Source organism: Sinocyclocheilus grahami, unplaced genomic scaffold (genome assembly GCF_001515645.1).
Source record: "Sinocyclocheilus grahami isolate Dianchi unplaced genomic scaffold, SAMN03320097.WGS_v1.1 scaffold21.1, whole genome shotgun sequence".
Lineage (NCBI taxonomy): Eukaryota > Metazoa > Chordata > Actinopteri > Cypriniformes > Cyprinidae > Sinocyclocheilus > Sinocyclocheilus grahami.
The window spans coordinates 4216723-4283380 of NW_015505200.1; the positions used below are offsets into that span (position 1 = coordinate 4216723).

The 66658-nt window shown below is 35.5% G+C and overlaps 3 protein-coding genes, 2 pseudogenes and 10 gene segments (V, D, J or C); all 15 read right to left on the bottom strand.

The window, feature by feature from the left end:
- Window positions 1–7047: 7047 nt before the first annotated feature.
- On the bottom strand, window positions 7048–7532 carry LOC107558407 (Ig kappa chain V-VI region NQ2-6.1-like). The segment is given in 2 exon segments: window positions 7048–7379; window positions 7493–7532. Coding segments are annotated over 2 exon segments (372 nt in total).
- Window positions 7533–9682: 2150 nt separating this feature from the next.
- On the bottom strand, window positions 9683–10265 carry LOC107558417 (T-cell receptor alpha chain V region HPB-MLT-like). The segment is given in 2 exon segments: window positions 9683–10113; window positions 10226–10265. Coding segments are annotated over 2 exon segments (471 nt in total).
- Window positions 10266–12715: 2450 nt separating this feature from the next.
- On the bottom strand, window positions 12716–14248 carry LOC107558427 (T-cell receptor alpha chain V region RL-5-like). The segment is given in 2 exon segments: window positions 12716–13140; window positions 14206–14248. Coding segments are annotated over 2 exon segments (468 nt in total).
- A 5531-nt stretch (window positions 14249–19779) lies between these two features.
- LOC107558437 (Ig kappa chain V-VI region NQ2-6.1-like) lies at window positions 19780–20288 on the bottom strand. The segment is given in 2 exon segments: window positions 19780–20123; window positions 20249–20288. Coding segments are annotated over 2 exon segments (384 nt in total).
- Window positions 20289–21062: 774 nt separating this feature from the next.
- On the bottom strand, window positions 21063–21868 carry LOC107558445 (Ig lambda chain V-VI region NIG-48-like). The segment is given in 3 exon segments: window positions 21063–21106; window positions 21276–21710; window positions 21826–21868. Coding segments are annotated over 3 exon segments (522 nt in total).
- Window positions 21869–22192: 324 nt separating this feature from the next.
- Window positions 22193–22730, bottom strand: LOC107558455 (Ig kappa chain V-VI region NQ2-6.1-like; annotated as a pseudogene).
- A 974-nt stretch (window positions 22731–23704) lies between these two features.
- LOC107558467 (uncharacterized) lies at window positions 23705–25335 on the bottom strand. Its single transcript, XM_016242133.1, has 3 exons — window positions 25296–25335; window positions 24893–25220; window positions 23705–23981 (listed from the first exon to the last, which is right to left on the bottom strand). Exons 1-3 carry the CDS (start codon window positions 25333–25335, stop codon window positions 23705–23707), a joined length of 645 nt encoding a protein of 214 aa, XP_016097619.1.
- Window positions 25336–26736: 1401 nt separating this feature from the next.
- Window positions 26737–27247, bottom strand: LOC107558477 (Ig heavy chain V-II region NEWM-like). The segment is given in 2 exon segments: window positions 26737–27089; window positions 27205–27247. Coding segments are annotated over 2 exon segments (396 nt in total).
- A 1056-nt stretch (window positions 27248–28303) lies between these two features.
- On the bottom strand, window positions 28304–28850 carry LOC107558488 (T-cell receptor alpha chain V region RL-5-like). The segment is given in 3 exon segments: window positions 28304–28313; window positions 28408–28735; window positions 28811–28850. Coding segments are annotated over 3 exon segments (378 nt in total).
- Window positions 28851–30251: 1401 nt separating this feature from the next.
- On the bottom strand, window positions 30252–30762 carry LOC107558500 (Ig heavy chain V-II region NEWM-like). The segment is given in 2 exon segments: window positions 30252–30604; window positions 30720–30762. Coding segments are annotated over 2 exon segments (396 nt in total).
- Window positions 30763–31086: 324 nt separating this feature from the next.
- Window positions 31087–31624, bottom strand: LOC107558511 (Ig kappa chain V-VI region NQ2-6.1-like; annotated as a pseudogene).
- A 753-nt stretch (window positions 31625–32377) lies between these two features.
- Window positions 32378–34008, bottom strand: LOC107558522 (uncharacterized). The gene is made up of 3 exons (XM_016242179.1): window positions 33969–34008; window positions 33566–33893; window positions 32378–32654 (listed from the first exon to the last, which is right to left on the bottom strand). Exons 1-3 carry the CDS (start codon window positions 34006–34008, stop codon window positions 32378–32380), a joined length of 645 nt encoding a protein of 214 aa, XP_016097665.1.
- Window positions 34009–37090: 3082 nt separating this feature from the next.
- On the bottom strand, window positions 37091–39122 carry LOC107558532 (uncharacterized). The gene is made up of 4 exons (XM_016242186.1): window positions 39060–39122; window positions 38592–38910; window positions 37802–38032; window positions 37091–37109 (listed from the first exon to the last, which is right to left on the bottom strand). The coding sequence occupies exons 1-4, from the start codon at window positions 39097–39099 to the stop codon at window positions 37091–37093; spliced, it is 609 nt and encodes a 202-aa protein (XP_016097672.1). The 5' UTR covers window positions 39100–39122.
- A 7854-nt stretch (window positions 39123–46976) lies between these two features.
- Window positions 46977–47510, bottom strand: LOC107558541 (T-cell receptor alpha chain V region CTL-F3-like). The segment is given in 2 exon segments: window positions 46977–47350; window positions 47471–47510. Coding segments are annotated over 2 exon segments (414 nt in total).
- Window positions 47511–48831: 1321 nt separating this feature from the next.
- LOC107558546 (T-cell receptor alpha chain V region CTL-L17-like) lies at window positions 48832–49355 on the bottom strand. The segment is given in 2 exon segments: window positions 48832–49169; window positions 49316–49355. Coding segments are annotated over 2 exon segments (378 nt in total).
- Between the last annotated feature and the right edge of the window lie 17303 nt (window positions 49356–66658).

Below are 66658 nucleotides of genomic sequence, written 5' to 3' on the forward strand. Positions count from 1 at the left end.
GCCAAGCATCCAGCCATCTTACCAAAAGATCACAGAATATCAAAGTTGATTCTGCAAGATATCCACAAAGAAACCGGTCATAGTGGACGCAACCATATTCTTTCTAGATTGCGCCAAAGGTACTGGATCCCCAATGCCAATTCCTTGATAAGAAGAATCCTGTCTAGGTGTACAAATTGCCGTAGGCAACATGGTGCTACCAGTCAACAAATGATGGCAGACTTAACCAGAAATAGAATTCTTCCTGATGAACCATCATTCACCCAATGTGGAGTCGACTGTTTTGGTCCATTTGAAGTTACGCGTGGAAGGACTACAGTTAAAACGCTACGGTATCATCTTTACTTGCCTAGCTTGCAGAGCTGTTCACATAGAGGTCGCAACATCCTTAGATACAAACTCATTTATCAATGCACTTCGACGCTTTATAGCAAGGAGGGGTCAAGTCATGGAAATGCGCTCTGACAATGGAACTAATTTTACAGGAGCTGATCGTGAACTCAGAAGGACAATTCAAGAATGGAACAATTCCAAAATCGAAAACACCTTAATATCACAACACACCTTACTTCAACGTGGCATCATATGGATGTTCAATCCTCCAGCTGGATCGCACCATGGAGGTGTATGGGAGCATATAATCCGTTCTGTTAAGAAGATTCTTAATGCCACTTTGAGAGTTCAGAACCTGGATGAAGAGGGTCTTCAGACATTTCTCTGCGAAGTGGAAGCCATCTTAAATAGCAGACCAATAACTACCCCCTCCAATGACCCGAATGATTTAGAAGCCCTCAAAACCTGCTTTGCACCCTGGACTCTTCCAAAAGGAAGACCTCTATGCACGAAAACGTTGGAAACAGGTGCAATACATGCATGGCTGGCCTCTTTTGGAAGCAATGGATAAGAGAATATTTACCAGAGCTTCAAAGGCGTCAAAAATGGATGAAAGTATCCCGAAATTATAAGCCTGGAGATATTGTCTTAATTGTAGATGAATCAGCACCCAGAAATTGTGATCAGCTGTGGAAGCACATGGTTTTTCTACCGTGTCTTTTGTTTTGTGCTTGTTGGATGTTTGGAAACCTGAATAAATCAATTTGGATCAAGAAACAAGAAGATGCGTGTAGATACTTTACTTACACAGATTTTCACCAAATTATGGAACTTATAATACAAATACAATGTACACACATGAACTCATTTACATTTATTAATTTATCAGATTATTATTATTTTTTTTAATAAGTTTTTAATTCGTGAGTAAAATAAAGTCCGTAGTTAACATCATAAAAGTGACTTTCACATTTTGTTCTACAACATAAATTACACATAATTATATCTCAAACATTTTAAAAAATGAAGTTAAAAAAAATTAGTTGCTAAAAAAATTAAGCAGCTAAGTTAATAAAAAAAGCACTTCATATATCACAAGAATATGAGTTTGTATGCTTGATGAATCAGACTGTCTTGCTAGCAAATTCATATAAAACCAAAATCACAGCAGCACTACGAGAGACTTGCAGACTTGCAGGAGGTTTAGTTAGTAAGTTCAAATGTGTCACGGTGCGTGCGGGGAGATGAAGCGAGGACTCAATCGCTGGAGAAATGGTATTTTATTTTAGTAAAAAAATGAAACAAAAACAAACTCAAACCACCCCGAGGGGGAAAAACAGACAGGCAGGCCTAAAGCTGCACACATGCAGACACGAAACACACACAATGAGAAATGACGGATCAGCACAGGACGGCAGACACAAGGAGAATAAATAGGAACCAAACGAGGAGGCTAACGAGGGAGACACAGGTGGAGCAACTAAAACAATAACGAGGTAACAAGATGGGAGGGGCCAGACGATAGACAGGAGAGAGCACATGGCAACAGACAAACACAACACAAGCCATGTGCTCCCAGAACACAGTCATCTGGTGGCCCTCCTGGGCACACCGACTGAAGACTGTGACAAAATGCAGTGATAGATCTATATGTGAGGCTTACATACTGTATAGATTGATAAGTGTGAGGAAAGTTGATGCAGGCAGGCTGAAAGCCAGAGGAAGACAGATAATAATAATTTGATAATTAAGCTAATTATTGTTGAAAGTCTAGACAGAAAGATCTGGTCATTTGCTGTGCCGAAGGCAGCAGACAGATTTAGTAGATTGAGAACTGAGGATCTGCATGATCCTGAATGTACAAGTTTATCTCACGAGCAGAACATCTACAGTAGAAAGAAAGAAAGATAGATAAATAGATAGATAGATAGATAGATAGATAGATAGATAGATAGATAGATAGATAGATAGATAGATAGATAGATAGATAGATAGATAGATAGATTTAACTGAACCAGAGCTCCTTCACTTTGCTTTAACAAATTCAGAGAAACACACTGGTCTTTTGTCAGATCACCTTTTTGTGCACCTAATTAGGAAAACTGAAAGGATCATCAGCCAACATGGCATTGTACATGGTGTGATATTATCAAAATGCATGGTATTTTGCAATGTAATATTAAGTTACAAGTTATATTGTTTGTTCTTTTGTTGTGGCCAGGTGAAGTAACCAGAACATTATTTTATTCTTATCTTAGAAAATCAATTTAATTTACATTGACAAAATATTATTATTTTATGTACAAATAACAATGTTATTTATTATTACATTATTATTAGTACACTATTATTGTGCTGATTGCAATGCAGCCCACGTTTCTGTTAAAAGAACAGAATATAAAATGTGTTTATTGACAATTTGAGAAATAACCTAAGCGTTCTGAACGCAAGGTGGTGCTGTAAGACTAGATATTCAGCTTCAACAGTCAGGTTAGCCCGGTTGCAGAGATGTGGAGATATGAGTTCGGTGTCATCTCAAGGTCTTGGTTTCTGTCATGTCTTCCACCGGAGCAGTCGGCGCCTGGGTGATGCTAAACGCTCTCCACAGCTGTAGGTTAATTTCTTAAGTGCGTGTAATCACGTGAACTTAAATTCAATTAGTTGTTTCAGTAAAATAAATTATCTTGCCATCTTTACTCCACAAGTGTTCACTGAGTTAAACACAATACAAAATGTCCCTTTATGCTCACCATAGTTGATATGAGCAACGAGGGGGCAAGAACAATATGGACAAGGTTTTTTTTTCACAGTCTATATTCTTTTTATATTTCATGGAAGTTTATAGAAGACTGGATAACTGGAAATGGGCCAGAGGTGTTTGGGCTTACCTGTATACCAACTGAAGAAGTTAACGGCGTTTAGCCTGGACAGCACATGAATGGAAGCCCTCATGGAAAAGGTAAGTGTAGGCTGACTAGATTTCTGAAATGTAAACTGTGGACATTTCCTAGTTCAGTGGACAAAATGTCATTGAAATCTCACTTGCTGTTATCTATTTATCAAATATTGTAGGTTATTTATTATCAATATTATTATTGTGGATGCTGCAGCAAAAATAACAAAACAGCATTATATTATCACAAAATTATGATTTTACAAAAACACATTACAAAAATAAAACAAAGTAGATATAAATAAAACTATATTTAACAAATATTTCTAACTAAAGGCACAATATGTAATTTTCACTGCTAGAGGGTGCGTATTCAAAATAAACAGAGGCAAAGGCGTAGTTTGATGATGTGGAATCATGGGAGTTGTCATCTTCATCCACACAGCCGATGCAATCCGACGGGACTCGGACAGAAATCATGTTCATGGATGAGCTAATGTTTTATTAACGTAGTAGAATGAAGCAGGGTGAGGCTGAAAGCCGTGGAAGCGAAACGAGGCCGCTGAACGAGCGCGACACACGGCTCGAAAGCAGCGGAGCTTTTATTATGCCACAGTCGACCACTTCCGCTCCTTCCGGTCATGCGTATGTGGAGAAAAAAAAGCAGTGCTGTTTTATCATAGTAGATACATTTGAAAGTTATGTTATTATGCCACTCTGTGCGGTCGTCGCCGGTCTAATAAAACGCACAACATATTAAAGCGTCTTTGGTGTTTCCGTATTTTCTACAAAACAAAACCGGAAATCGAGGGGTTATGACGTCATTGGCAGGCGACACAATGACACTATGGACACAGTCCGTGTCACTAGTTAAAATTGCTTATTTCTCTGGATTTAAACATTCTTCGAAACATTTGGGATAATGTAAGTACACAAGTCAGCAAAATATATAACACTGTTCTAGTGGTTTTTGGATATTTTAATTAAAAAATATTACACATTGTGCCTTTAAATGTTGTAATTTTCACAAACTGTGAACGTGCTGTGTACACTGTACAGTTCTCATGTTTTTTTTTCAAATGTTATTTTGTTTGTGCTTTAGAAAATCTTTACTATCTTGAATTTAGGCTTATTGTTTTTGCATTTTAGGCTCACTTTGAGCACAAATTATTATATGCTTTCTTCAAGTGTAACTGTTGAAAGTGTAATTGTTTAGTTAATTTTTTTATTTATATTTTCTTAAAGGGGTCATATGATGCTTTTTTTAAAGATCATTATTTGGTGTATTTGGTGTAACAGAATATGTTGACATGCTTTAATGTTCAAAAAACACATTATTTTTCAAATACTGTACATTATTGTAGGTCCTCTATGCCCCGCTTCTCTCAAACGCTTCGTTTTCTACAAAGTCCCTACTTCCGACAAGCACAGTCTGCTCTGATTGGCCAGCTGACCCAGTGCATTGTGATTGGCCGAACACCGCAAGCACTCGGAAATGTAATGCCCCTTACCATAATCGCAGCTTCAGCTTTCAAAGTAAATGTAAAGACAGAGACCAAAAGGGGAACAGACTTGTGACAGACACAGTGATGAAGCTGGTATGTGTTTGTGATGTGACCCCCTCTCTCTCTCTCTCTCTCTCTCTCTCTCTCTCGCTCGCTCGCGCGCACATACACACATGATGCACAAAGCTCTGCATTTGAACAGTCAATAGCAAATACTTAAACTAACAACAAAACAGTAGCTGATTCAGAAGCGCCAGATTGTCATAGCAAAGTCACCCACGTGGTATTATGTGTGTTTGGGAATTAACATTCGGGAACGTTTAAAACTGTATACAAAATCCTGCAGCCTGTTCAGGTCCTTTTATATAGTGCATACAAACAGTATTACTTTAATTTATGTGACTACCTTGAAACCGATAATGGTGTCTCTTTTGTTAATTGGTTGTAATAGTGTTTTGCTCTCATTCAGGTTAAATTCTTCATGGCTAAAGTAGCAGTGTGCGATCAAGTAGTCCATATAGTTTTCTGCCTTCTCCATTAGTGACGATATTTGCTACATGATTGCCCTGCTAACCAGCGGCCTATCTTAGTCAAGTTTTTGCACTGTTTGTGCAGTGTTTTGAACATGCTGTAAAATGGGGACATTTCCAGGGACAGGACACCAGAAACTGGGATTGTCCCCAAAAACTTAAATGTTTGGTCACCCTATGTTAGTAAGCCCATCAGCCAGAGGATGCTCATCCTGTGGTCTGTGTGGGTTCTGTATAGTGCTAAATGCATACTTTGTGGTTAGTAAAAACCTCAGGGTTCTTTTCGGAAAGACTAGGGTTGTAAGCTTGGTGTAATAATAATCCCCCTTCCCCCATGTGGTTCTAAATCTCTTGCCAAAATGGTGGACACTTTGGTGCACTCGTTGCAGCTGCTGCCACATATAGGCTACTGCTTACAGGACTTTCCAGGATGTGAATATTTGAAGATGTGGGGATTGAGATTGAGGTTGTGTTGTTGGTTTTATTCATCCATGAAATGTGTCTTCCATGCTGAAGAGCCCCTCTGGACACCAAAGTAGTGCATCTTGGAAATCGCACACTTACAGACACTGAAAAGACTAAAGACAGCATCACAAAATAAATTGAGCACTTCACATTTCACACTGAAATGTTTACATTTCAAATGCACAGTCACTTTGAATTGCTACATACAGTAAGGGTTTTTGTACAGTGTACGTGTGTTTCCTGTTACTGTGGGCCTCAAAGCACAGTAATACATAGCGGAATCCATAACTGCTGCAGAGGAGATTTCCAGATGAACACGTTTCTGTATTTTATCAAGTTTGGTTGACAGACGTGGGAAAGGTGGATTGGCTTTTGTCACATATTTAGAAGCTTCATCAATCATTATTAGAAACTCTGGTCTTGATCCAGGTTTTTGTTTGTACCAGTGCAAACTGTCTATTGAGCCTTCATATATGCATGACAGTGTAATGTTTGTATCCTCCATTAACTCTGTGGTGTTTTTGTCTGGTTTGATTGAATACCCAGTAGTTTCACCTGTAAAGACATATATATATTTAGCACATAATATTTGGTATTAGAAGAAAAAAGCAGAAAGTAGTGTGTCTTTTTACCCCAAAACAAGAACCAATTAAAGCTAATTTCTTACCAAAGTAATTGAAAAGTATGAACAGACAGAGCAACAACATCGTTTTTGTGAAGATTTCTCAAGATCATTGAAAGTCCTCTTCTGTCTTCAGAGGCATTGTGCCGTTCTTTTGTTTTGCAGTGACTTTCTCCTCAGCTAGCTCCACCCCCCACTCATATATTACTTTCACAGCTTCACACATACTTCAGAAGTTCTCCATGTTCTTTCTTCATGCAGAGTTTGGTACAAAGTTTTACCATTTAATAGTCTGCAAACTGTGTATCAGGTCTGTCATTGGGTATGCTGAGAATCGTCCTTGGAATACAGCATAGTCACTTCTTGGTGAAGATTACATTTGCTGAGTATACCGAATTTTCTATACCTAGAAGAAACATGATGTCTCTTGTATTTAAACAGGGATTGGAACACACTGAATCTGTGCAATCTTTCTGTTCTATGTTTATAACTATGTACAACACCTTCAGAGCTGGTAACTTGCTTTTATTATAGGAAAGAATTTTCATAGAAAAATGTTAAGTACTTTTGCTGCGTATGTACTACATACTTGCTGAGTATGTTTTATTACTGTATATTGTTTATTGACCCTATCTAGTGGTTATATATAAAGTTTTTTAACTGAGCATCATGATCGTCATCTTGAATGTCATTTCACATTCAGTTTTTGCACAGTGAAGTTGTGTTTCCTGTCACTGTGGGCACCAGGGCACAGTAGTACATGGCAGAGTCTTTCCCTTCTGTAGAAAAGATGGTCAAATTCATGCTTTTGGCTGCTTTATCAGCCGCAGCGGTGAGACGGAGAGCGGGCTCTGGTTTAGGGCTGGTTTCAAAGAACATAATAAGGTGTTCAGGTTTGGATCCAGGATACTGACGGTACCACTGTAAACTCTGAATATTTCCAGTGTAGTTACAGATCAATGTAACATCTTTTCCTGCCAAAACCTGCTTCTCTGTGAAGACTGGTTTTATGACATCAGCAGCAGCATTCTCTGTTAAAAACAAACAACTTTAAATTAATAATTTCTAGTGGACTAATTCAGATTATCAACAGTATAAAAATCAGGGGAAAAAAGCATTTCCACAGTAATTATGAATCACTCACCTTTTAGGAGAGAAAATATCATGAATACCAGGAGCAACATTTACACTAATGAGAGACTAACAGTTCTCTTCTAGAGTATGACTGGCTCTATGTATGTCTGCTCGGTTTTTAAACAACTGAACTGAGACTGAACTAGGATGGTTCCTGAGCTCCTCCTTCTGGTAGCAGAATGCATATGAGATGACTTTTGCTACAATATCTCATTGTTTTTTTTTTATGGGATGTATCAACAAGAACAAATAAGAGCTTACTGAAAGCCTTTGGCCTAGTAAATTTTACAGTAAGAAGAATGACATTATTAATAGAGCAAATATTTTAAATATTTGAATGGAACTTTTTTTTAAGTTATGAGAACTGTCACTGTCTAGAGAGATCCAATTGATTGTAAAATGTATGTTTACTGTGCAAATAAATCAAGTGGCAAAATTATGACAGTTAGTCAAGCAAAGTCTCATCTGCAGGAATTTGTCCTGTCTATAGACCTATAAGGAACTTTTGCTTATTTGTTTTGTTTTATTAATTTTTGTATAAGTAATACTAAGTAAGGTTCATGCTTACAACTTTTTTTTAACAAACTGATGTCAGGGACCACCTGATTTTGCTGAATTTTACATATACGTTATAGTATATAGGTTCATACTATGTGGTTGACTTATGGTATTGCAAATTATAGTGTGTTTGTCTTGTAATTATGGCATTAAATGAGCAGCAATTAACAAGTAAATGGTATTCTAACATTTAGGGGTGGGCTATATGACCAAAATCTTGCACGATATAAGTAATTTTATTTCACAGTAACATCACAGTGTAGTTGTTTTTGCTTTAAAGGGGTCATATGATGCTTTTTTAAAGATCATTATTTGGTGTAACAGAATATGTTGACATGCTTTAATGTTCAAAAAACACATTATTTTTCAAATACTGTACATCAATCTCTCTCAAACGCTTAGTTTTCTACAAAGTCCCTCCTTCCGACAAGTGCAGTCTGCTCTGATTGGCCAGCTGACCCAGTGCATTGTGATTGGCCGAACACCGCAAGCACTCGTCGGAAATGTAACGCCCCTTACCGTAATCGCAAGCTTCATCTTTCAAAATAAATGTAAAGACAGAGCCTGAAAGGGGAACAGAGTCTCGTGACAGACACAGTGATGAATGTGTTTGCAGTACACAAGCCACGGTTAAGACAGCTGACTCCACTGTGATGTGACCCTGTCTCTCTCTCTCTCTCGCGCTCTCTCTCTCGCTCTCTCTCTCGCGCTCTCTCTCGCTCTCTCTCTCGCTCGCACACACACACACACACACACACAATGCTCAAAACTCTGCATTTGAACAGTGAATAGCAAATACTTTCTTTATAATATAAAAATTTTGATACTAAAGAAATTTCATAATTCTGGTCACCAGTGTCAATATCACAAAAAAACTAATACTTCCTGAAGACAAGTAAACAGACAGCGTTTAAATAAGAATAAAATACTAATTACAAGCAATAGGGGGAAAAAAACTACAGCAGAACAAATAAATAAGCAATGCTACATTATAAAGTAATCAAATGTATAAAAACACTGCATATACTTCACTGTGAAAATTAAATATATATTTATTCTTATTAAAGTTACAAAAGTGATTTAGTCGAGCGTTATTTTCTCAAGAGGGAGATATTTTCTCTCTTTTGTTGTTTGATTAACATGAATGACAGACAGCAGGAATATTAGACTGCTGTAAGAGCTGCCCGGATCCAATATATTACACACATTTTCTTTCTCAGCTGTTTGCTTTCACTTAAGACCTAAAGTACTGTGTTTACAAGGATACTTGCAAAGATGGGCATTTTGACACATACAAGTGTGTGTATAAAGCAGCAAAAATAGCTCAGTGTAATTCTCCCGCGCTCTATGAACACCATCTTCACGTGCGCGCGCATATAGCGAAAGGAGTTCTCTTTTGCTGCTTATTGGGTTTCAATGGCTTAAAATCTATTGTTTTTTAAATGCAATGCTTAAAACATGTGTAAACAAGTTTTCGTCACCATGTAGCACAGCAACGTCACGTGAGTGTGTAACCGTGATAGAGACCATAGTCTAAAATCTCTACCAGTTGATAAATTTCTACCAGTTAATCGTGTCTACCGGTATATAGCCCACCCCTACGAACATTTGCTAAAATGGTAAAGTACTCAGAAAGACAACATTATGGCCCGACAGCAAATGTAAGGAAAGTGAGAAAAGAGACTCTGCATGTGAAGAAGCTCCTCCCTGCTACAAACATGATGGTACAATATACAAGAAACAAGTTTTTGTACAGTGTATTTGTGTTTCCTGTCACTGTGGGCTCCAGGGCACAGTAGTACATGGCAGAGTCTTTCACTTCTGTAGAAAAGATGGTCAAATTCATACTTTTGGCTGCTTTATCAGCCGCAGCGGTGAGACGGAGAGCGGGCTCTGATTTAGGGCTGGTTTCAAAGAACATAATGAGGTGCTCAGGTTTGGATCCAGGATACTGACGGTACCACTGTAAACTCTGAACATTTCCAGTGTAGTTACAGATCAGTGTAACATCTTTTCCTGCCAAAACCTGCTTCTCTGTGAAGACTGGTTTTATGACATCAGCAGCAGCATTCTCTGTTTAAAATAAATTTTTAATTAATAATTTCTAGCGGACTAAGTCAGATTTTTAACAGTATAAAAAGGAGGAAAAAAACAATTTCCACAGTAATTGTTATGAATCACTCACCTTTTAGGAGAGAAAATATCATGAATACCAGGAGCAACATTTACACTAATGAGAGACTAACAGTTCTCTTCTAGAGTATGACTGGATCTATGTATGTCTGCTCTGTTTTTAAACAACTGAACTGAGACTGAACTAGGATGGTTCCTGAGCACCACCTTCTGGCAGCAGAATGCATATGAGATGACAATATCTCATGTAGAATATGGTCATGCAGTATATGTGCTTTGTAAGTACTAATAAACAGCCAGTATGCTAGTAATATGCATGCTATTAAGCAACTAGTTAATAGTGAGAATTGGTCCCTAAACTAAAGCGTTAATTAACTTTTATTTGTTTTGTTTTATTAATTTTTGTATAATTAATACTAATTTAGTTTCATGCTTGCATGCAGTTTTTTTTTCTTCCAAATTTTGCATAATGTTAGCATGTGGGTTCATACTATGGTGTACTGGTTAACTTGGTGTATTGTAAATTATAGTATGTTTTGTCTTGTAATAGTGGCTTTAAATGACCAATAAATAAGTAAATGGTGCATAACATTTGCTAAAATGGTACAGTAATTCTCAGAGAAAACCATCTTATAAGGAACGGAAAGTTCTTTTGTCTTATAAGAGACACTGCATGAGGGCAGGCTTAGATATATGCAGGGACGTGCACAGACATTTTGAGGGGCAGGGGCTCAAGTGGAAAAAAGGGCACTTCTCATATTTTCTATTTTCTATTCTATTTTTTTCTAAACAAAACGTTAAATATATTAGGGGTGTGCGATATTGACAAAAATATATCTCAATATTTTCTGGGATTTTATCGATAACAATAATTAGATGATATTTTGCTTAGTGTGTTATAGTGCTGGTATCTTAAGGTCTACTGTGGACAGCTGACTCCAAAAAGTTTTTTATATTCTGCATATTCTGTGTGGTGGTCAGTTCACAGTGATAGAAATTAATATTTTCCAATAAGTTTAAATGTTTTTTTTTACCTTTTAATGGGCATTTTTACCTTTTTTTTAAGCCATTTTTTTCTAAAAGTGTGCATCATCTTTTCAGTCAAATTCTTTTTGAAACGCGTCGATTTTTACAAAGCTCATCGGTCTGAAAAAGCGAGGTGTGCTCTGATTGGCCAGCTATCCAGTGCGTTGTGATTGGCCGAATACCTCAAGCGTGTGACGGAAATGTTACACCCCTCACCATATTGTGATGCTGTGTCCGGCCAGCGCGACGAGACAAAAACATTAAAACCCATTACAAACGAGGCATTTGTTGCATCCAGTGGGGACATAATTACTGATTATAATGACTTATACTGTCTTTTTACGCGTTGCATTGCATCGTGCCACGTAAACATAAAACCCTGTCTGCATTTGTGATTAGAGAAATGCCAAACAACAAGTGCTACTCTACTGCCTAAAACTCGCGTTTGAATCATCAGTGGCAAATGATAAAAGAAAACGTACTTACGTGAGTCAGAACTGCCGGCATTTTAGTCTAACGTTACTCTCCCAGGATCAGTAAACAGTCCTCCATAAAATGTGCCGGCGATCCACAGCACTAAGTTGATGTATTCCCTCAGCGACCAGCACAGATTAGCTCTATGCATGACGAAGCGGATATCGTCCTCTTTTGGAAGACCAAACAAAGTAGTTTCGCTTTCACAGTGAAACACACAGCGTCTGCAGGACATGGCGGCAGCAGCAACAATATTACAGCGAGAATAAAAGTTACACCTTCTTTCTTTGCGTGAACATTTGGGCGGCGTTATGCAAATCTTCCCACATAGTGAGGTGGATATGTGGGGGCGTGTTCGAGCGAGCCGTTTTAGGGGGGTGTGGCTGACTCTTAACTTTTATAAAGAATATCTCTTTGGATTTGAGACTTTAGTCTTTGCAAATTTACAGATCTTCTTTATGCACCAAGAGCTTGTAACACTCCAAAGAGAAAGGAAAAAATTAAATCGCATCATATGACCCCTTTAAGTGAATTATATGGTAATAATCAGCAATATGCTTTTACACAAATAACTTTTATTTTTGAATGTTTCATGTGTTGACACAAATGACTTATTAGAATTTTTCACTGATACAACATTGCGCTGAGTTGTTAGAAAAGAAATGCGTAGAGACGTTATTGCTTGATGACGTCAGAAACTGATAAATCGGCTTTTTGAACTGGTTCAATGAGCCGATCTGTCCAAAAAGAACTGGTTTGCGGAAATGAGTCAGACTTTGCATCACTATTCTGCGGCTCTGTCTGTCTGTTTGTCTGTGATGTGCCTATCAATGTGCGCTACACTGCTGTGCTGCAGAGACGCGGAGAAAGGCATCGGAACTCGACAGAGTTAATAAACCCGACCTGATATTTAGATTTATTTTTTTTGACAGGGAAAGCTATGCGCAAACAGCAACACACACACACACACATATATAGCCTACATATATTCATTTATTTACATAAAAAAACTACCCAAGTAAAAAGGGCCATTTCTCTTGACTTAGAAAAAGGGTAGGTGCTCAAGCCCCCTTTGATGTCTATGTGTGCACGTGCCTGGATATATGACTATACAATATGCAAGAAACAAGTTTTTGTACAGTGTAGTTGGTTTTTCTGTCACTGTGGGCTGCAGAGCACAGTAATACACAGCAGAGTCTGATACAGCAGCAGAGGAGATCTCCAGATCCACACGTTTATCATCATGGAGTCTGATGGACATATGTGGATAAGGTTGGTCAGCTCTTGTGACATACTTAGAAGACTCATCAATCAGCAGCAGAAACTCTGGTTTTGATCCAGGCTTCTGCCGATATGAGTGGAGACTGTAAGCTGATCCATCATATGTACAGGACAGAGTGGTGCTGCTTCCTTCAGTTAAAACTACAGACGCTTGGTTTGGTCTGATGACATTCCCATTCGCTTTACCTGCAAAGATGATAAAGAATCAAGCAATATAATGGATTATGTTTAGAATGAATAAAATTTTTTTATATTTTTGATGTATATTCTAGTGATATTCTGAAATATGGTGCAATATGTGATGTGTATGACTAACAGTACTTACAGTAACTGAGGATAAAAATTAAAACAGAAGAGATGAGTAGCATGATTCTGTAGTTTGAGTTCAGACTTCTCCATGAAGGGAAGTCAGTGTTGTCTCAATGATTTCTTCTGCTGAAGCTGACAAAACCTTGAGCTCCTCCCACACATACATCCTTGTTGTCCCTACAAATACTGACTGTTTGAGAATACACTTTAGTTTACGCTCTAATTAAAAAGAAGGTTTTGTAAATACAGTATGGCTGTTGTTTAATCATACATAATGATTTCATAAAAAATAAAATGTTACTTTTGGACAATCAGCTGTACAGGTATGTGGAAAATATACCGTTTTAAAGTACTGTAACCACAAGTTTCAAAGATCTTTAAACTGGTTGATACCAGCTCTCTTAATTTTTCTTTAATTTTTCCTTATTGTACACAGTGGTACTTGTTGGTAATGTTTGGTAAGTACAGTGTGTCCTGATTGTCTGTTTTTGTACAGTGCTGTTGTATTTCCTGTCACTGTGGGCTCCAAGGCACAGTAGTACAGAGCAGAATCATCCAGCTCCGTAGAATATATGCTCAGATTCATACGTTTTATTCCTTTATCGGCCACAGCGTACAGACGAAGCTTGGGCTCTGACTGACTCTTGCTCTCAGTGTAAAAAATTATATTCTCAGGTTTGGATCCGGGATACTGACGGTACCACTGCAAATTGCGAACATTGCCACTGTAGTTGCAGGAAAGTGTAACATCTCTTCCTGACAAAACATGCTGCTTTGTGAAGAATGAGGTTATCACTTCAGCATCAGCATTCTCTGTTTAAAAAAAATCTATTAAAATCATTACAATTCATGATCTAATTAAGAGTATAAAATAGTTGGTTTATTAACACATTAACCCAGTCAAAATCAATCATCTGGAAATTGTTCTCATGGATTACTCACCCTTAAAAATGGAAAATATGAGGACCAGCAGAAGCAACATCATCATCATCATCATCAATGAGACAAAAGGCCTGTAGAGTCAAGACTTACAGTTTCCTCCGAACTGACTCTGTTTGTATTTGCTCTCTGTTTTGAAATAATGTAAATGTGAGCGCCACCTTCTGGCAAAAGTCATGCATAACTGGGTCTCTCTGATGTAAATCTTATTTAATAATATATGTAAAAAAAAGCGAGAGAGAGAGAGACTGTGTAGAATGTGTGTGGTAACCACTGGTTAAGTATGTCATTATTTTTTGAATGTAATTAAAACAACCAAAGTCATTGTACAGCAACACGATTAACCGATACCTGCAAAGATGATAAAGAATCAAGCAATATAATAGAATAAATGTATAACAAAACAGACAGGTATTTTTTACATACAGGTATTTTTGTGATGTTCTGGAATACAGTGCAAAATTAATATGAGTAATACTACTTACTTAGGAAGAAGATGTAGCCTACAAGCTAAAAATGATGTTGTGTTAGTCCAATTTAACTAATATTACACTCTTTATTATGAGCAGCAAATTAATGCTTGAAACATTTGATAGTTGTACAGTGCAAATATTGTATATAATGTTTTTAAATCATGATCTTCTGTTTAATATCATTACTCGTTCAGTTATTGTACATTTAGTTGTATTTCCTGTCACTGTGGGCACCAGGGCACAGTAGTACATGGCAGAGTCTTTCACTTCTGTAGAAGAGATAATCAAATTCATACTTTTGGCTGCTTTATCAGCCGCAGCGGTCAGACGGAGAGCAGGCTCTGATTTAGGGCTGGTTTCAAAGAACATAATGAGGTGTTCAGGTTTGGATCCGGGATACTGACGGTACCACTGTAAACTCTGAACATTTCCAGTGTAGTTAGTTACAGATCAGTGTAACATCTTTTCCTGCCAAAACCTGCTTCTGTGTGTAGACTGGTTTTATGACATCAGCAGCAGCATTCTGTTTTTAAAAAAATGTAATTCGTTATTTGTAATGGACTAATTTAGACTGTCAACAGAATATGGAAAGAACACTTCCACAGTAATTGTTATAATTCACTCACCTTTTAGAAGAGAAAATATAATGAATACTAGGAGCAACATCTACACTAATGAGAGAAAATGACTTTGAGAGTCAAGACTTATAGTTCCCTTCTAGAGTATGACTGACTCTATGTACAGCAGTGTTTCTCAACCCTGGTCCTGGGTGCCCCCCAACACTGCTCATTTTGTATGTCTCCCTTATCTGACACACCCATTTCAGGTCCTGGAGTTTCTTCTAATGAGCTAATGAGTTGAATCAGGTGTGTTTGATTAGGGAGACACACAAAATGTGCAGGGTTGGGGGGGCGCCCAGGACCAGGGTTGAGAAACACTGATGTACAGTATGTCTGCTGTTTTTAAACAACTGAACTCAGCGTGAAGATCTTCTGGCAGAATAATGCACATAAAATTAATGATTGTTACACATGGGAACTTTCAAAAAGTTTATGTATAAAACTTGTGTATATATATATATATATATATAAATGGTGTGCATTAACCTGAAATTTATGGTAATTATTAACATTTAAGCTATTGCTAAGTCTCCAACATGTCAGGGGCCACCTAAATGATTCTACATTTTGTGTATTTTATTTTACACAATAGGTAATTTATTTATTACATATTCTAATAATTCACAAGAAAATGGTGCATTACATCAGGCATCAGCAATAACACAGTAAAATGGTCATTGAGGTTCATTTTTCATGTTATGAAGCAATGTTAATTAACATTAATCAAGAGCACGAGCACTCTGCATGCCAATTTTTACAAAAACCACAGATTTATGCATAATGTGCAATGTACGTTATTGAAACATTTCTACAAGTATAAGAACATGAGCACAGGATCAGACTTAGCTGCATTACCAGGACAAACACGTCGTTGTATTAATGAGACTCTTTGTCGGTTAAATTTAAATTCTGCAAATATCTGTTAATAGCATTGGGAAGCTGGCAAAAATGTAATAAACTAATTCAGCAGCAGAGATGATATCTCATGAGACTTCGCCGTGATTGATAGTGACACCAAGTGTTTAGAATCAGATTTGTTTGTCAGAAACGTGACAAATTATGTTCTTTTAAAAAAAAAAGTGCATCACATCGTATCAGTCAGGAAAGACAATTAGGAAAAACTGGTGTGAAAGTGCCTTTTAGTAAGAATAGGTCATAAGAAAGTTTTTGTACAGTGCAGTTGTATTTCCTGTCACTGTGGGCTGCAGGGCACAGTAATACAGAGCAGAATCATCCATTTGAGTAGAAGATATGCTCAAATTCATAAGTTTGATTCCTTTATCGGCCACAGCGTACAGACGAAGCTTGGGCTCTGACTGACTCTTTGTCTCAGTATAAAAAATTATATTCTCAGGTTTGGATCCGGGATACTGACGATACCACTGCAAATTTTGAACATAGCCACTGTAATTGCAGGAAAGAGTAATATCTTTTCCTGCCAAAACATGCTGCTCTATGAAGACTGAGGTTATCACTTCAGCATCAGCATTCTCTGTTTGAAAAAAAAAAGTGTAAACCGGTGATTTATTGACACATTACCATTCAAAATTAGTATTTTTCTATTTGGAAGTTATTCTTATAAATGACTTACCCATAAGAGGAGAAAATATCAAGAGAACCAAGAGAAACATCTACACCAGCACGAAACAAAAAGGCCTTTGTGACTTTCCTCAACTAACTCTAACTCACAGACATAATAAGTTTATGTCTGTGCTCTGTTTTGAAATGACTGAACCTAGAGCTCCACCTTCTGGCAGACTGCATGTTAAATTGGTGCTCACTAGTTTAAATCAGGCAAATTAAACACATTTTAAACATTAACAGCTTTTCCATGGATGTTTCTATAATAACAAAAGTAGGCAAAAATGTATTGATTATTTTTGTTATATATATTGCAATGTTATTTTACAGTAACATGATGAAAACAATGTTTTCATTTGAAAGATCGTATGTCTATTTCCAAAAATAACCATAAAGCCTTTTAGTTAAAAAAAAAAAAAACTTCCAAAGGAATTCAATATTCCAGTAGATTAAGGGTTCTTAGAAATCCGACTGTATACAGGGTTTTTCCTGCATAGAAAATTATGAGGCGGCCACCTCTGGTTGGCAGGTAGGCAGTCACGTGCAAGCGTCACTGAACTGCTTCCATTAGAGCGTTTAGTTCATATTTGGAAAAAGACTGATATTTTTATACAAGTTTACTTGATATTTCTTTACACAGAATCATAATTTCTATTAATTTTCCACTGATTTACGTGATCTGATGAGAATTAGCTCATATTACGCGATCATATCTCTGTATGAATGAATGACGAGCGGTTTCGTTTACTACACACACACTGAAGCGCGCGCGACGCTCGCGGTGATTTCAGCATCTGTCGTCTCACTAAATGAGGACATAAATACACGAACAACATCTCCAGAACTGCTCTGAGAGTCAGTATTTTACCATTTCATTTGAGTAAAACTAGCATCATATGATAAACACACAGAAATATAAAGGTATTCACGGTAACCCGTCAAAATAAAAGTCTGGTTTAACTTGAATGTATTGCAGCAGAAATATATTACTTTTGTTCAGCAGAATGTACATACTACTACTACTACTAAAATTATTAAAACTTAATTTTTTAAGGAATGATCACACAACATTTCTTCCATGTTTTAATTTTAATAGTAAATCCCCTTTGTTTGCCAAAAAAATTAAGTTTAATTTTCAATAATTTAAAGATCAGTTAAATTAATGTTTATGCCTTCATTTGATAACCAGATACACAACACAGGATTTCTGAGGAAAAAGAAAGCATTTCATAAGGTTATTTTAAGAATAAATGTGAATAAATTAAAATGTTTTTATGCATTCAAATAATTAGATATGCTACAACACAGAATTTGGTAACAATAAAACATATGGTGAAAGAAAATAAAAGATTTCATAGGGCCCTAACCATAATTTTTGTCAAACTTTGAGTAAACTGATGTGACATTGTGTAAGTTCCATGATTTTAATTAATTAGACATTATTTTTGGTTAATAAAATGTAATTTAACCATTAAAAAATGTGTTTAGATGAGTACTGTCATAACATGTTTTTATTTTTCACATTTTTATATCAGACCAACTTGGGTCCCCACAATATAGTAATACTTTTGTCAAAGCTAAAGATTTCTGATAAAAAAAAAATACAGTTAAATAAAAGTCAAATACGTTGTCAGCCAGTCTATCAGCTTTTAGATGTTAAGCTCTACCATTGGCAAGATTTTGTGCAGGAGAAAAGGGTTTCCTGTCACTGTGGGCTGCAGGGCACAGTAATACCGTGCAGAGTCTGATACTTTAGCAGGGCTGATTTCCAGTTCCATGAGCTTTGTGTGTTTGTCAACTTTAGCAGATAACCAGTGGGCTGATGGATCTTCTTTAACTGGATCTCCAGATTCAGTCATGGAGAGAAGGAGTTCTGGTTTGGATCCTTGATACTGACGATACCACAGTAGATTATAAACAGCACCAGTGTAGTTGCAGGAGAGAGTAACACTGTTACCATCTTGAGCTTGTTTTTTAGAATTATGGGATGTTATTAGATCACCAAGAGAGTCTCCTGTCAAACAAAATATGTATTCATATATATTTAAACCCTAAACAATTTAAAATGTTAATGAATGACAAATGTATATGAAGAATTAATATGGAAATAAAAACATTCTCACCTGCAAGTGCTGAAAGGAGCAAAGGTAAATAGACCCACATAATGTTGTTTTAACTCACAGAATGACAGCACACTTAGATGTCAGAAATGAAAAACACTAAGAGCTCCTCCTTCTGACAGCTTTGAGGGTTTACATATAAAGTTTTATTCTTCCCCCAACAGCAGGAATGGGGATCAAAAAGAATTCAACTGCACCTTTTAAAATTTATCTCTCAGTAAAATGTAACTATGTGATTGTTTTACTACAAAAAACTGACTAATTCGTCCAGCAATCAGAGTGATTGTAAATTTTTTTGATTCACTAGAAAGAACCAGCTCATAAGAGTTATTTGTTCTTTAACCTGAATATATAATGCCTGTTTTGTGAGACTGACTGACTGGAATGGACTGGACTGGCCTGGCCTGGCCTGGCCTTGACTTGACTTGACTTTTAAACGAACCAGTTCTAAATGAGAAGCGTCAGTTCTCGGTTTGCAAACCCCATTGACTAACAACCTCGGACACACTCCTATTCTTTAAGTCAGTATTAAAAATTGATTTGATAATTGAGAGTAAATTTTACCTTGTAATTCATTCATCAATAAATAATACCTTCCCAAAATATTGATATTTATAATTTTTGCTACTTTTTTTCAGCCATTGCCTATTGTCAGTCATTTCATACTCAGAGGTACTTAATTTGATTTCATTTACAACTTGAAATGTATATTTTGAAACACCACTTTCATGCTTCATATTATTTATTATTTGATTTAAGTGGAGTGTCTGTTGAAATCTGATGCTAGTATAGTTTCAGGTTTTTGTACAGTGTTGCAGTGTTTCCCATCACTGTGGGCACCAGGGCACAGTAGTACAGCGCAGAATCGTCCATTTCTGTTAAAAAGATGTTCAGGTGCATCCATTTGTTTCCTTTATCAGCTGTAGTTGAAAGTCGAAGTGCAGGCTCTGACCGGCCACTGAGCTCAGTGGCAAAAATGAGAAACTCTATTCGAGATCCTGGATATTGTCGATACCACTGCAGTGTGTTAACACCTCCACTGTATTCACAGGAGAGGGTAACATTGTCTCCTGCTGTCATGTGCTTCTCTGGGACCAGTGGGTTTATTGTATTTGCGTCAGCATTCTCTGTGTAGAAGAAGAAACAATAATGCTATGTAGATTGTTACTTAAATTAAGATGTTAATGTGTTAATACAGAATTTCACACAACCTTTGGTTTAAAAGTAAAAAAAAAAAGTATGAATAACTGACCTTTGAGCAGAGAGATAATGATCAAGACCAGGGACAACATTTCACCAATGAATGAACAAAAAAGACAATGAGAATCAATGCTGCACATTTCTTCCTTAGATGTAACTAACTCATATATAGCAGGAGCTGGCTAATGAAAAACATGAAGTATAGCTCCTCCTTCCTGTAGAATATGGGTTTTAAGAACATTTTATGATTGTTGATCTCAGAACCATTTGGAATGAGTTAAAAAAAGATCTTAAATATTAGGCAAAAAGGTATCAAACCAATTATAGTTTATAGTTTAGAATATACTGAAATATTATTATCAATAACAAATGTTTAAATACATATTCACATCTTGCAAGCAAAAAAGAAGAAAAAAAACATATATTAATGTTGTATTTTTATAGTAACTAAGAACAAGTATCATATAATTTACTAGACTTTTGGCTAAACTTTGAATATGAGTTACTCAGTGCTTTTAGAAAGCTAAAGTGAGTTTTAAGTTTTTTATGAACAATTAAAATCTACGTTTAAAACAAATGCCTTTGAAACTGAACTAAATGAATTAATATCTCTTAAAAATAAAGGTCCTTGAATTGATGGTCCATGAAAAACCATTGATATCCCATTTAAATTTCAGTTTTTTTTTTTTTTTTTTTTTAGAAAACTTTTATTTGGATTATTAAAATGCTCTTTACAATAAGAAAAACTGAAAGGGTGAACTAAAAAAAGATTTTTCTATAGCATTGCTGTGAAAAACTCCTTTTGGAACCTTTGTTTTTAAGAATGCTGAACTAACTGACGATATCTTGCACATCAAACGTTTAAATCATTGACCATTAAGCAAAGTATAATCAATTCCAGGGTCAAAATCTGTGCAAAAATAAAAAATTCCCCATAGAATAAAACTACAATTATTTTGTAAGATAAACTCACTTATAAAAGCAAAGGGGCTGGGAGGTTAGTCATATAGCGCCACCTCCTGTCAAATAAGTTAAGTGTAATGTTTTCTGTACAATTTTAGTCATGGGGAGATGTGTACCTTTGGTGTGGATAAGCATGATGTGATTTGTTCCAGTTAAAGGATTGGCTATTGTGCTGATGCATTTGTTATTTGAGGCAGGATGACATGGGAGGTTTTTGTATGATGCAGTTAGATTTCCTGTCACTGTGGGCACCAGGGCACAGTAGTACATGGCAGAATCTGTCTCTACAGCAGAGGAGATCTTCAGATCCACTTGTTTGTTGTCTTGATTAACTGCAGCAGTAAATCTGGGTGGTCTGTCTTCACTCATAGCTCCATGCTGGAAGATGTACAGGAGGAACTCCGGTTTGGATCTGGGATATTGTCTGTACCATTGTAAATTCTGTACAGTAGCTGTATAGTCTTTGTAACTGCAGGACAGAGTAGCACTGTCACCAGCACGTCTATATTCATTCAGCGACAAGGGTTTTATTGCATCTGCCTCTGTGTGACCTGGTAATGGAGAGTAAAAGCCTTATTAGACTGTAATTAAATGGTAAAACATAGTAGCAAATAAGTAAAAACGTAACAGTCTAGATTGGAGAATTTTTTTTCAACTTTATCTTACCAATACACATCCACAAAAAACTGAGGAGAGTAAAAATAATCATGACCGCAGAAATCTGAAGAAGAATCTGAGAGACTTGAGTATCATTCAGACTAGATGCCTTTGAATTCTGATATCCTCCCTCAGATTAAAATGCTCCAACATCTTGATATTAAGCTCCGCCCTATGGGAAAGTTATTTAGTTTAGCCTGCTTTTTATGGTGTCTTTATATTCAAACCTGTTAACATTACATTTAGCAGTCACTGCATACTCAGAGGTAAACCGTTTTTTTTTCATAATGTTATGAAGATTCCAGCTTTATCAATGCATAAATGATTCAAGTGAAGTCATCACACTTTGATTTGTTGAAATGTTTAGAAAAATTGGTTAAAATCTGATGTTGGATCTATGTCTGCTGCTAATGATGTTTTTGTACAGTGTTGCAGTGTTTCCCATCACTGTGGGCACCAGGGCACAGTAGTACAAAGCAGAATCTTCCATTTCTGCCTGAAAGATGCTGAGATTCATGCGTTTATATACGTTCATCAGCCACAGATGAAAGTCGAAGTGCAGGCTCCGACCGGCCATTGAGCTCAGTGACAAATATAAGGAACTCTATTCGAGATCCTGGATATTGTCGATACCACTGCAGTGTGTTAACTCCTCCACTGTATTCACAGGAGAGGGTAACATTGTCTCCTGCTATCATGTGCTTCTCTGGGACCAGTGGGTTTATTGTATTTGCGTCAGCATTCTCTGTGTAGAAGAATAATCAAAGATTATAAATTATTCCTTTGGGCTAAATTAAATTAAGATGCATACATGTAGTTCACACTGAATATATAATAATTGGATAAAATATATATATAAAAATCAATAACTGACCTTTGAGCAGAGAAATGAAGATTAAGATCAGGAACAACATCTTACTAATAAAGAGACAAAAATGACTGTGAGAATCAATTTCCTCCTAAAACTAAATATAGCTGGAGCTGGGTAATATAAAACATGAATCCTGTAGCTCCTCCCTCTGGCAGAATATGTATAAGAAGAATAAATTATGATTGTTTAAGTGAGCAATAGGTGAAATGATCTTTACAGAAGTATTTCAGCTATCTCAGTTCAGAATGAGTCTAAAGTAAAAATTTGCATATGCTAAAATATCCATAAAATACTTGACGGCAAGGTGTCAGATTGACTAGTATACTGGAATATGTAGTCCAACAATACCTGGAATATCATCAGTAACATTTACCTTTAAAAAAATCTGGCAAGCAAGAACACTGCATCTTTGATGCAAGCTCTCTTTTTATAGTAACATTGGGAACAACCTATTAGATTAACCAACGTAACCTGAAACAAACTGACAATATTGTTATATACCTGTACATACAATTGTCGATTTGTATATTTTTATTCCTTAGTTACTTGTTCTATTTTTCAATTTTTTATTATCTGTGTTTTTGTTCTGTCACTGTCATTCTGTTACACTGTGGAGCTTCTGTCATGAAAACAAATTCCTCGTATGTGTAAACATACCTGGCAATAAAAACTCATTCTGATTCTGATTCTGATTCTTCTGATATCTTGCAGATGAAAATCAGTCTCTGACTTTTGAGCAGACAAATTACAATGGTTACAATACAGACAATTAATCTGCACGTAAGACAAAACTTGCATCAGGACATCCACTCCATAATGACTGAAAAAGAATATGCATACAGCGCCACCTTCTGGCAAAACGTATATACTATTTCAGTAATAAGGGAAATGCAAACCTTTGACTATATTGAATGTATATGTTATATGACTTGTCTCAGCAAAATTACAGACTATTGTGGTGATGATGCACTGGCCTTTGAGACAGGATGAAGTAAGTGTTTGAGGCTTCATCTTTCTTTAATGATGACATGGGAGGTTTTTGTAGGATGCAGTTAGATTTCCTGTCACTGTGGGCCTCAGGGCACAGTAGTACATGGCAGAATCTGTCTCTACAGCAGAGGAGATCTTCAGATCCACTTGTTTGTTGTCTTGATTAACTGTAGCAGTAAATCTGGGTGGTCTGTCTTCACTCATAACTCCTTGTGGGAAGATGTAAAGGAGGAACTCCGGTTTGGATCTGGGATATTGTCTGTACCATTGTAAATTATTTACAGTACCTGAATAGTCTTTATAACTGCAGGACAGAGTAACACTGTCATCAACAAATCTATTTTCATTCAGTGACAAGGGTTTTATTTCTGCCTCTGTAATGGAGAGTAAAAGCCTAATTAGACCGTAATTAAATGGTAAAAAGTAGTAAGTAGCAAATAAGTAAAAGGTAACTGGTCTAGACTGGAGAGAAAAATAAAACTTTATCTTACCAATACATATCCACAAAAGACTGAGGAGAGTGAAAATAATCATGACAGCAGAAATCTGAAGAAGAATCTGAAATACTTGAGTATCATTCAGACTGGATGTCTTTGAATTCTGACATCCTCCCTCAGATTAAAATGCTGCTTCATCCTGATATTAAGCCCCACCCGCTGGAAGAAATCTTGTTTTGCTTGTATTTCTCTAATAAAGTCTTTATACTTAAACCAGTTCATGTGACCTGCGATTCAAAGTCTCTGCCAATGTGTATTAAAGAAAAGACATTAAAAAGATTGTAATACTTTTTTAAACTTTAGCTGAAAACAGTAATTGGTGCAGTTATTTCTCTCTCACATATCATTTTTTTTATTGCAAAATCACAATAATGATACAGAACAAACTGAATTTCGGAGATCTAGTTGCTTATTTTGACATTCTTAATGCAATTTTTCTTATTTAATTATTTTTCATATTCATGATAACACCCAAGTGGTCATAATTTCTTTTATCACCATTTTCATTGAACTTTGATATTATACTTATATTTATATTATACAAATATACCAGGAAGCATCACAATTGATTTGACTTGTATCGATCCTTGTGGATTCATTAAGATATGCTTGTGTTACTGATGGCTGATTCAATCACAGAAATAATACATACTGTAGAGTACATGTGTTTGTTAAGCATCGATTAAAAGCATGACATATATACAGAAAGATTATGTACAGAGGAAAAGGGTTTCCTGTCACTGTGGGCCGCAGGGCACAGTAATAATGTGCAGAGTCTGATACTTTAGCAGGGCTGAATTCCAGTTCCATGAGCTTTGTGTGTTTGTCAACTTTAGCAGATAACCAGTGGGCTGATGGATCTTCTTTAACTGGATCTCCAGATTCAGTCATGGAGAGAAGGAATTCTGGTTTGGATCTTTGATACTGACGATACCACAGTAGATTAAAAACATCACCTGTGTAGTTGCAGGAGAGAGTAACACTGTTACCATCTTGAGCTTGTTTTTCAGAACCATGAGATGTTATTAGATCACCAAGAGAGTCTCCTGAAAAAAAGACATACTAAATTCACTGTTGTGATCAGAAAAGAGGTGGTGAGAAATAAAATAAATGAGTCTTACCTGCAAGTACTGAAAATATTACAAGTGCACAGAGCAGCATGATGGAATGAAAGACAAACTCAGATGTGCTTTTTCCTGACTTGAACACAGTGTTTTAAGCCTGGAGCTCCACCCTGTGGCAAGATTTGACTTTCCATGACGAGTGTTGAGCTGATTGTGTGCATGAGGGAGACAAGAGAAGAATGCCCTCTTTTGGGTGAAAACCCCACCCCATTTAGATCTTCATGAATCATAGAGGATGACGGATATAAATCACAGTATTTGTATGTTTACCCTCTGATGATGACTTCTGCCAAGATAGAAGGTTCTTATGTGCATCTCTCTTAAATCTGTTCTCTAGATTTACTTAGACATTAGTTTGTGGAAAATGCAGTATGATAAAAATACAGATAAAAATTAGAAAACATAAAAAAAAAAAAACTATTGAAGATTTCATACTAAAAAGACAAACTAAATTGTGTTATGCACATGGAAATGACTGTAGCACCTAATAATCTGAATTTATATTTCACATTTCCTATCCATTTTAATTTCAATTAAACATTGGATTAAAGCTTTCCATATAACTTAAACAATGGGGTTGGATCATTCATTGAGGTGACAAACTGAAGTATAAAATCAGTAACAGTACAAAATGACTGGAATCAGAGTTTTTGTACAGTGCTTCTGGGCTTTCTGTCACTGTGGGCCTCAGAACACAGTAGTACAGAGCAGAATCTGTCACTTCAGCAGAAGAGATTGTAAGATTCACTTGTTTCTTCTCTTTTGAGTCTTTTGCTGACAGACGAAGAGAAGGCTCAGATGCCTCTGAATTTTCATTTACAAGTATCAGGAATTCTGTTCTAAATCCCCCAAAATTTCGATACCATTGCAGGTCATATACAAGACCACTGTAGTTACAGGACAGAGTCACATTGGCACCTCTGAAAATGTGTTTTTCAGAAGACGATGGCTGTATTGTGTCAGCAAAAGAATTTCCTGTATGGACAAAATGCATACAATTGTATGAATTAAATTGATGCTAAGTAACCTGTTCACAATGTGATACAATTTAGTATATAAAAATATATATTTTTAATAAAATATACAATACAATAAAATAAACAATACAATTAAAAAAATAATAATTTACCTATGAATAATGACAGTGGTGTCCAACAAAACAGAAACATGATGGTTTCTGATGAAGAGTGATTGTAAAACTATCAAAGCAGGATGACTCTAAATGAATCAGCCTTTCACACATTCAAAGACTTTGTGAATTTGCTCCACCCTCTGGCTGAGGCTTTATCTTCTTCCCTGATGGGCTGTTTTTCTCTCAAAATGAAAAGACCTGACAGTGTTTCATTAGATTTAAAGAAAAAAAATTAACTGTTGCAACGGTGATTTATTGTGCATGATTAGCTGGTGTGTCACATTTTTTTGTTTAATGTAAGATGTGTTAAGGTATTAAGTTTTTGTACGGAGCAGGTGGGTTTCCTGTCACTGTGGGCACCAGGGCACAGTAGTACATGGCAGAATCTGTCTCTACAGCAGAGGAGATCTTCAGATCCACTTGTTTGTTGTCTTGATTAACTGCAGCAGTAAATCTGGGTGGTCTGTCTTCACTCATAGCTCCATGCTGGAAGATGTACAGGAGGAACTCCGGTTTGGATCTGGGATATTGTCTGTACCATTGTAAATTCTGTACAGTAGCTGTATAGTCTTTGTAACTGCAGGACAGAGTAGCACTGTCACCAACACGTCTATATTCATTCAGTGACAAGGGTTTTATTGCATCTGCCTCTGTGTGACCTGGTAATGGAGAGAAAAGCCTTATTAGACTGTAATTAAATGGTAAAACATAGTAGCAAATAAGTAAAAACGTAACAGCCTAGATTGGAGAATTTTTTTTACAACTTTATCTTACCAATACACATCCACAAAAAACTGAGGAGAGTAAAAATAATCATGACCGCAGAAATCTGAAGAAGAATCTGAGAGACTTGAGTATCATTCAGACTAGATGCCTTTGAATTCTGATATCCTCCCTCAGATTAAAATGCTCCAACATCTTGATATTAAGCTCCGCCCTATGGGAAAGTTATTTAGTTTAGCCTGCTTTTTATGGTGTCTTTATATTCAAACCTGTTAACATGACATTTAGCAGTCACTGCATACTCAGAGGTAAACCGTTTTTTTTACCTGAATACTCTTTATAACTGCAGGACAGAGTAACACTGTCATCAACAAATCTATTTTCATTCAGTGACAAGGGTTTTATTTCTGCCTCTGTAATGGAGAGTAAAAGCCTAATTAGACCGTAATTAAATGGTAAAAAGTAGTAAGTAGCAAATAAGTAAAAGGTAACTGGTCTAGACTGGAGAGAAAAATAAAACTTTATCTTACCAATACATATCCACAAAAGACTGAGGAGAGTGAAAATAATCATGACAGCAGAAATCTGAAGAAGAATCTGAAATACTTGAGTATCATTCAGACTGGATGTCTTTGAATTCTGACATCCTCCCTCAGATTAAAATGCTGCTTCATCCTGATATTAAGCCCCACCCGCTGGAAGAAATCTTGTTTTGCTTGTATTTCTCTAATAAAGTCTTTATACTTAAACCAGTTCATGTGACCTGCGATTCAAAGTCTCTGCCAATGTGTATTAAAGAAAAGACATTAAAAAGATTGTAATACTTTTTTAAACTTTAGCTGAAAACAGTAATTGGTGCAGTTATTTCTCTCTCACATATCATTTTTTTTATTGCAAAATCACAATAATGATACAGAACAAACTGAATTTCGGAGATCTAGTTGCTTATTTTGACATTCTTAATGCAATTTTTCTTATTTAATTATTTTTCATATTCATGATAACACCCAAGTGGTCATAATTTCTTTTATCACCATTTTCATTGAACTTTGATATTATACTTATATTTATATTATACAAATATACCAGGAAGCATCACAATTGATTTGACTTGTATCGATCCTTGTGGATTCATTAAGATATGCTTGTGTTACTGATGGCTGATTCAATCACAGAAATAATACATACTGTAGAGTACATGTGTTTGTTAAGCATTGATTAAAAGCATGACATATATACAGAAAGATTATGTACAGAGGAAAAGGGTTTCCTGTCACTGTGGGCCGCAGGGCACAGTAATAATGTGCAGAGTCTGATACTTTAGCAGGGCTGATTTCCAGTTCCATGAGCTTTGTGTGTTTGTCAACTTTAGCAGATAACCAGTGGGCTGATGGATCTTCTTTAACTGGATCTCCAGATTCAGTCATGGAGAGAAGGAGTTCTGGTTTGGATCTTTGATACTGACGATACCACAGTAGATTATAAACAGCACCAGTGTAGTTGCAGGAGAGAGTAACACTGTTACCATCTTGAGCTTGTTTTTCAGAACCATGAGATGTTATTAGATCACCAAGAGAGTCTCCTGAAAAAAAGACATACTAAATTCACTGTTGTGATCAGAAAAGAGGTGGTGAGAAATAAAATAAATGAGTCTTACCTGCAAGTACTGAAAATATTACAAGTGCACAGAGCAGCATGATGGAATGAAAGACAAACTCAGATGTGCTTTTTCCTGACTTGAACACAGTGTTTTAAGCCTGGAGCTCCACCCTGTGGCAAGATTTGACTTTCCATGACGAGTGTTGAGCTGATTGTGTGCATGAGGGAGACAAGAGAAGAATGCCCTCTTTTGGGTGAAAAACCCACCCCATTTAGATCTTCATGAATCATAGAGGATGACGGATATAAATCACAGTATTTGTATGTTTACCCTCTGATGATGACTTCTGCCAAGATAGAAGGTTCTTATGTGCATCTCTCTTAAATCTGTTCTCTAGATTTACTTAGACATTAGTTTGTGGAAAATGCAGTATGATAAAAATACAGATAAAAATTAGAAAACATAAAAAAAAAAAAACTATTGAAGATTTCATACTAAAAAGACAAACTAAATTGTGTTATGCACATGGAAATGACTGTAGCACATAATAATCTGAACATATATTTCACATTTCCTATCCATTTTAATTTCAATTAAACATTGGATTAAAGCTTTCCATATAACTTAAACAATGGGGTTGGATCATTCATTGAGGTGACAAACTGAAGTATAAAATCAGTAACAGTACAAAATGACTGGAATCAGAGTTTTTGTACAGTGCTTCTGGGCTTTCTGTCACTGTGGGCCTCAGAGCACAGTAGTACAGAGCAGAATCTGTCACTTCAGCAGAAGAGATTGTAAGATTCACTTGTTTCTTCTCTTTTGAGTCTTTTGCTGACAGACGAAGAGAAGGCTCAGATGCCTCTGAATTTTCATTTACAAGTATCAGGAATTCTGTTCTAAATCCCCCAAAATTTCGATACCATTGCAGGTCATATACAAGACCACTGTAGTTACAGGACAGAGTCACATTGGCACCTCTGAAAATGTGTTTTTCAGAAGACGATGGCTGTATTGTGTCAGCAAAAGAATTTCCTGTATGGACAAAATGCATACAATTGTATGAATTAAATTGATGCTAAGTAACCTGTTCACAATGTGATACAATTTAGTATATAAAAAAATATATTTTTAATAAAATATACAATACAATAAAATAAACAATACAATTAAAAAAATAATAATTTACCTATGAATAATGACAGTGGTGTCCAACAAAACAGAAACATGATGGTTTCTGATGAAGAGTGATTGTAAAACTATCAAAGCAGGATGACTCTAAATGAATCAGCCTTTCACACATTCAAAGACTTTGTGAATTTGCTCCACCCTCTGGCTGAGGCTTTATCTTCTTCCCTGATGGGCTGTTTTTCTCTCAAAATGAAAAGACCTGACAGTGTTTCATTAGATTTAAAGAAAAAAAATTAACTGTTGCAACGGTGATTTATTGTGCATGATTAGCTGGTGTGTCACATTTTTTTGTTTAATGTAAGATGTGTTAAGGTATTAAGTTTTTGTACGGAGCAGGTGGGTTTCCTGTCACTGTGGGCACCAGGGCACAGTAGTACATGGCAGAATCTGTCTCTACAGCAGAGGAGATCTTCAGATCCACTTGTTTGTTGTCTTGATTAACTGCAGCAGTAAATCTGGGTGGTCTGTCTTCACTCATAGCTCCATGCTGGAAGATGTACAGGAGGAACTCCGGTTTGGATCTGGGATATTGTCTGTACCATTGTAAATTCTGTACAGTAGCTGTATAGTCTTTGTAACTGCAGGACAGAGTAGCACTGTCACCAACACGTCTATATTCATTCAGTGACAAGGGTTTTATTGCATCTGCCTCTGTGTGACCTGGTAATGGAGAGAAAAGCCTTATTAGACTGTAATTAAATGGTAAAACATAGTAGCAAATAAGTAAAAACGTAACAGCCTAGATTGGAGAATTTTTTTTACAACTTTATCTTACCAATACACATCCACAAAAAACTGAGGAGAGTAAAAATAATCATGACCGCAGAAATCTGAAGAAGAATCTGAGAGACTTGAGTATCATTCAGACTAGATGCCTTTGAATTCTGATATCCTCCCTCAGATTAAAATGCTCCAACATCTTGATATTAAGCTCCGCCCTATGGGAAAGTTATTTAGTTTAGCCTGCTTTTTTATGGTGTCTTTATATTCAAACCTGTTAACATGACATTTAGCAGTCACTGCATACTCAGAGGTAAACCGTTTTTTTTCATAATGTTATGAAGATTCCAGCTTTATCAATGCATAAATGATTCAAGTGAAGTCATCACACTTTGATTTGTTGAAATGTTTAGAAAAATTGGTTAAAATCTGATGTTGGATCTATGTCTGCTGCTAATGATGTTTTTGTACAGTGTTGCAGTGTTTCCCATCACTGTGGGCACCAGGGCACAGTAGTACAAAGCAGAATCTTCCATTTCTGCCTGAAAGATGCTGAGATTCATGCGTTTATATACGTTCATCAGCCACAGATGAAAGTCGAAGTGCAGGCTCCGACCGGCCATTGAGCTCAGTGACAAATATAAGGAACTCTATTCGAGATCCTGGATATTGTCGATACCACTGCAGTGTGTTAACTCCTCCACTGTATTCACAGGAGAGGGTAACATTGTCTCCTGCTATCATGTGCTTCTCTGGGACCAGTGGGTTTATTGTATTTGCGTCAGCATTCTCTGTGTAGAAGAATAATCAAAGATTATAAATTATTCCTTTGGGCTAAATTAAATTAAGATGCATACATGTAGTTCACACTGAATATATAATAATCGGATAAAATATATATATAAAAATCAATAACTGACCTTTGAGCAGAGAAATGAAGATTAAGATCAGGAACAACATCTTACTAATAAAGAGACAAAAATGACTGTGAGAATCAATTTCCTCCTAAAACTAAATATAGCTGGAGCTGGGTAATATAAAACATGAATCCTGTAGCTCCTCCCTCTGGCAGAATATGTATAAGAAGAATAAATTATGATTGTTTAAGTGAGCAATAGGTGAAATGATCTTTACGGAAGTATTTCAGCTATCTCAGTTCAGAATGAGTCTAAAGTAAAAATTTGCATATGCTAAAATATCCATAAAATACTTGACGACAAGGTGTCAGATTGACTAGTATACTGGAATATGTAGTTCAACAATACCTGGAATATCATCAGTAACATTTACCTTTAAAAAAATCTTGCAAGCAAGAACACTGCATCTTTGATGCAAGCTCTCTTTTTATAGTAACATTGGGAACAACCTATTAGATTAACCAACGTAACCTGAAACAAACTGACAATATCTTGCAGATGAAAATCAGTCTCTGACTTTTGAGCAGACAAATTAACATCAATACAGACAATTAATCTGCACGTAAGACAAAACTTGCATCAGGACATCCACTCCGTAATGACTGAAAAAGAATATGCACACAGCGCCACCTTCTGGCAAAACGTATATACTATTTCAATAATAAGGGAAATGCAAACCTTTGACTATATTGAATGTATATGTTATATGACTTGTCTCAGCAAAATTACAGACTATTGTGATGATGCACTGGCCTTTGAGACAGGATGAAGTAAGTGTTTGAGGCTTCATCTTTCTTTAATGATGACATGGGAGGTTTTTGTAGGATGCAGTTAGATTTCCTGTCACTGTGGGCCTCAGGGCACAGTAGTACATGGCAGAATCTGTCTCTACAGCAGAGGAGATCTTCAGATCCACTTGTTTGTTGTCTTGATTAACTGTAGCAGTAAATCTGGGTGGTCTGTCTTCACTCATAACTCCTTGCGGGAAGATGTAAAGGAGGAACTCCGGTTTGGATCTGGGATATTGTCTGTACCATTGTAAATTATTTACAGTACCTGAATACTCTTTATAACTGCAGGACAGAGTAACACTGTCACCAACAAATCTATTTTCATTCAGTGACAAGGGTTTTATTTCTGCCTCTGTAATGGAGAGTAAAAGCCTAATTAGACCGTAATTAAATGGTAAAAAGTAGTAAGTAGCAAATAAGTAAAAGGTAACTGGTCTAGACTGGAGAGAAAAATAAAACTTTATCTTACCAATACATATCCACAAAAGACTGAGGAGAGTGAAAATAATCATGACAGCAGAAATCTGAAGAAGAATCTGAAATACTTGAGTATCATTCAGACTGGATGCCTTTGAATTCTGACATCCGCCCTCAGATTAAAATGCTGCTTCATCCTGATATTAAGCCCCACCCGCTGGAAGAAATCTTGTTTTGCTTGTATTTCTCTAATAAAGTCTTTATACTTAAACCAGTTCATGTGACCTGCGATTCAAAGTCTCTGCCAATGTGTATTAAAGAAAAGACATTAAAAAGATTGTAATACTTTTTTAAACTTTAGCTGAAAACAGTAATTGGTGCAGTTATTTCTCTCTCACATATCATTTTTTTTATTGCAAAATCACAATAATGATACAGAACAAACTGAATTTCGGAGATCTAGTTGCTTATTTTGACATTCTTAATGCAATTTTTCTTATTTAATTATTTTTCATATTCATGATAACACCCAAGTGGTCATCATTTCTTTTATCACAATTTTCATTGAACTTTGATATTATACTTATATTTATATTATACAAATATACCAGGAAGCATCACAATTGATTTGAGTTGTATCGATCCTTGTGGATTCATTAAGATATGCTTGTGTTACTGATGGCTGATTCAATCACAGAAATAATACATACTGTAGAGTACATGTGTTTGTTAAGCATTGATTAAAAGCATGACATATATACAGAAAGATTATGTACAGAGGAAAAGGGTTTCCTGTCACTGTGGGCCGCAGGGCACAGTAATAATGTGCAGAGTCTGATACTTTAGCAGGGCTGATTTCCAGTTCCATGAGCTTTGTGTGTTTGTCAACTTTAGCAGATAACCAGTGGGCTGATGGATCTTCTTTAACTGGATCTCCAGATTCAGTCATGGAGAGAAGGAGTTCTGGTTTGGATCGTTGATACTGACGATACCACAGTAGATTATAAACAGCACCAGTGTAGTTGCAGGAGAGAGTAACACTGTTACCATCTTGAGCTTGTTTTTCAGAACCATGAGATGTTATTAGATCACCAAGAGAGTCTCCTGAAAAAAAGACATACTAAATTCACTGTTGTGATCAGAAAAGAGGTGGTGAGAAATAAAATAAATGAGTCTTACCTGCAAGTACTGAAAATATTACAAGTGCACAGAGCAGCATGATGGAATGAAAGACAAACTCAGATGTGCTTTTTCCTGACTTGAACACAGTGTTTTAAGCCTGGAGCTCCACCCTGTGGCAAGATTTGACTTTCCATGACGAGTGTTGAGCTGATTGTGTGCATGAGGGAGACAAGAGAAGAATGCCCTCTTTTGGGTGAAAAACCCACCCCATTTAGATCTTCATGAATCATAGAGGATGACGGATATAAATCACAGTATTTGTATGTTTACCCTCTGATGATGACTTCTGCCAAGATAGAAGGTTCTTATGTGCATCTCTCTTAAATCTGTTCTCTAGATTTACTTAGACATTAGTTTGTGGAAAATGCAGTATGATAAAAATACAGATAAAAATGAGAAAACATTAAAAAAAAACTATTGAAGATTTCATACTAAAAAGACAAACTAAATTGTGTTATGCACATGGAAATGACTGTAGCACATAATAATCTGAACATATATTTCACATTTCCTATCCATTTTAATTTCAATTAAACATTGGATTAAAGCTTTCCATATAACTTAAACAATGGGGTTGGATCATTCATTGAGGTGACAAACTGAAGTATAAAATCAGTAACAGTACAAAATGACTGGAATCAGAGTTTTTGTACAGTGCTTCTGGGCTTTCTGTCACTGTGGGCCTCAGAACACAGTAGTACAGAGCAGAATCTGTCACATGATTAGAAGCTGGTGTGTCTCATTTTTTTGTTTAATGTAAGATGTGTTAAGGTATTAAGTTTTTGTACGGAGCAGGTGGGTTTCCTGTCACTGTGGGCACCAGGGCACAGTAGTACATGGCAGAATCTGTCTCTACAGCAGAGGAGATCTTCAGATCCACTTGTTTGTTGTCTTGATTAACTGCAGCAGAAACTCTGGGTGGTCTGTCTTCACTCATAGCTCCATGTTGGAAGATGTAAAGGAGGAACTCCTGTTTGGATCTGGGATATTGTCTGTACCATTGTAAATTATTTACAGTACCTGAATAGTCTTTATAACTGCAGGACAAAGTAACACTGTCACCAACAAATCTATTTTCATGCAGTGACAAGGGTTTGATTGTGTCTGCCTCTGTGTGACCTGGTAATGGAGAGTAAAAGGGTTTTTAATTAAATAAATTAAACAGTAACTACTGGTAAAAAGTAGTAGTAAATAAGTACAAAGTAGCAGGTCTAGATTGGAGAGAAAAAAATACAACTTTATCTTACCAATACATATCCACAAAAAACTGAGAGTGAAAATATTCATGACAGCAGAAATCTGAAGAAGAATCTGAGAGACTTGAGTATCATTCAGACTGGATGCCTTTCAATTCTGACATCCTCAGATTAAAACGCTTCTACATCTTGATTTTAAGCTCCTCCCTATGGGAAAGTTATTTAGTTTTTATACCTTATTCTTTAAACCAGTTCATGTGACCTGTGTTTCAAAGTCTCCAGCAGTGTATATTAAAGCAAAGACATAAAAAGTTTGTAATGCTTAAACTTTAGCTGAAAATATTAAATGGTGGAGATATAATTGCTCGTTTTTATTTTTTAATGTATTTTTTCTTATTTCATTTTTGTCATTCATTATAATTCCCAAGTGGTCAACAATTTTTTTTCTTTACAATTTTAATTAATATTCTATGTAGCAATTGATTATTATATGAGGTTAAATAACTGTATGAATAAAATAAGAATGAATTATAAAATGCTGTTCATTACTTTTTTAAGATTATTAGCATGTCACACTGCAGGTCCTATTGGTGGCCAGTTAAATTGTGATAGCTGAAATGCAGTATAAACGGAGAATCATGGAGGACTGTATATAAGCAAAAGCCTCAGTACAAGTTATTTATTCTTTTAAAATAATCATCAAAACATTGTTTTTGTACTGTGTTGCAAGCTTTCTTATCACTGTGGTCTGCAGAGCACAGTAGTAAAGAGCAGAGTCTGATACAGCAGCAGAGGAGATCTCCAGATCCACACGATTGTTATTATGGATGCTAGTGAACATATGTGGAAGAGGTGGACTAGCTGCCACTACAACTTTGGTGGATTTATCAATTAGCAGCAAAAACTCTAACTTCGATCCGGTCTTCTGTCGATACCAGTGGAGACGGTAAGCTGATTCATCGAAGGTACAGGATAGAGTAGCATTACTGCCTTCGTTTAAAGACACATATGCTTTATCTGAACTGATAGGACTCTTATTAGCTTCACCTGTAAAGTAGATGAACAATACATTACATTAATATAATACAATTAATAAAAGGTGTCAAAAGTCTGTGGCTTACCATAACTCAAAATAAATGTTAAAACAGAGCAGATGATGATCATTGTTGTATGTGGTTTGAATTTAATGATCTATAAGTAGGTGTATCAAGCTTCTTTGAGCTCTTCTGCTCTATTCCACATTAAGCTCCGCCTATCTATGGTAATATGTGTTGTATTGATCCTTATGGATTCATTGAGATGCTCGTGTTACTGATGGCTGATGCAATCACAGAAATAATACATACTGTAGAGTACATGTGTTTGCATCAATTAAAAGCATGACATATATACAGAAAGATTATGTACAGAGGAAAAGGGTTTCCTGTCACTGTGGGCCGCAGGGCACAGTAATAATGTGCAGAGTCTGATACTTTAGCAGGGCTGATTTCCAGTTCCATGAGCTTTGTGTGTTTGTCAACTTTAGCAGATAACCAGTGGGCTGATGGATCTTCTTTAACTGGATCTCCAGATTCAGTCATGGAGAGAAGGAATTCTGGTTTGGATCTTTGATACTGACGATACCACAGTAGATTAAAAACATCACCTGTGTAGTTGCAGGAGAGAGTAACACTGTTACCATCTTGAGCTTGTTTTTCAGAATCATGAGATGTTATTAGATCACCAAGAGAGTCTCCTGAAAAAAAGACATACTAAATTCACTGTTGTGATCAGATAAATGCAATACATTTTTAAATCAAAAGAGGTGGTGATAAAATAAACAAATCTCACCAGCAAGTACTGAAAATAATATTACAAGTGCACAGAGCAGCATGATGGAATGAAATAAACTCAGATGTGTTTTTTACTGACTGAAACAGTGATTTAAGCCTGGAGCTCCACCCTGTGGCAAGATTTGACCTTCCATTAAGAGTGTTGAGGGACACAGAAAAGAGAAGAACGCCCTCTTCTGGGTGAAAACAAACACATTTAGACTTTCACAAATCACTGAGGACTTGGACAGTATTTCTATTTTTACCCTCTGATGATGACTTCTGCCAAGTTAGAAGGTTCTTATGTATCCCTCTTAAAGCTGTTCTCAAGGTTTATACTTGGGCATTAGTTTATAGAAAAATTTAATAAAATAAAAAAAATAGAAAACATTAAGTTACTGAAACTTTCTTACTAAAGTAACAAACTAAAATTTTTGTTGTGCACATGGGAATTACTGGAGCACCTCATAATGTGAACATATATTGCATATTTATTCCATTTTAAGAAATTGAAATCAAACATAAAATTAAAGCTTTCTGTATAATGGAAACAATAGGGTTGGATTATTCATGGAAATTTTAAACTTAAGTATAAATTTAGTAACACACACATACACACACTAAAAAATGGTGTAGAAAAAATGTTCACTCAGATATTACTAGTAAATTTCAAAATTAATTACAAAGATAAAGCAAATAGCACATTGAAATTTTGAAGTAGAACTACTGAAGTAATAATCTTAATTTTATTTGCAATTTTGAGAAGAAAAAAAAAGTAACCGCGCAATACAAAATCATCCGACTGGAATCAGAGTTTTTGTACAGTGCTTCTGGGCTTTCTGTCACTGTGGGCCTCAGAGCACAGTAGTACAGAGCAGAATCTGTCACTTCAGCAGACGAGATTGTAAGATTCACTTGTTTCTTCTCTTTTGAGTCTTTTGCTGACAGACGAAGAGAAGGCTCAGATGCCTCTGAATTTTCATTTACAAGTATCAGGAACTCCGTTCTAGATCCCACATATTGCCGATACCATTGAAGACTGTATACAAAACCGCTGTAGTTACAGGACAGAGTCACATTGTCACCTCTGAAAATGTGTTTTTCAGAAGACAATGGCTGTATTGTGTCAGCAAAGGAATTTCCTGAATGGATAAAATGCAACTGTATTAATTAAACTAACACTAAAGGTAAGAAACTTGTGCACAAATGTATATACAATATAGCACATCAAAATAAAACAATTTTGTTTAGTAAACAATAATTAAATCATGAATTAAATTAGCCTATTTACCTATGAGTAATGTCAGTGGTATCCAACAAAACAGAAACATGATGGTTTCTGATGAAGAGTGATTGTAAAACGTATCAAAGCAGGATGACTCTAAATGAATCAGCCTTTCACACATTCAAAGACTTTGTGAATTTGCTCCACCCTCTGGCTGAGGTTTTATCTTGGCTGATGGGTTGTCCTTTTCTTAAAATCAAAAGACCTGTTTCATTAGATTTGGAAAAATAAGAACAGTTGCATCATTGATCTATTGTGTATGATTAGAAGCTGGTGTGTCACAATGTTTGTGTAATGCAAGATGTGTTCATGTATTATGTTTTTGTACAGAGCAGGAGGGTTTCCTGTCACTGTGGGCACCAGGGCACAGTAATACACAGCAGAGTCTTTGACTTCAGTAGAGGAGATCTCCAGTTCCACTTCTGTGATTTCTTTTTTAGCCATCGCTTTGAGTCGTAAAGTGGGTTCGGATGAAACGGCAGTCTCTGCATTAAAAATAAGGTACTCTGGTCTGGATCGTGGATATTGGCGATACCACTGAAAGCTGGGCCCATTGCCACTGTATTTGCAAGAGATAACAGCACTTTGTCCAACTAAAACATGCTTTTCTGGTAAGAGAGATTCTATTGTATATGCACCAGCACTCTCTGTAAAAGAAGAGAAGAGAAAATGTTTTAAAGTAATTTCTGTTCAACATAACTGTTAAATCTAAGTAATGCAGAAGAGAGTTACTGTAACATGTTCAGTCGACTGGTACTGATGTTAATGCAACAGTGAGCATTAAATTATTACTTACCCGTAAGCAGTGAAAATACAATAAAGACAACAATAATCATGGTCACTGTTCAGTAGACCGAAAGCTTGAAGTGTCAAACTCAACCTTGAGTCAGTCACATTTAGCTTGAGCTTGAGCTGCTGCTGTCTAACATCGGACTGCAGAGCTCCACCCTGTGGCAAGGAAGTGGGCAACAACAGACATCTTTGTGTTGAGGTTACAGTATGTTATATTCATGCTGTATTCATACATAAATTACATTTCTGTAATGAAAGATGTAGCTTATCAGGAATACAGGTATCTTCAGTGACTAAATATAAGATCTTCAAAGACAGCTGGATTAGAGTTTAGTACTGTAATATAGTGAAGCAGCTTCTCAGCTCAGAAGAGCACCCTCTTGTGGGTCAAACTTGAATGACTGTTTAAAACTTTTCAGCTTCATGATACAGTGAAGTCCAAAAGTCAGAAAATCTGGTACTTATTATGTAATTTAAACATGAATGAATGAATATGTATGTAATGAAAACTGTAAAACTATTAAACAAAAATTTTAAATAGCATTTATAGTAGTGGTCTCAGACTTTTGGACCCCAGTGTATATAATGTTGATGATAAGACTTACCTGTATATCACTGTTTCTTTGATGTGAAGATAATAGTGTGATGTGTTCACTTTGTTGCTGCTGTTTGATTGAAAGACAGTGGACAAATGTTTACACTTGTAACATTTTATTTAGTATTTTATTTAATGCAACATCAAGATTTCATCGCTGAGGTTTACAAATACATGTCAATTCAGATTTATTTTTTATCAAAGGTTTTTGTACAGTGTTCGCTGGTTTCCTGTCACTGTGGGCTGCAGGGCGCAGTAGTACATAGCTGAATCTGTTTCTTCAGCAGAGGAGATTGTAAGATGCACTTGTTTTAGGTCTTTTGTAGCTTTTGCTGACAGACGACGTGAAAGATCAGGTTCTGAATATTCTGTGACGAGAATGAGGTGCTCTGGTCGAGATCCAGGATATTGACGATACCACTGCAGATTATCTACGTTGCCACTGTAGTTACAAGAAAGAATCACTTGTTCACCTCTGAAAACATGCTTTTCAGAGGATAATGGTTGAATTATGTTTGCAAAAGAAATACCTGTAAAAAAAAAAAAAGAAAGAAATGCATGTTTATTAATAAAAAAGAAAACGGTTTAGCATCATAAACTCATGCATTATTTGCTCTAAAATTAAGTTTGTCCACATTTATTGGGGACGAGACCCTGAAAATTAGAATGTCTCTTACCGAAGAATAATGAAAGTGCCCAACAAAAGAGAAACATGATGGATGATCTTCAGAAAAAGACTGAAAATAATATAACAGTCAACTTAATGCACATTCACTGATTGTATCTTTTAATTTAAATCTAGTCTATAGATTTAATTCATATATAACAAATGTGAATTACTTTAAATTTTAAAAAGTACCTGTAAGAATTGCTAAAACTGTGAGAAAAAAATCAAAAAAAATCAACATCATGATAGGTGAAGATCATATACAAGATGAGCAACACAAGAGCCGAGTTCTCTCTCTGTGGAAATGTTTTGAACTACCCACCATCATAAAGCTCCACCCTGAGGACTGAGAAAATCTGTCAGTTAGTGGCAATATGATAAAACCATAGGTATCTTGACAACCTTAGTGTAGACATGAGAATATGTGTAGCCTATTAATTATTCTCTCAGCTAATGCTAACAGGGAACGTTCTCAGAACTCTGGCAAGGTTCTCTCAAAGTTATGAACAAACGTTTACTGTATCCAGTACCATTAATAGAACGTTGATTCAAAGTTTCCTGGTCTATAATGCTCTCAAAACATTAGCACAGAAGCATTATTTAGAAGCAAAACAGTCTTAGAACGTATTTTTAGTAGCCGAGAATTTTATGCTCACAGTTAAGCTATTCTTTTAGATTTAAAACTACTACTTTTATTTACACAGATTTTTGGTTGAGTTTTTGTCAAGTGTTTTATACATCCAAAGTATGCATGAGTTTTTTTTCTTTCTATATTTGAGATTGGAACTGAGACATATTACTGTGAATCACCACTTGATATGAAATATATAATGTAACAGATGACTCCGTTATATATACTGTCTTGTAGATACTAGGAAATAGCTTTTATCCTCAAAAATTGTAACAATGGCATGGAAAACTTTAAAAGTAGATTAATAATATTATGCTTTTGTATATGGGATGAGGTGAATCTGTGAAAACAGCATCTGTAATCCCAGATCTACTTGTCTAAGGTCTTGATGAACTTTGCCAGACAATTCACCTGGCAAATGAGAGAAAATTAGTCAGAATAAACTAGTTTACTTCATTAGCCTCTCAAAATTAAATTATTTTGAGTGCCCCCTCTGGCTGCCTGAGCATGTTTATTTGCTTATAATTTGAGCTAGCATGTTTTAGAGGTCCAACAGCAGATGAACAACTGTTTGCATAAATCAACAGCACCACAAATAAATATGCATGTTCATTTATTTTTATACAGTAGAAAGTGATATTGCACTTTTTTAACAGCAATGACTGTGCAACAGGATTTTGCATCGGCCTGTCGCAATAATCAATATATCGACTTATCGTGCACTATATGTACACGACCACAATACTTTTTGGTGACGCAATATATCGCCCATTATATTTACTTAAAAATTAATTTCACCATGTTTTGTACATTCCACTTGCGCCTGTGTCTTTTGCAGCTTCTCGTACATAACGTGATATAGTCATGAGATGCTCGTTCCAATTAAAAAATGCTTTTAAAAAACAAAGTTTCATCTGCAGATATGATCTTGTTTAGGGATTCTGTGTCTCTGTGCATACGGACATCTGACTGCTGAGTAGTGATTGTGTTTTTCAGCAATAGTGTGCACCCTTAATTTACAGAGAAAAGAAGGTCAGGGAAAAATCTGTAGATGGAAAAAATCTCCATACAAGTTCTTTGTGCATTTTTCTTTTTTTCTACTCGTTACTTTGCACTTTTTGTTAGAAAATGTTTATTTACTATTTATTCAGGTTTTTTAAGGTATACAATATTTTGATACTTAATTTCCATGATCTAAATATTCTTAAAAATGTAAAGTTTGTTGTCATTTGGAAGTGTGTAGGCCTTCTTGCATTATTATGCTGTTACATTATGATTATATATTCAGTGGCATAAAATGGTTTTTAAAATGACAATAATATCGCTTATCACAATTATTTCTGGGGCAATATATCGCACAACAAAAGTTGTTATCGTGACTATCGTAATTATCATAATAATAACAATAACATCAGTAGTTTGAACAGTGAGGGCATTTTCTGTCAATGTTAGGCTCTTAAGATACAGCAGCCATAGCTGACAAGATCCTACATCAACAAGGTTTGTGCATTTTTGTAGTTTTAGATGCACACCTAAATTTCCCTTTAAAATAAAGTAACCATCCTCCAGACCTGATATACTGCACATACCATAATAGAGACAAACCTCTGACAGTGTAATGGAGCCTGAGGTATATTTTCACCCCTACAAGTATACTGTACATTCTTCTGAGATGTCTGTGTTGTTTCCTTATAGAAAAAGTATTAATACATTCTAGTAAACAGAAGTTAATTGTATTAGAAAGATAAATGCCTTTCTGAACAGAAGTATGGATTAATGTAACATTTCAAACTGATAAATGAATACTTGCTAATTTGCTAATATTTTTTTGCTTAGATTTTTTTTAAATCACATTTTTATCAGTGTTAATGACCATGAATATGAATTAATAACCATTAATACCATCATTCTGTGTAACAGAACAAAAAAATTCCCATGTAGCACCAGGATCAGAGTGCACTGTAATCAAATGGGAGAGTCATATCTCAGGTTTTTGTACAGTGTTGAAGAGTTTCCTGTTAGTGTGGGCACCAGGGCACAGTAGTATATTACAGCGTCTGCCATCTCAGTTTTGGAGATCTCCAGAATTAGTTGTTTTTCATTAATTTGAACTTTAGCAACATAACGATCCTTCTGCTGTAGTCCCGACCTTTCAAAAGCTTGCAAGATAAATTCAGGTGCAGTTTTGGAAGACTGTCTGTACCACTGAAGACTGTTAATATTGCTTCCACTGTAGTTGCAAGAAATTGTAACCTTTCCTCCTTCTAAAACATGCTGTTTAGTAGAGCGGGATGTTATTGCATTTGCAAGAACAGTATCTGGAAAGACAATAAGAGAAGAAGATAACATTAATTCAGCATAAGTATGTATTTATGCAATGTATTTATATATGCTCAAAAAACAACAACATATAGCTTTGATATAAATATAAATCAATTACCTGTAAGAAGTGCCATGACTGTAAAGTAAAAGAACAGCATTGTCATACTGAGACTCAGGAAGAGCAAAAGCAGTCCTAACTTAAGTGCCTTCTGTATTTCTTTTGTAGTCCCACCCTAAGAATGACTCCCTGCTCTGTGCAGGAGACTTCCTTGTTCTCAAATCTAATTCACCTTTTTTTTAATTGCAAGAAAAGAAACAGCACCACATTAAAATACAACATGCTTGCAGTGGTAGAATAAATGAAGCAAAAACAAGAAAACAGTGATGAATAGATCAGCATTTAGATTTCTGTGGTAATTATCCATCATGCTATGCACTGAGGCTGACTTACTTCTGTACTGTTGACTTAAAATATCTACTGTACTGTATATTCAGAAAGTTGCGTGGTGATTTTTTAGATCATTATGAGAGCATAAGAACCATAACAGTTCTTAGTGCACAGCACCCTCTTCTGGACAAAGTGAGTGACTTGTGAGACAACAAACATGTTAATTTATTTATTTATTTATTTTGGATTACCAGGGTTTGGAAAGATATATTTAGTCTATGATGACATGACCTTAACTATTTCTGCCAACGTTACCAAATTTATGTTACATGCCAGGTTTTTGTACAGTGTTCTCAGGTTTCCTGTCACTGTGGGCTGCAGGGCGCAGTAGTACAGAGCAGAATCTGTTTCTTCAGCAGAGGAGATTGTAAAATGCACTTGTTTTAGGTCTTTTGTAGCTTTTGCTGACAGACGACGTGAAAGATCAGGTTCTGAATATTCTGTGATGAGAATGAGGTGCTCTGGTCGAGATCCAGGATATTGACGATACCACTGCAGATTATCTACGTTGCCACTGTAGTTACAAGAAAGAATCACTTGTTCACCTCTGAAAACATGCTTTTCAGAGGATAATGGTTGAATTATGTTTGCAAAAGAAATACCTGTAAAAAAAAAAAAAGCAAAGAAATGCATGTTTATTAATAAAAAAGAAAACGGTTTAGCATCATAAACTCATGCATTATTTGCTCTAAAATTAAGTTTGTCCACATTTATTGGGGACGAGACCCTGAAAATTAGAATGTCTCTTACCGAAGAATAATGAAAGTGCCCAACAAAAGAGAAACATGATGGATGATCTTCAGAAAAAGACTGATGACAAAGTCAGTGAAAGTAGAGAGACTTTGAATCACCATTTTAGTGAGAGAGCTCCACCCTCCGAGTCTTCATATTCTCTGATAAGTACTGTCTCTATGTGACGAACACTTTGTTGGATATTAGAAGACATTCGAAGAATATTATTTTGATATCATTATAAGTTTTAGAAAGTTTGCTAAAGATGTAAATAATGTATTCCTCCTCATCTCAGGTTTTTGTACAGTGTTGGAGGGTTTTCTGTTACTGTGGGCACCAGGGCACAGTAGTACAGAGCAGCATCTGCCACTTCAGTTTTGGAGATCTCCAGCTTCAGATGTTTTTTGTCCTTTTGAGCTTCAGCAACATGACGGTCCTTCTGCTCTGGACCCAAACCTTCCAAAGCTTGCAAGAGAAATTCAGGGGCAGTGTTGGGATACTGTCTGTACCACTGCCAACTCTTTATGTTACTTCCACTGTAGTTGCATGAAAGAGTCGCTTTTCCTCCTTCAAAAGCATTATTTTCAGAAGACATGGCTGTTATTGCATTCGCAAAAACACTCTCTGGGGAAAAAATAAGTCACAACAGAACAATTAGTGCACGTTCAGTAATTGTATCTTCATTATTATACTTTTATAGACATATATAGATATATTAACAAATATAAATATCAAATGTAAATGCCTGTAAGAAGTGCCAAAACGGTGAGATGAAACAAAACCATTATGACTGTTAGAGATCATATACAAAATAAGATTTGGGGATACAGGGCCTCCCACTGCTGTACCAATTCTCACCAAAACTCCACCCAAAGGATTGTGGGACTCTGTTGACTCTTAGAAATTAATAGTGGACACAGATATTTCACACAACAGACATACTGCATATTGCCTGTGCAGTTCTTTAAAAAAAAAAAAAAAGTTTTTATTAGAAAATGTTCTTATATTTACTGGTCATTGAAAACAACTTGTTGAGAACAAGTAAAAGCATCTGCATAATATGCATCTTAAATGTGTCATAAGGGCCTCTGTGAATTATGGAGAAGTGTGTTGTTACATGTTCATCATTTATCAACTATTTTAATTTGAGCAAATTTAAATACCTTTATAAATGAAGCAAAACTAAATAAACATTTTCCTATATATTATTTGAAATTATACATTTTATTTTCTTAGTTCATTACAAACAACTTATTAAACAAGTGAAGGCATCCATTAAATATGTTTTAAGGGCTCCTGTAAATTGAGGAGAAGTGTGTGGATGGTCTGCTTGCTTAGTTTGTAAAAGAAAATGTTATTGATGTCATTTATGACTTACACTTATGAGCTGTTACATTTATTGAGACAAATTATAATTGATTTTGCTCTATTTGTTATGCAAGACATTTGTAAGACAATTGAGTTCAAGAGAATATTTCATCCCCAAAAAGAGAAGAGAAAAATGTTTTAACTGTGACAAGACAGGACTTAAATCTTAAGTAAATAAAATATTTGTATGAGAAAATCTGTTTCCTCTTACTGTGGGCACCAGGGCACAGTAGTACACAGCGAAATATTTCCAAACAACTTCTGAGAACTTTTGGGTTGCACAAGGGTTGGAGGTACCACTCCCAAAGCTCCATGTTGATAGACTGTGATAAAGAACTCAGGTTTTGATCCGGCATATTGTCTGTACCACTGCACATTTAGCACTCTTCCAGTGAAGCCTTTGTAACTACAGGATAGGGTTACATTTCCACCTACAACAGTGCTAATAATAGGTGATAGTGGGAAGACTGCATTTGCCTCTGTGTCAACTAACAAAATAAAATAGCTTAGTTAGGGAAGCAGCTCAGCAGGAGTAATGAAATAAAATGACATGTGATTAAATTCCAAATTATTTATATTCATTTAAATGCATGTAAAATATGTTTGCATGAGTTAATCTCACCCAGGTGAATCCATAAACTAATACGTGTGAAGATAAACATAATGGTTGATGTGTTGGATGCCAAAATCAAGATGCCTGTTTCACCTCCACTTTTGTGAGATCCATTAAAAGGCACAAAGCTCCACTCTCTTGAGTCAGATGGATGTCTCTAGTACAGTATTTCCTTGTCCTAGTATCTTTGAGACCAGGGTCTGTCTTTTCACTATAGTATATATTTATCAACTTGTTTTTTCTTTTGTAGCTTTTGCTAATAGATGAAAAAGCATCAGTATTGCCACTAGATTTACAAGTAACAGTCTAATCACAAGAAATACATGATAGTGAAATCTATATGTTTGCTACAGCAAACTTCAGAGCATTTAGACATGCACATTTGTTTTTACCTGAAAAGCCCAATTTACAACTGCTTGACCTTCTGCTAAACTTTCCAGTTATGTACATTTTGTGGTTGCAGCATTATACAAATATATTTTTAGAGCATCATGCAATAAAGACACAGTCATATAGAGGTTTAATTCACTATTTAGTGTAGTTCATCAGGTTGTTTGTTTAGTTGTTTTCCCCTTAATTTGGTACAGTGTTTTGGGGTTTCCTGTCACTGTGGGCTGCAGGGCACAGTAGTACAGAGCAGAGTCTGATACTGAAGCAGAGGAGATCTCCAGAACCACACGGTTTTTCTCCTCATTTAATTTAGCAAACACTCCAGGTATTGGAGGGTCAGCTGGCTGCTCAAATTTGGCTTCACTAACCAAAAACAAAAACTCTGGTTTGGAGCTGCTGTATTGACGATACCACAGGAGAGAATCACTATTGTAAGTCCCGTTGTAATTGCAGACCAAAGTAATGGAGTCACCATTGGTAACAAGTTCAGACGAGGAGAGAGGAGCTATTCCTTCTCCACATGCATCACCTGAAACAGGCAGAGCATTGCAGCTTAATACCCATTCAACACAAATGATTATTGTTTGATGACTTACAGTATATTTGGGAAGTTTACTTAAGAATTCCAAATTAATGTCACATATCTTACCTGAAAAGAGAAGAATGAACCAGACACTGCATAGAAACATCATGGATCATCACAAGCAGCTCAAACTTTATACCTCACACAGACTCTGACTGAATTTGTGCACATTTCCTTTTTTGAACTGTTACACCAACTGAAGATTCAAATATTTTTTCATCTGAGTCTACACTGCCATCTGCTGTACATTTTATGCTATTACTTCACTGATTACTAATTAGTTTGTATTATTAATTGCAGTAGTTATTTAGGGACAAGTAGTCTGAATGATGTTGAAGGTATGTTTGATTTAAGATCCTGCTGTTTTCATACCAGGTTTTGTCAGTGCTACACTGTAAAAAAATTCCGGTAAAATTTACGGTAAAAAAACGGCAGCTGTGGTTGCCGGAATTTTACCGTAAAAAATATGGTAGCAACATTTTAGGTTTTTAGGTTTTAACTTAACTTTACAGTTAAATACCGCAATTTCATTAACTGATATGATGTTAATATACCAACCTATCAAAGTACTGAAAGCTGTTTTGTACCTTTGTAATACACTGATAACCAATAAATGCATGCGGTGATGAAAAAGTCACATGATGAACCAAAGCCCATCACAAGCAGCTTTTTAATAATAACAAGTATAGAAGGTGCACAGTGTCATTCACACAAACGCTAAACACCATCATGGTAACACACATGAAACTGAAATAATGCAATAAACATTCATTTAACAACATTAGGTGTAACACACAACCCTAATATACAAAACTGATAAGAAAAAACTAAGAAGAAAGTTATTTCAACAAAAAAAACATCAAATTTGAAATGTAACGCATGGAATTCTTTCTCACTTCCAAAAACGGTATACTACCGTAAAAGTAATGTCCAATACATGTAATGTCCAATACAGTTTTTCACCGTATATAGTAGGGGAATTTAGCGTTAACCATTTAACAGGTTTTTACTGTAGCATTTTTACAGTCTTTTACTGTTAAATTCACGGTAATTTTTTACAGTGTATATAGAAGAAACCTAAGCATCACTGCTGACAAAGCTACAGTGTGTTATGAGACGTAATACTGGAAATAATGCCACCATGTGTCTGCAGTAATTAATTTGAATCAATCAGCTGTGAGAGAGCAATGTTATTATTCATAATACAGAATATTTAGTTGGATATTTTAAAGGTTCTTTATTAGCATTTATGGTTCCATAAAGAACATTTAACATCTATGGAAACTTTCGTACAGAAGGTTCTTTATTGTGGAAAAAGGTTATTTTAATATTCTTGTCACTAAGAAAAAAAAATTTCTTTCTTTCTTTCTTTCTTTCTTTCTTTCTTTCTTTCTTTCTTTCTTTCTTTGTATTCTGTGTATTCCTCCTCATCTCAGGTTTTTGTACAGTGCTGGAGGGTTTTCTGTTACTGTGGGCACCAGGGCACAGTAGTATATTGCAGAATCTGCCACTTCAGTTTTGGAGATCTCCAGGTTCAGATGTTTTTTGTCCTTTTGAGCTTCAGCAACATGACGGTCCTTCTGCTCTGGACCCAAACTTTCAAACGCTTGCAAGAGAAATTCAGGGGCAGTGTTGGGATACTGTCTGTACCACTGCCAACCCTGTATGTTACTTCCACTGTAGTTGCATGAAAGAGTCGCCTTTTCTCCTTCAGAAGCATGCTTTTCAGTAAATAGGGGTGTTATTGCATTCGCAAAAACACTCTCTGAGAAAGTATAGATAACAGAAGAACAGTAATAATAGTGCACCTTCAGTAATTGTATCTGTTTGTTGATATGTTTTTATAGGGGTATATATTCTCCTAGCAAAAATATCGATATATGAACAAATGTAAATATCAAATTTACATACCTGTAAGAAGTGCCAAAACATTAAGGTAAAACAAAATCATTATGACTGAGAGATCATATACAAAATGAGATGTGGAGAAACACAGGACTGCCTTCTGCTGTACCCATTCTCATCAAGCTCCACCCAAAGGATTGTGGGATCCTCTGCTGATTCTTAGAATTATCAGTGATATTTCCCACAAGTGAAATCTGAGGAAATTGTCTTTCATTTCTTTCTTGCCGCTGCAAAAAATAAATAAATAAATAAATCATTTTTTATTTGTTTTGAATCTTTTTTATGTACAGTACATTGAAACCAACACATTAAAATGAACAAGTAAAGGCATCGACATAATATCCATCTTAAATGTATCATAAGGACATTGTGAATTGAGGAGAAGTGGGTTAGTTTTTGAGAAAAAAAAAAGTTTATCATTTATCAACAATTTGAATTGTTACGGTGTTGGGACAAAGTCCAAATTATGTCTTATATATGCTTTTGAAATGAACAGAATCTCCAAAATAGTAAAAAAAAAAATTAACTGTGATATGAAAGGCCTTGAATCTGAAGTATATTATAGTTCCCACTTTTGTGAGAACCCAGAGACACAACTCCACCCTCAGAGTCAAATGAATGTCTCTACAGCACTCTCTTGTCTCCTTGTAGTATTTTAGACCAGGGTCTTTCACTGCAGTATATGAGGTCTTTATCATCATGTTTTGCTTTTGTAGCTTTTGCTTATAACCTGCATTTCAGTTACTAAATCATGCTTTTCAGAGGAATTTTATTGCATTTGCAAAACACTCTCGGGGAAAATATCAACAACAGTATTGTGTATGTTCATTAATATCCATCTTTTACAGGATTATGGATATACTATATTAACAAATGTGAATATCAAATTTATATACCTGTAAGAGAATTTCCAAAACAATGAGGCAAAGCTAAATCATTAATAAATTGAGGAGAAGTGTGATACTGCACTATAGATCTTTATCAACATGTTTTTTCTTTTATAGATTTAGCTATTTTTGAGTTTAATCACAAGAAATACATGTTAGTGAAATGTATATGTAAGTATATAGTACATGCATATAATACAATAAAGACAGGCATATAGAGGTTTAATTTACATCAGTTAGTTAGTTTGGTTTGCCCTGTTAATTTGGTACAGTGTTTTGGGGTTTCCTGTCACTGAGGGCTGCAGGGCACAGTAGTACAGAGCAGAGTCTGATACTGAAGCAGAGGAGATCTCCAGACCCACAAGGTTTTTCTCCGCATTTAATTTAATCAGGTATTGGAGGATCAGCTGGCTGCTCAAGTTTGGCTTCACTAACCAGGAACAAAAACTGATTTGGAGCTGTATTGACGATACCACCGGAGAGAATCACTATTGTAAGACCCCTCATAATAGCAGGTCAAAGTAATGGAGTCACCATTGGTAACAAGTTCAGACGATGAGAGAGGAGCTATTCCTTCTCCACATGCATCACCTGAAACAGGCAGAGCATTGCAGTTTAATACCCATTCAACACAAATTATTAATGTCTGATGACTTTATTTTGGAATGGTTACTCAAAGGATTCCATATAAATGTCACATATCATACCTGAAAAGAGAAGAATGAACCAGACACTGCATAGAAACATCATGGATCATCACAAGCAGCTCAAACTTTATACTTCAGACTCTGACTGATTTTGTGCACATTTCCTTTTTTGAATTTTTACACCAATTGAAGATTTAAATCTTCTGTAATCTGATTGAACACTGCCATCTGCTGTGCATTTTTGTTATTGCTTTACTAATTACTTTGCATTACTAATTGCAGTAGCTATTTAAGGACAAGTAGTTTGACTGATGCAGATTTTAGATTATTTGGTTTAGATTATTTAGATATTTGACTTTAGATTCTGTTTATTTTATACCAGTCATTTGAGTTTATACAGGATGAAACCTAAACATCATCACTGTTAATCTGGCAAGGCTTCTGTTTTATGAGACATACGACTGGAAATAATGCCACCATGTGGCTGCAATAAAGAATTTACAGTTTTGTCCTCTGTTATTGCAACAGAACCTTTAGCAATTACACTTTTCATTATGGAGATCTTTCAAATCAATTGGAAAAATAACATCATTGATGTAAAATGAAACACAAAAGGGACATGGAATACTTGGGAATATGACACATCCAAAAACGTGTTGAAAACTATTTAATATAGCATTATTATGCATGCCGTGTTTATGACCATATTAAGAGGGAGGCATAGAATATTTGCAATGTTAAATGTAATTTGTTACACCACAGGGCTGTTTAAAATAAACTATAGTGAGGTCAACAAGGGTAATTTAAATTGGCAAAAAACTTAAAGAAAATGGTGATCCATCACAGTACATTACATTTTATCTTTCCATTATACATTCATATGAATTTGAACCTAAAATCATGCCCCAAAAGTCATGCCTATTCATTTCAAAGTCAATTTGATCATATTTGTGTTGAAATATCCAATATTTTTACATTCTTTATTTATGAAATATCTTAAGCATTTTGTTTGAATTTCAATTACTTTTTCAATCTGCAAGCAGAAATTAGGTTATGACAAAATGGAGATTCAGTAGTTTTTTTTCCCACTTCATAGAGGTTTTTGTACAGTGTTGATGTGTTTCCTGTCACTGTGGGCTCCAGTAAAATAATTAAATTAAATTAAACCTACTCACCCTGTATGGCTAAAATTACAAGTAAGTAAAAAAGGGAAGTCATTTTTGCACTGCTGAAGAACAGATTGAAGTCATATAAGAGATGAATGCCAACCCAGTATCTTGAAGCCCCACCCACATAATCTCTGTGATTTTGATTACATAAAATGTCATACTCTCAGAAAAAAGGGTGCATATTAGATATTAGTGCCTAGGGTATACATATAAAAACTTTTAAAAGGATACCGACCCAGTAAGGACTTTTGTAGTTTTTTTTTTCTTCCGGAGAGTGTACATGGGAAAATCCATTTTGACAATTAATATGTAGTTTTTCATTCGGAAAAAAGTAGAGGCTGGTAGATTTATCATCATCACATTTGGCTTCATATCAAAATGCCAACTTTTTGACAACAAACTTGAGCGGGTAAAGCACAAGTGATTACATCACAGATTAGTTAATGCTTTAGTAATTAATGATGTATCGCCGTCGCATCACAAGTGTCTGTGTCTATACATTGGCCAGGGGAAACCCGTCTCGGTAAAATAGTCAAATAGGATCAAATCCAGTGAGGATAATTGTGAATATTTGAACTTTCCTTTCTTAAGGAACAAGAAAATCAGCTGGCTGTAGTTTGTATTACATTTTACAGAAAACACTCAAATCAGGAAAATGTGCCACCTTGTGGTTGTTTTTTGAGCAAGTTTATAATGGTGTTGTTTAGCTACAACTAAATGTATGTATGCTGTATGGAAGCTGACTTTGTTGTTAAATTGTTGTCTTTATTGTTTAGTTTATCTTATATTTTAGTCGTAGGGTTAGGTGCATGTAGGCCTAGATATATTTATGTTTAATAACACACCTCTGCATGATGTGCGTTTAAAAAAAAAAATGCTACCTTTCTTTTACTTACTTTTTCTGTCCAAATCTGAAAGAAAACATGCCAGGACCTACTATTATAGCAATGAACGAAACGTAGACAAGCATTTGATTGGCAGATAAAAAAAATGCAATAAGGTCCCTGAATAAACAGGATTTTACAGTGTATTTAATTCAACCACTCATTTAATGTTAATGGTACGACCAATTTCAGGGGTGGCCAAAACTTTGATTTAAAATCAGTAAGAGCTTGAAATGTATCTTCATATTTTACAGGCAAAGCTTAGTATTACAAGTAGACTGCTTTTTATGAACAGCATTTGTTTATTCCATATGGAGTATGATTGGAGGTTTTTGTACAGTGTTGTCAGGTTTTCTGTCACTGTGGGCTGCAGGGCGCAGTAGTACAGAGCAGAGTCTGTCACTTCAGCAGAGGAGATTGTAAGATCCACTCGCTTATCTTTTATACTCATTTCACCATCCAGTCTAGGAATAGGGGGATCTGCATATACTACAGTTTTCCTGGATGACTCAACGACAAGGAGCAGAAATTCCAGTCCTGATCCTGGATATTGTCGATACCAACGTAAATTCTGTACACTGACGTCATATTTGCATGACAGATTAACTGGCTCCCCTTCAGTAACTTGTGTTCTGTCCTGCAGTGGTGTTATTGTCTGTGCAAAGCATCCATCTGCAAAATGTATAGAGCATGTTGATAAAAAAGAATGAAAATTGTACAGTATCATAAGCATGAATAAATGCTGCTGAATTATTGCAAAATCAGACAGATATTAACATGTATATATACACACACACACACACACATATATATACATATATATATATATATGAAATAAACTTGTCTTTTGCTTACATTGAATTATTGACAGCAGAAGCAGAGTGCACAGGAACATCATGACTGCACTGTAAAAACCAAATGAAGCTCATAATTGAGAAATGTGTCTCTCTCAAAGCTCCACCTACAATCTAATTTTTTTTTGGAAAAATAGGGCAATGTACTTTATTAAAATGAAAAAAAAATTCATATTGTTTTTTTTTTTTTTTAACAGGTGTTTTACTTTTATTTTGCATTTTACACTGCATTGCATTGTGTTTTAGCAAAAAAAAAAAAAGTAGATGTATAGCTTTACCGTACATGTCTATTTCAGTTTCAGACAGCTGCAGGTGTTACCACAAACTCATTATGTCCTAATTTGACTGTTACCTATATCAGATTTGGTGATTCTTGTTTTGTTCTTAAGTTGTGTTTGTTTGATTAATTGCATTTATCTTACCTGTTATTAGGGAGATAAACCACAGACAAAATAGGAATAGCATTACTGAGAAGGAACAGATGAGCAACTATGTCTGAATCCTCTGCATGCCTCAAGGAATTACCTTGTATCTCCTCCCCTTATTAGCCATTTGAAGAATTGGTTCAGTTTTTATTCTTTTTTTTTTTTTTAGGTGAAGAGCTCTCTCTTGTGGATCATTTTAGCCGTCGCATCACAAGTGTCTGTGTCTATACATTGGCCAGGGGAAACCCGTCTCGGTAAAATAGTCAAATAGGATCAAATCCAGTGAGGATAATTGTGAATATTTGAACTTTCCTTTCTTAAGGAACAAGAAAATCAGCTGGCTGTAGTTTGTATTACATTTTACAGAAAACACTCAAATCAGGAAAATGTGCCACCTTGTGGTTGTTTTTTGAGCAAGTTTATAATGGTGTTGTTTAGCTACAACTAAATGTATGTATGCTGTATGGAAGCTGACTTTGTTGTTAAATTGTTGTCTTTATTGTTTAGTTTATCTTATATTTTAGTCGTAGGGTTAGGTGCATGTAGGCCTAGATATATTTATGTTTAATAACACACCTCTGCATGATGTGCGTTTAAAAAAAAAAATGCTACCTTTCTTTTACTTACTTTTTCTGTCCAAATCTGAAAGAAAACATGCCAGGACCTACTATTATAGCAATGAACGAAACGTAGACAAGCATTTGATTGGCAGATAAAAAAAATGCAATAAGGTCCCTGAATAAACAGGATTTTACAGTGTATTTAATTCAACCACTCATTTAATGTTAATGGTACGACCAATTTCAGGGGTGGCCAAAACTTTGATTTAAAATCAGTAAGAGCTTGAAATGTATCTTCATATTTTACAGGCAAAGCTTAGTATTACAAGTAGACTGCTTTTTATGAACAGCATTTGTTTATTCCATATGGAGTATGATTGGAGGTTTTTGTACAGTGTTCGCAGGTTTCCTGTCACTGTGGGCTGCAGGGCGCAGTAGTACAGAGCAGAGTCTGTCACTTCAGCAGAGGAGATTGTAAGATCCACTCGCTTATCTTTTATACTCATTTCACCATCCAGTCTAGGAATAGGGGGATCTGCATATACTACAGTTTTCCTGGATGACTCAACGACAAGGAGCAGAAATTCCAGTCCTGATCCTGGATATTGTCGATACCAACGTAAATTCTGTACACTGACGTCATATTTGCATGACAGATTAACTGGCTCCCCTTCAGTAACTTGTGTTCTGTCCTGCAGTGGTGTTATTGTCTGTGCAAAGCATCCATCTGCAAAATGTATAGAGCATGTTGATAAAAAAGAATGAAAATTGTACAGTATCATAAGCATGAATAAATGCTGCTGAATTATTGCAAAATCAGACAGATATTAACATGTATATATACACACACACACACACACATATATATACATATATATATATATATGAAATAAACTTGTCTTTTGCTTACATTGAATTATTGACAGCAGAAGCAGAGTGCACAGGAACATCATGACTGCACTGTAAAAACCAAATGAAGCTCATAATTGAGAAATGTGTCTCTCTCAAAGCTCCACCTACAATCTAATTTTTTTTTGGAAAAATAGGGCAATGTACTTTATTAAAATGAAAAAAAAATTCATATTGTTTTTTTTTTTTTTTAACAGGTGTTTTACTTTTATTTTGCATTTTACACTGCATTGCATTGTGTTTTAGCAAAAAAAAAAAAAGTAGATGTATAGCTTTACCGTACATGTCTATTTCAGTTTCAGACAGCTGCAGGTGTTACCACAAACTCATTATGTCCTAATTTGACTGTTACCTATATCAGATTTGGTGATTCCTCTGCACTTCAGAGGCAGCACTAATACAGACAGAGATGAATATCAGTTTAAACTGGAACAGTGCTAGAAATGAGTTATTCTTGGACATCAAAGCACAGTCTCAACCTAAGCTTAGTAAGATGAGAAGCCACGGTTTAACAACATTTTACTTTGTACAATGAAATTAGCTCAGCAATACACAAATTCAACTGAATTGATTCAGCAGAGTGGTTAGTGCGTATATGCGATACTTAAAATTGTGATGTATAAGAGAAGTTGAGAAACATATATTCACAGTGCTTCACTTGTTAAATACATTTCTCTCTGCTTCATGTTTTCGTGCAGCGTAGCTTTGTTTCCCGTCACTGTGGGCCTCAGGGCGCAGTAGTACACAGCAGAGTCTGATACTGCCGCAGAAGAGATCTCCAGATCCACTCGTTTTGTGTTTTTATTCATTCTTGGCGTTAAACGCTGTGGTATGTTGTCACTCATCAGCCCACTTTCATAGATGTAGAGGAGGAACTTTGGTGTAGATCTGGGATATTGACGGTACCAATGGAGATTATCAGGTACTCCACTGTAGTTACATGTGAGTGTTACATTTTTACCTTCTAAAACTTGTTTTTGTGAGTCATGGGACGTTATCATGTTTGTCAAGATGTTACCTATGAGAATCAAAAATAAATAAATGAAATAAACAAGAAAAAGACATTGAATCAGACAATAAAAGTATTTTCACTGATCACAATCTATTCATTAAATTAAGTCATGAATTCTGAGAAATGAATCAAAACTCACCTATATGAAGAAACAAAATGAGAAAGACAGGAAGGCACATATTGGTTGATACTCTGACAGAGTGACAGTGATGTGATTCCACATTAGAAAATAAACCAAGTCAAACTACTCTTAGAGCTCCACCTCTTGACATAGTGTTGTACCCAGTGTGAGAAGAAAAAAAACACATTAACACTCAAGATTTTACCGTTGCAGTTCTTATTTATATATGACAGGAGTTGATGCACAGACACTGTTCTGGGACAATATGGCTTTGACATGACATGGCATGAGAGCAAACCGTTTAGTGACTAAGCACAAAAAATATCCACACTGTATATAATTAAAAGACATGCAATATATTTTGTGTAAACAAACAAGAATTAGAGAAGAACAATGCTAAAAAAACTGCACATGCAAAAATTAGTCTTCACCTATAGTTCTAAAGAGCTATGCACTAAAGTCATTGGTGACTAAATTCTGCAGTGAAAATTTACATATTATTTGCATGCATCAGAAATTGTAAAACGTTTGCTGGTCTGTGTGAAATTTACGTCATATGATTAAAATCTCCAACCTGATCTCACGGGAAAACCTAGCAATTTTACAAGGTGGCGATTTCGTATAAATTCGATGTGATGTGAATCATAATATTTAGAAAAATGTAAGCATGAAAGCCCTTCTCTAGCCCCACCTCTACATTTAACCGTCACTGGGGTGTGAACAGATTGTAATTGTTGTAATCTCTGTTTATGTATATGAATTTAACTGTCAGATTAATTTACCCGTTAACATTTACTGACCCTTTTCACAAGGAGAGAAATAAACAGTGAAAAAATAGTTTTAAGAACATAATTTTACGCTCTTTAATAATAATATACGGTCTTCTGTAATGATTCTCTACCTCATTTTTATCTAATAAAATAATGGCAATGCACTCACTTTAATTGGCCAGTCATACAGTAGTTTCAACACTAAATAATGAATACTTTAATAATAATAATAATAATAATGTCCTGAACAGTATAATTACTGTGTGAATCAGAATAGATGTGAAACATATGTATATTCAAAAGGATGCAGTGTTTCTATGGGTTTAGTATATTTTTCAGTACTTTAATGTGCTTTGTTAAGCCAGATTTAGGTTTTTGTACGGCGCTGCCGGGTTTCACTGTGGGCTTCAATGCACAGTAGTAAACTGGCGAGTCTGTTACTTTCGCAGAGGAGATCTCCAGATCCACAGAGGTTTTCTTTTCATTTAATTTCACGGACATGCCAGGCAGCATGGTTTCAGACTCCCCGCTGTTTTGTAGTATCAGGTCTACCTAATTTTTATCTAATAAAATAATGGCAATGCACTCACTTTAATTGGCCAGTCATACAGTAGTTTCAACACTAAATAATGAATACTTTAATAATAATAATAATAATGTCCTGAACAGTATAATTACTGTGTGAATCAGAATAGATGTGAAACATATGTATATTCAAAAGGATGCAGTGTTTCTATGGGTTTAGTATATTTTTCAGTACTTTAATGTGCTTTGTTAAGCCAGATTTAGGTTTTTGTACGGCGCTGCCGGGTTTCACTGTGGGCTTCAATGCACAGTAGTAAACTGGCGAGTCTGTTACTTTCGCAGAGGAGATCTCCAGATCCACAGAGGTTTTCTTTTCATTTAATTTCACGGACATGCCAGGCAGCATGGTTTCAGACTCCCCGCTGTTTTGTAGTATCAGAAGAAGAAAATCTGGAGCTGATCTTGGATATTGACGATACCAGTACAAAGAAAGGGCTGGGGAGTAGTTGCAAGACAGTGTTATTTTATCCCCACTCTTCCCATGCACCTCAGTTTGGACAGGAGTGATGACATCTCACCAGCGGCCAGCTGAAAAAGAGAAATGAGTATTTGTAAGGGTAGGATTGTTATGGTGTTGTTGACCTGACCTCAGGAGGATTTATTGTACAGGTCTAAGGAAGATGATCTCATTAAGAAAAATCTGAAATATTTGTGGTTACAAGATTAAAGGTATTCAAATTAAACAGAAATTTAGCTACTCACCTCCGAATGTAGATAGAAAGCCAAGTAAACGGAGCAGCATTGTTCAGGCTGATAGCTTAGCTTGTAGCTAATCTATTTCAAAACCACATCCTTAGGGTGGCCTAGATGGTGTCAGAACACTAAAGCCCCTCCTACTGACCCCAAACACACGTTTTAGGTCTAGAGTTGGGGGTCCAGTTTTCAAAAAAAGTCTCTAAATTATTTACAGAACAAACATATTAACATAAGAAATTTAAGTTGAATATTATATTTTATTATACAACAGAATCAGACTTAACTCAAAACCCAAATTCATCACAAAACAGAATACATCTCACGTAATGTGACTAAACTCGTTGACAGACTTTGTTTCATACCTGTACCTAATTGTAGTTTTAATCTCTAATGCTAATAAAAAAATGTTTAACAGTTTTAATGGTTTGGATTTATGTTATATAAATATATATATATATATACTGTACATTGTCTGAGTAATTACATAGATATTTGGGTCAATAATCCAGATATTATAGAGCAATATCTGTATATGTACATGTTCTGCATTTCAACACTTCTCTATTCACAGTACAAATGCTGCTTTATTAAATCTATGAATCTCTTGGTTTTGGCTACTGTATCAGTTGCAGGTGTTCCCACATACAGTAATGGTTTTGGCAGATAATAAATTTTGGTTTGGCTAATACTTTGATGATTTTTTGTTCAAAGTATGTGTGTTTTTGTAAAGCTTCTCAGAAACTTTGTATCACTGGGTCTTTCCAAAGAGCACAGTAATAGAGAGCTGAATCTTTCAGAGTAGCTGCTTTAATAATCAGTTCAGTGGATGTTCTAGTTGTAGAAGATTCAAAATGAGGATCTGGTATATCACTCTCATCATTTCTTGATCGTGCACCTTTCCACAGTATGTACTGTAGCTCACTGTTAGGATACTGTCTGTACCAATAAAGATCAATATATTCACTGCTTGTTTCATACGAGCAACTCAATGTCACACGATCGGTTTCATCTCTAATAATAACAGCTTGATCTGGTTCAATGCGATCACCAAGAGCAACTGAAAAGGAAGTAAAAAGTGGTATGTGAAGACTTGCATAAATATAAAATCCGTTTTTTAAATTGAGAAATTATGCATTCATATTAAAATTCATATAAATTTACAAAAATACCTGATGCAGCTATGAGAATTAATACCACTGATCTCCTCATCCTGAATTTACTGATCAGCTATGCCTCTGTTCACAATCCTTTAATATAAGGTGTTGCTATTTGTTTCTGAGCAGTCTAGTACCACTTGTCACATGTCAACATACTTGCATGCTTATGAAGTTGTTGAGTGTGGTAAAAAGTGCTGCCCCCTTGTGGCGTGTGTGCAGACCCTCTATGGCAAGCCGTTTTGACTTTTATTCATTCTCAGGATATGAATTCTTGATATCAACAATTCAATTTTCACTAGTTAAAATGTTAATTATTGATATCAGGAACTGGATTTCTACTAGTAACAAATGCTATTTTTGATATCAGCAATTACATTTCCACTAGTAACAATGTTAATTCTTGATATCAACAATTACTTTTCAACTAGTAAAAACTATAATTCTTGATATCTGTAATTGTATTTTCACTAGTTAAATGTCACCATAGGCTGCCATTCAAAATCAATTGTTGATATCAAGAACTGATTTCTTACTAGTTGAAATTCCAATTTCACATATCAGAAATACAATTCTTACTAGTAAAAACCTTTATTTTTGATATCAAGAATTCATTGTCACTAGTTGAAATGTTAATTCTTGATATCAACAATTTAATTGTCACTAGTGACAATGTTCATTTCTGATATCTGAAAATGTATTTCTGATATCAACAATTGGAAGGGTAATTTCTGATATCTAAAATGGCTTTCTTACTAGTAACAATCACATTCATGATATCAGAAACTAACATCGTCACTAGTGACAATTAAATTGTTGATATCAAGAAGAAACATCCGTACTAGTAACCACGTGATTACTGATATCAAAAATAAAGGTTTTTACTAGTAAGAATTGTATTTCTGATATGTGAAATTGGAATTTCAACTAGTAAGAAATCAGTTCTTGATATCAACAATTGATTTTGAATGGCAGCCTATGGTGACATTTAACTAGTGAAAATACAATTACAGATATCAAGAATTATAGTTTTTACTAGTTGAAATTTAATTGTTGATATCAAGAATTAACATTGTTACTAGTGGAAATGTAGTTGCTGATATCAAAAATAGCAATTGTTACTAGTAGAAATCTAATTCCTGATATCAAGAATTAACATTTTAACTAGTAAAAATGTAATTGTTGATATCAAGAATTCATATCCTGAGAATGAATAAAAGTCAAAACGGCTTGCCATAGAGAACTGACTACTGCTCTGACTGTCTGTACAGCCTCTGAACTGTCAGGACTGTGTATCCTTTCACACAACATAAATAACTTTCATTGTAAGTCAAAATTCTAGGTGCTCCCTGCTGGTATAATGTAAAAATGCAGCTGCATTATCATGATTAGCTTAGAAAGAAGACAATTAAAACATATTCATGACAGAAATCAATAAATTATGTGTACAATAACAATATATTTTTCAGTTCACTGATCAGCTTGGTCATAGTGGTCCTAATGAATTGGTTTGCTTTTAATTGCAATTTAACAGGAGTTGATTAATTTGCTCGTGTCTGAAATAGACATCAAATTAATCTGCATATCAAAAATATATAATTACTGTTATTATTACTATTATTATTATTTGTGTGGTTATTTTTTTCTCTTTCCTTTCATTTACTGTTTAGTTATTACTGTATATATATAAAAATGTTTGTGCGGATCTTTAAAAGAATAAATAGCACCACAAATAATATTTTGGTTGCCTTCCACCAAAATGGTGAACAGAAATAAATATGCATGCAAAAATAACAGACAAAAGAAAACTTGTATACTTATATTCCCAGTCTATTATTTAAAAAAAAAAACTACTTTTGAGTAGTTAATAGTGCTATGTTAAATTATCACTGCTTGATATGATAAATAAATATTTCACAAGTAATCCAGCCAGTGTACTGAGCCTAAAGGACCACTAGATGGCAGATTCATTCTAGTAAAGTCAAAAAGAAAGATCATGATATTTTCCTTTTTTTATAATGACATTTTTCTACTGTATACTTATTAGGGCTGTTACACTGTTTAGGTGTTACAGTATCTTAACTTGTTGAAGGAGGATTACATGGTAGGAGTCCAGGAGAACATGTTTTTTATAGGCAAGTTTTTGCATAGTGTGTAAAGGTTTCCTGTCACGGTGGGCTCCAGAGCACAGTAGTACAGAGCAGAATCTGTCACTTTGACAGAGGAGATGATCAGATCCACACGGTTTTTCTTTTCATTCAGTCTTGCTGAAAACCGAGAATCCAGATTCTCTGTGCTCTGGACCCGTCCAGAGATTTGCAAAATTAATAAAAGATATTCAGGAGCTGATCTGGGATATTGGCGGTACCAATGCAAACTAATTGCAGTTAAGTAGCTACAGGACAAAGTTATATTGGCACCCTCCTCATCAAAGACCTCAGTTTGGTCTGATGTAATGGGACTCTCAAACCTTCCACCTGAAAATTATAATAAAGATAATTAGATATTGTAATGATAGACTCTGAACTATAACAAATTTTGTTTTAAGTAAGCCATTTAGGAAGTCGTTTAGGAAGTTTACAGTGTAATTCTATTCAAATATGGTACATTATTAAGACACCATAATAAAAATAAAAAATATACTTAACTTTTATGTAATATTAAGTTATACTCACTCCCAACAGCACAGAGCAGGATAATTGTGATGAGCAGCATCATGCTAAAAATGAATCTATATGATGGCATTTGAGATCTTTACAGCTGCTTGAAGCTCCTCCTCCTAACTCAGAGTGAATACTGAGCATGATAAACCCCATGAGATCTGTACAATAAGATTTGATTTCCTGTCACCGTGGTCTGCAGAGTGCAGAAATTCAGTGCAGAGTGGAAGAGGGGATTTCCAAATTCACACGATTTTTGTCCACGTTCAGTTTTCCTGACAGGTGCTCATCTGAAGTCTGTATTACTTTTCCAGAGCTTTGTAGGATGAGCATGAGGAATTGAAGAGCTGATGTATGATGCTGTCGATACCAAAGGAGACTGTGTGCCGAGGAATAACTACAAGATAGTGTTATGTTCTCAATGTAATGGGACTCTCAAACCTTCCACCTGAAAATTATAATAAAGATAATTAGATATTGTAATGGTAGACTCTGAACTATAACAAATTTTGTTTTAATTAAGCCATTTAGGAAGTCATTTAGGAAGTTTACAGTGTAATTCTATTCAAATATGGTACATTATTAAGACACCATAATAAAAATAAAAAATATACTTAACTTTTATGTAATATTAAGTTATACTCACTCCCAACAGCACAGAGCAGGATAATTGTGATGAGCAGCATCATGCTAAAAATGAATCTATATGATGGCATTTGAGATCTTTACAGCTGCTTGAAGCTCCTCCTCCTAACTCAGAGTGAATACTGAGCATGATAAACCCCATGAGATCTGTACAATAAGATTTGATTTCCTGTCACCGTGGTCTGCAGAGTGCAGAAATTCAGTGCAGAGTGGAAGAGGGGATTTCCAAATTCACACGATTTTTGTCCACGTTCAGTTTTCCTGACAGGTGCTCATCTGAAGTCTGTATTACTTTTCCAGAGCTTTGTAGGATGAGCATGAGGAATTGAAGAGCTGATGTATGATGCTGTCGATACCAAAGGAGTCAGCTTTTTGTACAGTAAGATTTGATTTCCTGTCACCGTGGTCTGCAGAGCGCAGAAATTCAGTGCAGAGTGGAAGAGGGGATTTCCAAATTCACACGATTTTTGTCCACGTTCAGTTTTCCTGACAGGTGCTCATCTGAAGTCTGTATTACTTTTCCAGAGCTTTGTAGGATGAGCATGAGGAATTGAAGAGCTGATGTATGATGCTGTCGATACCAAAGGAGACTGTGTGCCGAGGAATAACTACAAGATAGTGTTATGTTCTCGGCCTCAAATACATGCACTTCTGTGTATTCTGGAGTAATGGCTTCTGTATGAGTTACATCGTAAAAATAAAGATAAAAATAAGATAAAAATATATTGAAGTATATAATGAGATTTAAAGAAAACGGTTTTCAGTAATACAGTTACAAACAATTGTTAAAGAAAAATATACCCATCTGCAAGGGTTAACATCCAAATAACTATGTACAGCAACATTGTGAGACTAGGCAGAGCAAAATAACATAACATGACATGACAAGTGACAAACTGAAGTCTCCTCTGGAAGCTCCGCCTCTTTCCTCAGTATGGAATTTGTACAGTAATGTAGCCGCCCAATCACATATTGCTTTACATAGTATATTTGTATTCATCATTTGCCAGGTGTAACCGCATCTCCTGCTGCTAAGAATATTATTTACTGCAGGGAAGGAAGTATTTTGTGGTTTGAAAGACCACAGTTTTGAACATGAGTTTCTGTACAGCCTAATTAATACATTTTGTCATAGTGTTCTTCTAGCACACAGTAGTTGGAAGCAGTGTCCTCCAGTTTTAAATAGTTAATTAACAGAAAAGTGGATGTCTTTGAAGTTGTGGAATCATAGCGAGGATCTATGCTTTGAAACCGTGTTTCTGATCATGCACCTTTGAGTAACAAAAACTCAAGTGCCTGTCCTGTGACCAGTCTACTAGGGATGGGCGATACCACTTATTTTGTTTTCGATACGATACCGATATTTTTCAAGGCAGTATCATCGATATCGATATCGATACCGATACGATACTTCTGAACTAAACTTTTAAATGATGAAATGTATTAAATTATTAAATTACTAAGAGTAAAATGGGTAATGATAACCACTTAACTTTGTTTAAAACACATTTTAACATTCAATACGCCTTAATTGTAATTTATTAGGTTATATTTTTGTTTGCACATGGTTCAAATGTCTTTTTGTTTACACATGATTCAAATCTACAAATACTACAGTTGAACTATGGTCACTTTAGTAAAACCATGGTCTACCCCAGAAGAGCAAAACATGAGAGCTGCTTGATTCATATACAAGCATGTGAGAGTCGCAGATTCTCCCTCTTTACTGATGACAATTTTTCTCTTTGGTGCAATATGAGCACAGAAAGTGATTTCTGTAAAAATATCAATGAATATTTAAGCAAAGAAATGCTAAACTGTTTGGTTGATGCTAAAGTAATAGTGTGTTTGTACCTGCCAGAAATGTGAGACAGATGATAATTGATTTGGTCATCTTCAATTTGTACAGTAATTATACCTAGAACTTTTTGCACAGGTCCTTATAAATGCAAAGGGCATTACAGTTAGTTTCTGATTAGCTCATCCCGTCATGAAGTATCACATCACAATGCAGTACTGATGCAGTACTATTATCCAAACCCAGAACCAACAGGTGGCGACAAGTGACTGGACTTTCTTTGAGTGAGTCATTAAATGATTCATTCAGTTGATTAGTTTAAAATGCTGATTCATTCAGGAATGAAACATGTCTTAATTGAATCATTCATTCTTTAGATTAATTCATTCAAAAGCTCGGATTTATTCAAGAATGAAACAAGCAAATGTTTTTATGAGAGAGTCTGCTTTTATGACTGAATCATTTACTCAATTGAATTGTTCAAAAACACAAACACCCCTAACTGTGTGTTGCTGGGAGACGCAGTTGGAACTATTTGAGTTGGCAGATCAAAAGATCAAAAACAACTGGCAATATTGTGTCTAAAATGTAAGTTACTTAATATTAATGTCCTGTTAATAATCCATACTAAATACTAATATATAAAGCTTGCTAATTATTTAATCACTAAAATGGCCCCGTTTACATCAGCTCTCGTTTACTGTAGGCTACATGCAGCTGTTTATTTATTTGCTGCAGGTGTTACCATATTCTTCAATTTGACTCTGTGGTTTATGAAGACACAAATGTGGTTTGATATGCATTTGATAACTCGCTGTTCAAAGCAAGTTTTCTGAGTGAGTTTTTGTAAAGCCTCTCGGGCACTTTGAAACACTGGGCTGCTACTCTTAGAGCACAGTAATAGAGAGCTGAATCTGACAGAGTTACACTTTTAATGGTCAGTGAAGTGGATTTCTGGGATGTAGTTGATCCAAATCGATGGGGGTCTGGTATGTTCTCATATGTCTCTGATCGTCCACCTTTACGCAGTATATATTCTGGCTGTGTGTTAGAAAACTGTCTGTACCAATAAAGGGAAACAAAGCTGCTGCTTGTGTCATATGAACACTCCAGTGTTACAGAATCTCCTTCTGTACTGGAAACACTGGTTCTCTGGTCACTTGGTCGAATCCAATCTTGACAGATTACACCTGGAAAGAAATGTTTTTAGTAAGATACAGTTTCACTATTAAGATATGTATATATATTTAAAGATCTGAATAATCATACAAATGTATTAGTTTTTAGTGTATTACTTGTGGCTTGTACCTGATGCTATAAGGAAAAACAGCAGTAGATATTTTCCGATTTGTTGACTGAGCATTTGGAGTCTGTCCATGATCACATCAGATAAGTCTTAATGTGCTAAGTTTCTTGAAAGGTTGATCTTTAAATATCAGGGGGTGGATACAAAAACAGGAAGTACAATTGCTCTTGACTGCTTGTCACACAACATCTGCATTGCTCTGAGACTTGTAGGTTCCAAAAAGAGGACGATTTTTAAGGGTTTACCGTTTCTAAGACCTCCAGCAGG

Coding starts and splice junctions, on each gene's coding strand:
- LOC107558522 (XM_016242179.1), bottom strand. CDS start 34,008: ATGCTGCTCTGTGCACTTGTAATATTTTCAGTACTTGCAG. Junction 33,894..33,968: donor AATATTTTCAGTACTTGCAG/GTAAGACTCATT, acceptor TCTTTTTTTCAG/GAGACTCTCTTGGTGATCTA. Junction 32,655..33,565: donor ACAGGAAACCCTTTTCCTCT/GTACATAATCTT, acceptor TCTGTCCTGCAG/TTATAAAGAGTATTCAGGTA.
- LOC107558532 (XM_016242186.1), bottom strand. CDS start 39,099: ATGATTATTGTTGTCTTTATTGTATTTTCACTGCTTACGG. Junction 38,911..39,059: donor TGTATTTTCACTGCTTACGG/GTAAGTAATAAT, acceptor CTTCTTTTACAG/AGAGTGCTGGTGCATATACA. Junction 38,033..38,591: donor ACAGGAAACCCTCCTGCTCT/GTACAAAAACAT, acceptor CTGTAACTACAG/CGGTTTTGTATACAGTCTTC.
- LOC107558467 (XM_016242133.1), bottom strand. CDS start 25,335: ATGCTGCTCTGTGCACTTGTAATATTTTCAGTACTTGCAG. Junction 25,221..25,295: donor AATATTTTCAGTACTTGCAG/GTAAGACTCATT, acceptor TCTTTTTTTCAG/GAGACTCTCTTGGTGATCTA. Junction 23,982..24,892: donor ACAGGAAACCCTTTTCCTCT/GTACATAATCTT, acceptor TCTGTCCTGCAG/TTATAAAGACTATTCAGGTA.